Source organism: Zingiber officinale, chromosome 2B (assembly GCF_018446385.1).
Source record: "Zingiber officinale cultivar Zhangliang chromosome 2B, Zo_v1.1, whole genome shotgun sequence".
In the NCBI taxonomy this organism is placed as follows: domain Eukaryota; kingdom Viridiplantae; phylum Streptophyta; class Magnoliopsida; order Zingiberales; family Zingiberaceae; genus Zingiber; species Zingiber officinale.
The window spans coordinates 129,262,252-129,331,453 of record NC_055989.1 but is presented as its reverse complement, the minus strand read 5'-3'; the positions used below and the strand labels follow the sequence as shown (position 1 = coordinate 129,331,453).

The window sequence follows — 69,202 nt, the reverse complement described above, 5'->3', positions numbered from 1 at the left end:
TTTAATTTAAAAGAACACATGGTAGCTAGGAAAGGTTCGGACCTTTGTACAAAATTTTTATACAGTGGAACCTCTAGGCTTTCGAGTAGCAACCAACAATTGGTATCGAGCTAGGGTTTTGCCTTTGTGTATTTGGTATTAGTTTAATTATGCACATGTCATACATAATTTAGGCAGGATAATAGTAGGATGTGCTAACTTTGTGGATGCAGGATCCAACTATTATGGCTTATAGTTATTATGTGTGTGATTGGACCCTTGGACATGTCAAGGGCATTTTATTGTATGTGCATGATTGTATTATAAAATACAGCAGGAGCTGTATTTAGTTTTATTAGGATTTTATTTTTGATCTAGATACATGTACATTCCTTTTATGGAATATAGGATCAAAATGTAAAATTCTATTTATGTCGCGGATCGAATCTTGCAAAGCGTGGAACCTTCTAAGGACCAGAGGCGCAGCGGAACTAGGAGCAAGATGGATGCGACAGCTAGACCCGGTGGCGGTGGCCAAATATGGCAGCAGCTTGGGATGACAACACACGGAGGACAACTAGAGATAAAAGTCATAATAGTTGAAAATTAGACTTTCTATTTATTGCTTTTATATTGTGCTGTGTGTGCATGTTAGTTTACATATTTAGTAGGCTAGCATAGTTAAAATTCCTCATTTATAAATAACTAAGTGGGAGAGGGATTTTTAAGTAAATCCCATGGTCTCCATTACTAGTTTGTAAGTGATGCAAACAAACTTGCGCGTTGGCTCTGAGTGCCTTCCTCCATAACGGATGAGCTTGTTTGTGGATCACTAGAACAGACTTCCATTTTTGGATGACTATAGGAAGTTAATTAAGAGCGTGTGATCTTCCCCAACGGAAGGGGCATAATCTTATTAATGGACTTAGTGTCAAGTAATGGTATACACTTAGACACATTTAATAGTATCCTCCCCATCGGAGTCACTGCTATTATTTGTGTGACCAAATGATACCAACTATTAATTTTATTTGTCAAAAAGTTAGGTTGACAAGAGAATAAAATTAATGGGTTAAAACCCTCATTTTACAAATGTTGAATTTGTATACGTCCACACTAACGTGGCATGCAAAATTCACGGTGTTTGAGGTGTTGGTGAATTTAAATAATATTGTTTGAGGAATCAATATTTTTTAAAAAAAATTCAAAAGTTTTTGACCAAATATTTGATCAAAGACAGATCAACTATTAATTTTATTCATCATAAAGTAAAGTTGACAAGATAATAAAATTAATGGATAAAATCTCCTCTTTGATTTTGTATACGTCCACACTAACGTGGCATACAAAATTCATGGGGATTTTTAAGGAGTTGATCTTGACCAAATATTTTTTGTGATTCTTAGGATTTAAATATTTGTCAATTCCCTAGTAGTCATACTATAGAAAAGACTTAGTAGTCCCAATTGTAATGATTGGAAATAGGACTTGGACATTAAGGTAGACTGTCTTCTAAGAACTAAGAACAATTTAGGTGTATTTAATTCATTAGTTGAAACATGTCTAGTGGTGTTATCTACCAGAACCTGGAGTGTAGATACAAGATGCCATTAATCATGTCTGCAATTCATTGCAGGGTTCCAGGAAACCCGACAACTAAATGAAAGGTAAATCACCGTCCACATGGGCACTACTGTAAAAGTGGTAGCTGTTGCAGTGGGAGATGTTTATCCTTTGATAAGAATAAAATATGGATTTTAAGTAATTGTCTTTACGTACCAAGTTTAGAAAGAACCTGATTTCATTTTCTAAACTATTATAGATATTGTGTCTATTTTGATAACAAAGTTGTTATCAAGAAAAATAGGGAAGTTATCTATTCTGGTATAATGGTTGACAATTTATAATCCAATAACTCCCACGATGCAACAAATGGAAATTAGTAACACATCTTCTAATTTTAAGAGAAAGCAACCTTCGGAAATGAACCAATTATATCTTTGGCATCTAAAGCTAGGTTATACTTGAGTAGGATTCATTGGTAGCTGATGAACTTTTGGGTTCATTGGTAGTGGGAATCTTTCCAACCTACGAGTCTTACTTGGAAGGAAAATAACCAAGAAGCTTTTAAGTCCAAGGGGTATGAAGTCAAAGATATGTTGAAAATGGTTCATTCTGATTTGTGTGATCCTATGACTATCTAGACAAGAGGTAGTATTGAATATTTCGTCTATTTTATAGACAACTATTCAAGATACAAATAAATTTACTTAATGTACCGCAAGACTAAGTACTTTGATTAGTTCAAAGAGTACAAGGCTGATGCGGAGAAATGTTAAAGTAAATGTCACTATGGTAAGATCGTAGTGGCAAGTACCTCTTGGGAGAATTTAGGAGTCACTTATCAAAAGTAGGGATTCAATCCCAACTAACTGCACCTGGTACACCCCAACAGAATGGTGTAGTAGAAAGAAGGTAAAGGACTCTTATGAAATAATTAGATAGATGATGAGTTATTCAGAAAATTACCAAATTTGTTTTAAGGATAAACTCTGAAAACGAAAGTGAACATAGTACCTTCCAAGTTAGAACTCTCTACTCATATAGAATTGCTGAATAGGTGAAAACCTATTTTGAAGCATATTCGGATTCGGGTAATCCAGCACATATGTTAAAGAGAGACGATGATAAGTTGGATTAGAGTTCACTTGTTATCCTAGATAAACAAAAGTAGGTTTATAGTCTTAAAAATCAGAAGGTCATTGTTAGCATCAATGACTGTTTTTTTTAGAAAAGGACTATATAATGAACCACGTGCTCATAAGTAAATTTGTTCTTAAGGAAATAATAAAGGACATGTCTAACCTAGTACCAACTGTACAAGATGAGATACCACAAGAAAACTGCAACACGTATCACAAATGATACACAATTGCAGTAAGTGTCTTGTCGTAGTGGGAGGGTTGTTAGGCAACCTAAAAAGATTCATGTTTTGGGAGAGTTTTTGGACTCGATCCCTGGAGGACATGAACTTGATCTCCGGTCATATGATGAAGCACTCCAAGATAAAGATGCAGCATCTTGGCAAAGAGTAATGAATAATAGAATTAGAATATATGTATTCTAATAAAATCTGGAAGCTTGTAGAATCACCAAATGGTGTAAAAGCCGTTGGGTGTAAAAAGGTCTATAATAGGAAAAGAGGGATAGACAGGAAGGTAGTAACTTTCAAAGCAAGACCTGATGAAAAGGAAACTTTTTCACTAGTAGCCATGTTTAAGTCTATCCGGATTCTTTTATCTATTTGGCAAGTGGATGTCAAGACAACATTCCTTAATGGAAGTCTTGAAGAAAGCATCCATATAAAGCAACCAGAAGGGTTCATTACAAATGGCTAAGAGCATTTTGTGTGCAAGCTCAATCAGTTTATGGACTGAGGCAAAGCTTCAAGGTCTTGGAACATCCGGTTTATCAAAGTAATCTAGATCTATGGATTTAGTAACCGGATAAGTCTTGTGTATACAAAAGGTGTGATGGAAGCGTGGTGGTATTTCTTGTACTATACGTAGATAACATTTTTGGTAGTTGGAAACAATATCAAAATGTTGTCAGAAGTAAGGGTATGGTTGTTCAAACAATTCGATATAAAGGACTTGGGAGAATGTATATATTCTTAAGATCAAAGTAATAAGTGATCGCAAGAAAAGAGTATTTTACTTATCCCAAACTTCATATATCAGAAAAATCCTTGCTCGTTTTAAGCATGCAAAACTTCAAGAAAGGTTTCTTACCTTTACAGGATGGAGTAACTTTATCTAAAGATATGTATCTGTAGACATCAAAGGAGATAAAGGAAATAAAGGCAGTTCTTTATGCTTCGGCTGTCGGAAGCCTAATGTATGCTATGCATGAGATCAGAAATCTGTTTTGCCAAGGGCATAGTTAGCAGATATCAAAGTAACCCTGGACAAGGACAGTGGATTGCAGTAAAGCATATATTGAAGTACCTTAGAGGCACTAGAGAATATATGCTAGCTTACAAGGCAGTTAATTTGGTCCTTGTGGGTTGCATGGATTTTGACTTCCAATCGGATAGGGACAATAATAAGTCAACCTCGGGGTTTTGTGTTTACTTTAGGAGGTAAAGTCATAACTATGGAAGAGTGATAAGCATAGGTATTTTTCTGGACTCCACCATAGAAGTTTAGTATATGGCAAGCCTCTGAGGTAGCCATAAAAGCTGAATGATTCAATAACCTCAAGATAGACTTAGATATGATTTCTAGTTTGTCTAAAGATTATTACAATTTATTGTAATAATATTGGTGCAGTAGCAAATTCGAAGAAACCATAAGTCTATAAAGGCAAGTAAACACAATAGAGCGCAAGTACCACCCAATACGAGAAATCGTATAAACGAGGAGAAGTTGTTGCTGCCTAGAATGCATCAGATGATGACCTATAGATCTTTTCACTAAGGTTCTTAAGGCGAGAGCTTTTGATGGACATGTTGAAGGGTTGGGAATCAGATGTATGGCAGCAGATATGGCAGCTTAGTCTTTTAGTATAAGTGGGAAATTGTTAGAGTGTATACTAAAAGCCTAGCTTTTGGTATAAACATTTATCAAGAAATAAGAATCACATTGGTCAAATGTCTACATTTATGATAAATGAGGTTGTTCAATTAATTTATATTGTAGATAACATGGTGTGTGGTGTCACACACAGAGGATCATGTTATCAGTACCTTATAAATTATAAACAATAGCTCACGACCATAATGGAAAGGAACAAACCATTAGAAGGTCGTAGTGTAATTAGGTATTAGTTTATCTTAACTATATAATTACACTAGTACACTTAGAGTGTATTGAGTAGGACCATTAGAGGTCGTTTCTTTTATACTGACTTTATAAAGAAACAAAGACCTCGATTATTATGGAAGTGTGTGCTCTTAATCCTAATATAATAACAAGCACATATATTTGATATTTATTTCTTTAATTTATCAATGGGTGAGATTTAGTTCGATGAATCAATAAGCCCGATAAGTTGGGAAATGATATCACTTATAGTGTGTGTTGTTGATTATAGAAGGAAACTGTGTCCTAGTGATCTAGGTTGAGAATGTCCCCAAGAGGAGCTCATAAGGATTGTCATGTTAAACCTTGCAGGTGGACATAGTCCGACATGACGATGAAGTTGAGTGGTACTACTCTTGGAGCTAGATATTAATTAAGTGAGTTGTCAGTAACTTACTTAATTAGTGGACATTTGTTATCTTAAACACAGGGAGACTAACACACTCATAATAAGAAGGAGCCCAAAATGTAATTTGGGATTGGTGCGTAGTTCAATAATAGTTCTTTAGTGGAATGAATTATTATTGATGGGTGTTCGAGGCGAACACGGGAAGATTAATTTCATCGGGAGACCAAAACCAATTCCTCCTCTCGGTCCCTATCGTAGCCTCTTGTATATAGAGATTTATACCCTCCACATACCCACCTTCTTACCCAACCAATAGGGGCCGACCAAGTTAAGCTTGAAGCTCAAGCTTAGGGCCGGCCAAGCCTAAAGGTTGGCCTTAAAGGTGGCCGGCCAATAGCTTGGAGTCCAAGTTTAGGTGGCCGGCCACATCATATTAAAAAGGATTTTTTATTAAAATTATTTCTTATGTGGATATCATAGTTTTAAAAGAGAGTTTAAAAATTAAAAATTTCCTTTTATAACTTTATACAAAAGATTAAGAGAAGAGATTAATCTCTTCCCTTATTTGTAGATTAAAAGGATGGTTTTAATTTTTTGGTAAAAACTTTCCTTATTTGTAAATCATCTACATGTTTAAAAGAGAGTTTAAAATTTGAAATCTTTCCTTATTTGTTAATTAAAGGAGGATTTTAAATTTTAAGAAAACTTTCCTTTTTAACCATGTTCATGATTTAAAAGAAAGTTTAAAAATTAATAATTCTCTTTTATTAGTTTCTACAAAAGATTGAGAAAAGATTTGATATCTTTCCTTATTTGTAGATTAAAAGAGATTTTAATTTTTAGAGATAACTTTCTTTTTATCCACATGTTTAAAAGAAAGATTTTAATTTATTAAATTTCCTTTTATAAACCAATCATGAAGGGATTAAATTATTGGAGAAATTTTATAAATTTCTGGAGACAAATTAGGAAGTTTTAATTAATTAAAACTCTCCTTGTTTGTAGCTTTGGTGTGGCCGGCCATGTAAATTGAGAAAAGGAAAATTATTTTTAATTAAATAAATTTTTCCTTTTCATAGCAAAAGAATTAAGGAAGTTTTTAATTAAATTTCCTTATTTGCCAAGACCAAGGATTATAAAAGAGGGGTAGAGAAGGCTTCATGGTGAACAACCTCTATTATTTCTCTCCCTCTTTTCCTTGGTGTTGTGGCCGGCCAACCTCTCTTCCTCTCTTCCTCTTGGTGGTGGCCGAACCTTCTCTATTGGCTTGGAGCTCTTGTGGTGGCCGGATACTACTTGGAGAAGAAGAAGAAGAAGAAGGAGAGAAAGCTTGTATCCCTTGGAGCTTGGTTGGTGTTTTGTTCTTCGTCCTTGGTGAAGCTTCTTTGTGTTGGCCGAACCTAGCTAGGAGGAGAAGAAGGTGCTTGGTGGTTTCTCATCTCGGAAGATCGTTGCCCACACAACGTCCGAGGTTAGAAGAGGAATACGGTAGAAGATCAAGAGGTCTTTCTAAAAGGTATAACTAGTAATTTTTCTTTCCGCATCATGCTAGTTATTTATGGAAATAATACCAAATACAAGAGACTTACGATTCTAGTATTTCGAATATGTTTTTCGAAGTTGTGTTCTTTTGTTTTATTTTTCCTTGTGATTTGATTGTTCTTTTCGGTTAACCTAAAGTTATTTTAGGAAATTAAATATTAGATTTCTATAAAAGGTTTTGTCTAGTCGGTGGTGGTTGCTCCCATATCCAAGAAGGCCATGTGCCTCGCCACGTCAGTACTGGGAACCAATTATGGAAATTAATATTTAATGGAATTAATAACTTAAGGTGATTTGGGTCGAACGTGTTAAGTTCCGCAGGAGATCCAAGTCAAAACCTAAAAGAACAAATAGATTAAGTTTTGGATCAAACGTGTTAAGTTCCGCAGGCGATCCAAAATTTAATTTAAAAGAACACATGGTAGCTAGGAAAAGGTTCAGACCTTTGTACAAAATTTTTGTACAGTGGAACCTCTAGGCTTTCCGAGTAGCAACCAACAATTGGTATCAGAGCTAGGGTTTTGCCTTTGTGTATTTGGTATTAGTTTAATTATGCACATGTCATACATAATTTAGGCAGGATAATAGTAGGATGTGCTAACTTTGTGGATGCAGGATCCAACTATTATGGCTTATAGTTATTATGTGTGTGATTGGACCCTTGGACATGTCAAGGGCATTTTATTGTATGTGCATGATTGTATTATAAAATACAGCAGGAGCTGTATTTAGTTTTATTAGGATTTTATTTTTGATCTAGATACATGTACATTCCTTTTATGGAATATAGGATCAAAATGTAAAATTCTATTTATGTCGCGGATCGAATCTTGCAAAGCGTGGAACCTTCTAAGGACCAGAGGCGCAGCGGAACTAGGAGCAAGATGGATGCGACAGCTAGACCCGGTGGCGGTGGCCAAATATGGCAGCAGCTTGGGATGACAACACACGGAGGACAACTAGAGATAAAAGTCATAATAGTTGAAAATTAGACTTTCTATTTATTGCTTTTATATTGTGCTGTGTGTGCATGTTAGTTTACATATTTAGTAGGCTAGCATAGTTAAAATTCCTCATTTATAAATAACTAAGTGGGAGAGGGATTTTAAGTAAATCCCATGGTCTCCATTACTAGTTTGTAAGTGATGCAAACAAACTTGCGCGTTGGCTCTGAGTGCCTTCCTCCATAACGGATGAGCTTGTTTGTGGATCACTAGAACAGACTTCCATTTTTGGATGACTATAGGAAGTTAATTAAGAGCGTGTGATCTTCCCCAACGGAAGGGGCATAATCTTATTAATGGACTTAGTGTCAAGTAATGGTATACACTTAGACACATTTAATAGTATCCTCCCCATCGGAGTCACTGCTATTATTTGTGTGACCAAATGATACCAACTATTAATTTTATTTGTCAAAAAGTTAGGTTGACAAGAGAATAAAATTAATGGGTTAAAACCCTCATTTTACAAATGTTGAATTTGTATACGTCCACACTAACGTGGCATGCAAAATTCACGGTGTTTGAGGTGTTGGTAAATTTAAATAATATTGTTTGAGGAATCAATATTTTTTAAAAAAAATTCAAAAGTTTTTGACCAAATATTTGATCAAAGACAGATCAACTATTAATTTTATTCATCATAAAGTAAAGTTGACAAGATAATAAAATTAATGGATAAAATCTCCTTTTTGATTTTGTATACGTCCACACTAACGTGGCATACAAAATTCATGGGGATTTTTAAGGAGTTGATCTTGACCAAATATTTTTTTTTGATTCTTAGGATTTAAATATTTGTCAATTCCCTAGTAGTCATACTATAGAAAAGACTTAGTAGTCCCAATTGTAATGATTGGAAATAGGACTTGGACATTAAGGTAGACTGTCTTCTAAGAACTAAGAACAATTTAGGTGTATTTAATTCATTAGTTGAAACATGTCTAGTGGTGTTATCTACCAGAACCTGGAGTGTAGATACAAGATGCCATTAATCATGTCTGCAATTCATTGCAGGGTTCCAGGAAACCCGACAACTAAATGAAAGGTAAATCACCGTCCACATGGGCACTACTGTAAAAGTGGTAGCTGTTGCAGTGGGAGATGTTTATCCTTTGATAAGAATAAAATATGGATTTTAAGTAATTGTCTTTACGTACCAAGTTTAGAAAGAACCTGATTTCATTTTCTAAACTATTATAGATATTGTGTCTATTTTGATAACAAAGTTGTTATCAAGAAAAATAGGGAAGTTATCTATTCTGGTATAATGGTTGACAATTTATAATCCAATAACTCCCACGATGCAACAAATGGAAATTAGTAACACATCTTCTAATTTTAAGAGAAAGCAACCTTCGGAAATGAACCAATTATATCTTTGGCATCTAAAGCTAGGTTATACTTGAGTAGGATTCATTGGTAGCTGATGAACTTTTGGGTTCATTGGTAGTGGGAATCTTTCCAACCTACGAGTCTTACTTGGAAGGAAAATAACCAAGAAGCTTTTAAGTCCAAGGGGTATGAAGTCAAAGATATGTTGAAAATGGTTCATTCTGATTTGTGTGATCCTATGACTATCTAGACAAGAGGTAGTATTGAATATTTCGTCTATTTTATAGACAACTATTCAAGATACAAATAAATTTACTTAATGTACCGCAAGACTAAGTACTTTGATTAGTTCAAAGAGTACAAGGCTGATGCGGAGAAATGTTAAAGTAAATGTCACTATGGTAAGATCGTAGTGGCAAGTACCTCTTGGGAGAATTTAGGAGTCACTTATCAAAAGTAGGGATTCAATCCCAACTAACTGCACCTGGTACACCCCAACAGAATGGTGTAGTAGAAAGAAGGTAAAGGACTCTTATGAAATAATTAGATAGATGATGAGTTATTCAGAAAATTACCAAATTTATTTTAAGGATAAACTCTGAAAACGAAAGTGAACATAGTACCTTCCAAGTTAGAACTCTCTACTCATATAGAATTGCTGAATAGGTGAAAACCTATTTTGAAGCATATTCGGATTCGGGTAATCCAGCACATATGTTAAAGAGAGACGATGATAAGTTGGATTAGAGTTCACTTGTTATCCTAGATAAACAAAAGTAGGTTTATAGTCTTAAAAATCAGAAGGTCATTGTTAGCATCAATGACTGTTTTTTTTAGAAAAGGACTATATAATGAACCACGTGCTCATAAGTAAATTTGTTCTTAAGGAAATAATAAAGGACATGTCTAACCTAGTACCAACTGTACAAGATGAGATACCACAAGAAAACCGCAACACGTATCACAAATGATACACAATTGCGTAAGTGTCTTGTCGTAGTGGGAGGGTTGTTAGGCAACCTAAAAAGATTCATGTTTTGGGAGAGTTTTTGGACTCGATCCCTGGAGGACATGAACTTGATCTCCGGACATATGATGAAGCACTCCAAGATAAAGATGCAGCATCTTGGCAAAGAGTAATGAATAATAGAATTAGAATATATGTATTCTAATAAAATCTGGAAGCTTGTAGAATCACCAAATGGTGTAAAAGCCGTTGGGTGTAAAAAGGTCTATAATAGGAAAAGAGGGATAGACAGGAAGGTAGTAACTTTCAAAGCAAGACCTGATGAAAAGGAAACTTTTTCACTAGTAGCCATGTTTAAGTCTATCCGGATTCTTTTATCTATTTGGCAAGTGGATGTCAAGACAACATTCCTTAATGGAAGTCTTGAAGAAAGCATCCATATAAAGCAACCAGAAGGGTTCATTACAAATGGCTAAGAGCATTTTGTGTGCAAGCTCAATCAGTTTATGGACTGAGGCAAAGCTTCAAGGTCTTGGAACATCCGGTTTATCAAAGTAATCTAGATCTATGGATTTAGTAACCGGATAAGTCTTGTGTATACAAAAGGTGTGATGGAAGCGTGGTGGTATTTCTTGTACTATACGTAGATAACATTTTTGGTAGTTGGAAACAATATCAAAATGTTGTCAGAAGTAAGGGTATGGTTGTTCAAACAATTCGATATAAAGGACTTGGGAGAATGTATATATTCTTAAGATCAAAGTAATAAGTGATCGCAAGAAAAGAGTATTTTACTTATCCCAAACTTCATATATCAGAAAAATCCTTGCTCGTTTTAAGCATGCAAAACTTCAAGAAAGGTTTCTTACCTTTACAGGATGGAGTAACTTTATCTAAAGATATGTATCTGTAGACATCAAAGGAGATAAAGGAAATAAAGGCAGTTCTTTATGCTTCGGCTGTCGGAAGCCTAATGTATGCTATGCATGAGATCAGAAATCTGTTTTGCCAAGGGCATAGTTAGCAGATATCAAAGTAACCCTGGACAAGGACAGTGGATTGCAGTAAAGCATATATTGAAGTACCTTAGAGGCACTAGAGAATATATGCTAGCTTACAAGGCAGTTAATTTGGTCCTTGTGGGTTGCATGGATTTTGACTTCCAATCGGATAGGGACAATAATAAGTCAACCTCGGGGTTTTGTGTTTACTTTAGGAGGTAAAGTCATAACTATGGAAGAGTGATAAGCATAGGTATTTTTCTGGACTCCACCATAGAAGTTTAGTATATGGCAAGCCTCTGAGGTAGCCATAAAAGCTGAATGATTCAATAACCTCAAGATAGACTTAGATATGATTTCTAGTTTGTCTAAAGATTATTACAATTTATTGTAATAATATTGGTGCAGTAGCAAATTCGAAGAAACCATAAGTCTATAAAGGCAAGTAAACACAATAGAGCGCAAGTACCACCCAATACGAGAAATCGTATAAACGAGGAGAAGTTGTTGCTGCCTAGAATGCATCAGATGATGACCTATAGATCTTTTCACTAAGGTTCTTAAGGCGAGAGCTTTTGATGGACATGTTGAAGGGTTGGGAATCAGATGTATGGCAGCAGATATGGCAGCTTAGTCTTTTAGTATAAGTGGGAAATTGTTAGAGTGTATACTAAAAGCCTAGCTTTTGGTATAAACATTTATCAAGAAATAAGAATCACATTGGTCAAATGTCTACATTTATGATAAATGAGGTTGTTCAATTAATTTATATTGTAGATAACATGGTGTGTGGTGTCACACACAGAGGATCATGTTATCAGTACCTTATAAATTATAAACAATAGCTCACGACCATAATGGAAAGGAACAAACCATTAGAAGGTCGTAGTGTAATTAGGTATTAGTTTATCTTAACTATATAATTACACTAGTACACTTAGAGTGTATTGAGTAGGACCATTAGAGGTCGTTTCTTTTATACTGACTTTATAAAGAAACAAAGACCTCAGTTATTATGGAAGTGTGTGCTCTTAATCCTAATATAATAACAAGCACATATATTTGATATTTATTTCTTTAATTTATCAATGGGTGAGATTTAGTTCGATGAATCAATAAGCCCGATAAGTTGGGAAATGATATCACTTATAGTGTGTGTTGTTGATTATAGAAGGAAACCGTGTCCTAGTGATCTAGGTTGAGAATGTCCCCAAGAGGAGCTCATAAGGATTGTCATGTTAAACCTTGCGGTGGACATAGTCCGACATGACGATGAAGTTGAGTGGTACTACTCTTGGAGCTAGATATTAATTAAGTGAGTTGTCAGTAACTTACTTAATTAGTGGACATTTGTTATCTTAAACACAGGGAGACTAACACACTCATAATAAGAAGGAGCCCAAAATGTAATTTGGGATTGGTGCGGTAGTTCAATAATAGTTCTTTAGTGGAATGAATTATTATTGATGGAATTAAGTTGTGTGTTCGGGGCGAACACGGGAAGATTAATTTCATCGGGAGACCAAAACCAATTCCTCCTCTCGGTCCCTATCGTAGCCTCTTGTATATAGAGATTTATACCCTCCACATACCCACCTTCTTACCCAACCAATAGGGGCCGACCAAGTTAAGCTTGAAGCTCAAGCTTAGGGCCGGCCAAGCCTAAAGGTTGGCCTTAAAGGTGGCCGGCCAATAGCTTGGAGTCCAAGTTTAGGTGGCCGGCCACATCATATTAAAAAGGATTTTTTATTAAAATTATTTCTTATGTGGATATCATAGTTTTAAAAGAGAGTTTAAAAATTAAAAATTTCCTTTTATAACTTTATACAAAAGATTAAGAGAAGAGATTAATCTCTTCCCTTATTTGTAGATTAAAAGGATGGTTTTAATTTTTTGGTAAAAACTTTCCTTATTTGTAAATCATCTACATGTTTAAAAGAGAGTTTAAAATTTGAAATCTTTCCTTATTTGTTAATTAAAGGAGGATTTTAAATTTTAAGAAAACTTTCCTTTTTAACCATGTTCATGATTTAAAAGAAAGTTTAAAAATTAATAATTCTCTTTTATTAGTTTCTACAAAAGATTGAGAAAAGATTTGATATCTTTCCTTATTTGTAGATTAAAAGAGATTTTAATTTTTAGAGATAACTTTCTTTTTATCCACATGTTTAAAAGAAAGATTTTAATTTATTAAATTTCCTTTTTATAAACCAATCATGAAGGGATTAAATTATTGAAGAAATTTTATAAATTTCTGGAGACAAATTAGGAAGTTTTAATTAATTAAAACTCTCCTTGTTTGTAGCTTTGGTGTGGCCGGCCATGTAAATTGAGAAAAGGAAAATTATTTTTAATTAAATAAATTTTTCCTTTTCATAGCAAAAGAATTAAGGAAGTTTTTAATTAAATTTCCTTATTTGCCAAGACCAAGGATTATAAAAGAGGGGGTAGAGAAGGCTTCATGGTGAACAACCTCTATTATTTCTCTCCCTCTTTTCCTTGTTGTGGTGGACAACCTCTCTTCCTCTCTTCCTCTTGGTGGTGGCCGAACCTTCTCTATTGGCTTGGAGCTCTTGTGGTGGCCGGATACTACTTGGAGAAGAAGAAGAAGAAGGAGAGAAAGCTTGTATCCCTTGGAGCTTGGTTGGTGTTTTGTTCTTCGTCCTTGGTGAAGCTTCTTTGTGTTGGCCGAACCTAGCTAGGAGGAGAAGAAGGTGCTTGGTGGTTTCTCATCTCGGAAGATCGTTGCCCACACAACGTCCGAGGTTAGAAGAGGAATACGGTAGAAGATCAAGAGGTCTTTCTAAAAGGTATAACTAGTAATTTTTCTTTCCGCATCATGCTAGTTATTTATGGAAATAATACCAAATACAAGAGACTTACGATTCTAGTATTTCGAATATGTTTTTCGAAGTTGTGTTCTTTTGTTTTATTTTTCCTTGTGATTTGATTGTTCTTTTCGGTTAACCTAAAGTTATTTTAGGAAATTAAATATTAGATTTCTATAAAAGGTTTTGTCTAGTCGGTGGTGGTTGCTCCCATATCCAAGAAGGCCATGTGCCTCGCCACGTCAGTACTGGGAACCAATTATGGAAATTAATATTTAATGGAATTAATAACTTAAGGTGATTTGGGTCGAACGTGTTAAGTTCCGCAGGAGATCCAAGTCAAAACCTAAAAGAACAAATAGATTAAGTTTTGGATCAAACGTGTTAAGTTCCGCAGGCGATCCAAAATTTAATTTAAAAGAACACATGGTAGCTAGGAAAAGGTTCAGACCTTTGTACAAAATTTTTGTACAGTGGAACCTCTAGGCTTTCCGAGTAGCAACCAACAAGTTTAACGTCGTCGCTCGACGGTCTTCCGTCTGGGAGATTTATAATCGCCGGTCCGACTCTAGAGTTTAACGTCGCCGCTCGACGGTCTTCCGACTGGGGGATTTATAGTCGCCGGTCCGACTCTAGAGTTTAACGTCACCGCTCGACGGTCTTCCGACCGGGGGATTTATAGTCGCCGGTTCGACTCTAGAGTTTAACGTCGCCGCTCGACGGTCTTCCGACCGGGGGATTTATAGTCGTCGTTTCGACTCTAGAGTTTAACGTCGCCGTTTGTACTCATTGGCTTTGTTCAGCATGTGGTCGTAGCTGTGAGGTGGCTTTCGGATAAGTGATCGGAAGAACTCACCGTCCATAAGCCCCTGTGTGAACTCGTTCATCATAGTTTCCGAGGTGACCGTTGGGATATCCATAGCCACCTGGTTGAAACGTTGGATGTAAGCTCTGCGCGACTCCTTCGCGCCTTGCTTGATGGCGAACAGACTGACGCTGGTCTTCTGGTAGCGTCTGTTGCTCGCGAAGTGATGGAGGAACGTCGTGCGGAACTCTTTGAAGCTTGTGATCGATCCATCCGGCAACCTCCGGAACCACCGTTGTGCCGACCCAGAAAGGGTGGTGAGGAACACTCGGCACTTCACACCATCTGTATATTGATGCAAAGTAGCTGTGTTGTCGAACTTACCCAGATGGTCGTTCGGGTCGGTGGCCCCGTTGTATTCCCCGATCGCCGGGGGTGTGTAATGCCGTGGTAGTGGGTCGCACAGGATTGCCTCGGAGAATTGTCTATTGATCCGCTCGGGGGACGTGTCTGTCCGTGGCGCCTTGCCCTTCCTTGCATCGTGGAGGGGCGCCTCATCGGACGAAGAGCCCCGGTCGAGGTTGGCCTGCGCGACTTCCGAGGGCATTTGGAACAAAGCCCGATGGAATGGTATCGGGGCGGATGGAGCTTCCACCTGAGTGCCAGTCGGGACTTTCTTCTAGCCCCATATCGAGAGCTACTCCGGCCGGTCTTCTGGTGCCGCCCGACCGCCTGATGCCGACATTGTCTGTTGCACTATCCGATCGGCTTGAGCCTTTTGTTGTTACTCGACTATCTTGGCTGCTCGCGCTTGGATGAGTGTGTCGAGCTCTTCGGGGGAGAGCGTCACCATGAGTTGGCGTCCAGCTTCTTCCATCTTCTTCACTCGGATTCAGGTGCGTTCCCACAGACGACGCCAATTTGATCCTGTCCGAGCTCTGAGTCGATGGACGCTGGGGACGTGGCGCTCTCCGCTATCCTTCGGTGTCGAGGTGGACCTCCGACGAACCTGCAAAGAAGCCGAGCCGGGAGGGGTTTCCCGGCGACGACCCTCCGACGCTCAAGTCAGGCAACGAAGAAGCAGAGTAACGTTACTGTGGCTACAGTGATCCAGATTGCATACCTCCGTCGAAGTATGGGGGTCCTTATATAGGACCCCGGGGAGGCGCGGACACGCTTCTCGATGCGTGCATGCTTCCCTAAACATACCTCAATATGGTTGTGTCAGGAAAGTACGCCTGACGTCATTCCGCAATCGTCCGAGCATATTCCGGATGTGATGGTGGAAGCTTCCACCGTACGATATTCTGTTCGCTCCGGCCGCCGACCATGCTGTTTGTCGACGGCAGGTGTCTTGAGGACGAAGTTACCAGTTGTCCTTTCTGTCTTCTAGCGTTCCTATCTGTTCCCGGGCCGAGCGGACCAGCCGCTCGGCGCTCATGGCCTCCGAGAAGCCTTGTTCACGTGCTCGGCTAGGATTGGCGCCTTATTATCCTGCGTTTCGGCCGAGCGACCTGTCAGCCCGGCCCATATATCTTTTTACCTTGAGTATCGGAACCCGACCCCTGGTCGGGCTATCTTTCGTTCGGTCCGGGAGATCCTTGGCCAGATGTCCGGTGGGCCGGATGCTGGTCGACCGGATGCTTGATCGGGCCCGTCACTCCGTTGGTCGGGCTATCTTTCGTCCGGTCTGGGAGACCCTTGGCCAGATGTCCGGTCGGCCGGATGCTGGTCGGCCGGATGCTTGGTCGGCCCGACCTCTGGCTTGACCCTCTTGACCATTGACCTCCACGTGCCGTTGACCTCCCGCCAACTAGTGATCCCTCGTCCTTACCACCGGATCAAAGTAGTATTTTCAAAAAAATATTTCTTTAGAGTAAAATTATTACCTATAAAATAATAATAGTACACCAAAATACTCAATTACAACTTATTAAAATTGTTCCAACATAATATTTAAAATCATTTTAATTTCACTAAAATTACTTCAATATTATACTTTTGTAATAAATAGCAATTTTAACTAGAGTTGTTATGATAATATTAAAATATAAATATAAATATCTTTTAAAAAAATAAGAAGATAATAAAAGTAAAAAATAATAATACCTTTTTAATTTTTATTCTTTAATGTTTAATATTTATAATTGGGTAGGAGCACGTGCTTAATTTGTTTGTCTTTACCCTCCCAAGTTGGCTTTAGGGCAAGAGTCAGATGACATCATTCACATCAAAGATGTTTCTATTTTCATCACATTTAATCGGAATACAATTGAAAATTGATCTCAAAATTTATTAGAACATCGTACCAATATCGACTATGCCAACTGTAGGGGCTTCATCACATTTAACATGATCATTATATTTTTCATCATCCTTATTCATTGAACGAATTTTTTTTAGCAATTTAAGGTTAAACAAAATTCTAATTCCATTATATATATATATATATATATCAAATTGTTGACTCTTCGTAGTTGAAGTTAAGAAGAATTTTATCTTAGATTAGCAAATAGTTTTATGTGCTTGTTAGAGTAACGTGTTAATATTCTCTTGTAACTAGTTTAGAATAATAGAAGAAATTAAAATGATTAAACAGAAAGATAGTGACACAGACCAAAACTATCTCTTAAATTGCCTCGTATGGTTGCCGAGAACCTTCCGCACGTTGGAAGTTCTTGCAGAACTGAAGGTACAGTAGAACTGGTTGCAGAATTCAACGAACTCATAATTCAGACTTAAAACTTATTGTATGTATTGTTTTTGCATCATGTTATTTACATCAAATTTTTAATGATACGTCTGAAGAATTGTATTGGAGTATTTTGTTGGTATCCAGAGCATACGGAATACAACCGAAATGAGTAACTAAATCAAGCTTAAATGGAAAGAAATGCACATTGGCAAGTTAGCCCAAAAGGATAGAATCTGCAGTCTAACGACATGGAATGGCTGGTCGGATTGGAAAAAATCAGACCTGTATCCTGCTTCAGTTTGGCTTAGTAAAAACTCGCTGGTTTTCATCAAACTGTGCTGATCACACAGTTCAGTAAGAGCAAATGCTGGGAAGATCCATGTACTAGGACAGTTTGCTTTTCATTTTAAGCAGGCAAAGATTAAGCTCCAGTTTTTATAAAAAATGACGACTACAAGTCAGAGATAGTTCGTTCTGGCACGAATGTTTTAGAACATCCAATTCATGTGGAGGTTATGACTTGAGTTTCATAAGAAAACGGAGAACAGATAAATCACTTCCAACTTATAAAGATGTGTCCGACTATGGCAATACGACTGAAATGAGTAAACTACATCAAGCAGAATAGAGACCTTCATGGTTGGGACCAAATTACATTGGAAGAAAAGCAATAGAGGTTGTTTTCATGATTCGAACCCGTGATCTTTTTGGTCATATGACAACAACTTTACTGTTGTGTCAAGACTCCCCTTCACAATCAGGTACTCCATATTGATATTATTATGCTCAGAGAAAACAATTTTCTCAATTAAATATATAGTGATGATATACATACAGCCGTATTGGTCATAGCACTTAGTTCATTCCATGAATGATGAACCTGATCATCAGCCTTAAATTCCACAAAGTTTCCAGTCATAAAGATGGTGCCTCCGTTGACCTTATGGATGGATACAAGCAGAAGAAACTAAGACAAAACTGTTGTAAAAATGAAATGGAATGAACAAAAAAGAATCTAGACATTCAAAAGCATAGGTGACAACATTATTAAGAAAATCAAATATCATAATTTACAAAAGAATTTGATAACAAGAGTCATATATTCCAGGAAAGAAGAAATACCTCATTCAACTTCTCCCAAACCAAGTCGTTCATATATCCCCGATCTGTAGCTAAAAGATATAGTTCACCATTATACTGCACAAAATAATAAGTTGGGAGGTATCCATTAAGGATAGCAAAGTAATACATCATTAGTTTGTACAGGCATTAATATAATCTACTGTATCTCATTGAAGCAAGAGACATATGAGAGGTCAATTGCTCAAATACTTCATCCCTTGGATGTACCTTAAACATAGTGCTGAAGTGATTATTTCTGAACAATATGCAGAGCTCCCCTTCCTTTAAAACTTCTTGCAAACAAAATAGGCTGTGAAAGAAAAAGAAAATTTTAAACAATATACAAGAAGTGCAGGAACATGGAAAAGGACATAAAAAAACAATCGCATGATGAAACTTCACCCATAAATTGTCAATTGGCAACTACTGTGTTACAGAAAATTCGTTATCAGACACCCTAGAAACAAGAATAAGTATTATTTTGCAGAAACTTTGACAAGATTGAAAAATCAAAAGAAACCACAATATTAAAACTAAGTCTCCAATAAACAAAAACAAGTACTTATCTTACATTGTTCGTGAACAACACTATCTTTTATATTTGCAGTGTGGTCAGTAGCTTCTATTTTCTAAGCTTGCACAGCAAGAATCATTTCACCTTCATAAACTGGCTCCGGATTAACACATGCTGCAGGTCCAGATTTAATGATGCAATCTTCTTCTTCATAAATGCGTTCATTCTCCTGGAGGCTTGAGGCTTGAGGCTATGCAACCAGAAACATTTGAAAGCTCATAACCTCCACTTTCAGTAGCAATGGATATACGAGTAGGATTTTCATGAACTGGATCTCTGAGGTCATCATGGAATGATTGTTTGAGAGACTGGCCATTTTCTGAAGCTGCTATAAGGTTATTGGAGCTACTATCATCAGAAAACTGCAAATTTGGAACCTGGTTGGATGCTGTGTCAGTCTGTGTATTCTCGTCTGATTGACTAGATTTTTCACAATGTCCAGATCCATCGGACTCTGCTTCACTTGTAGAACTTACAGGAATAGCTGGCAGAGAGTTATTTTCTGCTAAAACATCGTCTTTGAGATCATTATTGACCTGTGACTGGTAGATAATGCTAGATCCATCTCCAATTTCTGTCTAAAGAATCAGTGTTAGATCCTGGCTCAGAACTGTGAACATTTTTGTTTTCATCTAAATTACAAGAATCATTAACATGAACCACAGGACAGATAGAAACACAAACAGGAGTTCAAACTTCTGATTTTGAGAGATTCAAGACTCTCATAAGCTCCTCTTCCTCCTCGATATCATCTTTCCCTCTTCTTTTCTTGATAGTGGCGGAATTTTGACCCTCAAATAATCTACCTCTTGAAAGAGAAGGTGAGGGGACACCCAGGGTAGCTGTTGTAGCTGCAGCAAAATCAATATAATCTGCTTCCTCTTCACCCTTAATATCTCCTAAGGTTGTTTTCATTTCAAGGGTTGTACAAGCTCACAAGCAAGAGCATTGTAAGACTATAAGCCTCTTGCCACTGCAGTGTCAGTGTCCTGGAACAGTGTACATTTTAAGCAACATTGGTGAATGAGTGAAAGTAACATTGTCATCACAAGTATTGAATACTCATCATAAAGAAAACTTTTACATAATCCCAGAAAGATGTGTCAGGATTGGAAGGCCTAATTTGGATAATGTTTGAGTCCGGTTAGAGGGGGAGAAGGTGAATAGTCGGTTCATCTAATCAAGATTTTACCATACAACACAATGATAAACAAGGTGTACATGTGTGTTCGATCATGTCAATTAATAGAAATATAAGAAATGCATGCGCCGAGGCAAAGATATAACGTGCTTCGAAGACCTCACTTCTTATCCACAACTTATGATGCATCTGGTGCGTCACTGTCAAATGATTCCACTAGACCCGTCCCTTCACAAAACATATTGGGGCATATCTCTTAAAATAAGAAGCTTGAGATGTTTTCAATAAAATCTCTCCTTTCTTATATAATGACGCTAATTGACTATTTGGACAAATGTAGTCATTAAGTGACTACTAACTAAATCGACAGTTGAATCGAACTTCGTCTCCAGTTGATTGCTTATCTTCCAATCAATTGATTCTTGAATAGAAATATTTTGTTCACAAAACCCTTGCATTCAGTTAACATCCGAATCAACTCCTAAGTGGACTCACCTCTCGCCCCAAAATTACATTTCACTCATGATACAGAATAAATTGTAGGATGAACACAAAAATGAAGTTAAAAAATAGAAGCATTCTATGCATATGGAAATAAAGAATACCTAACGAACATAGTCAACAAAAAACATATCATACATATATTGTATAAGAAGAAATAATACTGTTGAACTATTATGTAAGTACTGTCATTCAAGGTGCTTAGCAAAGTAAAAGCTAACTTAACTTATAATCTATGACAACAAGGACTTTGAAGTATAAGAAGTTGACCTAAGGATCGACAATCCAACCATGATATAGACCAATTTCAAGGAGATCAAGTATAGCACATTTCCTTGTAAATGCAAAATCATTAATCCTGCATATAGATATACAACGTCATGAACTTGAGTGAAAAAACACTTAAAAGAAACAACATAAGCTCACTTCCTAAAATGCACATTCACATCAATCCCGATCGCAAGCCTAGGCAATAGATCAATTGCATCAGAAATGTTTTGCTGTTGATTTTTGAGATACCCATCATCCTTGTCCTGCACGGGCAAACAGAGTGAATCAACAAATCAGAAATCTGTAACAAGATTTCAATACTAGACCTGATACAGGATGTAACTAGTGGACCCAGGAGATGACGTGGTGGTCAAAATCATGGTGATGTGGTGGTTAGAGTCAAGGGAAGCGAACATTCCCTATCTAGCTTCGTCATTCACCCAGGCTCTCAGCATAAGCCTGAACGGGTTAAAAGTCACTCGGAATAAGGCCGACCGGCCTTTATGCCAGTCGAACAGGAGGAGTTCAATGCCTCACTCTTGAACTAAAAAGACTGCATGCTTGGTCGAGTTTAAGTTTGGCTAGCCCTATACCCATCTCTCAATCGACCTGCCATAGGTGTGGTCAGAATAAAAGTCAGCCTCCTTCAGGCTCACAAATATCTCTATGCTTGCCTGGTCGGGCTTAAGGCACTTAAGGTTCACAAATCTCTCTATGTAAGTCCGGCCAGAGTAATTCTCTATGCAAGCCCGGCCAGAGTAAAGGTCGGTCGGGCTTAAGGCACTCGAGGCGCACAAATCTTTCTGCGCGTGCCCGACCGGGTAAAAGGCCGGTCGGGTTTGAGGCACTTAGCCACATATTGCTACCCAGACGAATTTCCAGCAAGCACAGTTTATCAATGGTGTTCCAGGACACACAGATTATCATATTATTTTTCAAACAGATTTCTAATATAACTAAGGTAGTGCATCATTCTTCAAACGGATCTTTAATATTATGTAAAATGTAACTGAGCAGTTTAATGTCGAGACAGAGATAAAAGCGGTCGGTCTTACTGGCCGACCGAGATATACGCAGTATAAGACATAACAGAGCAGACTATATAGAATGTGACTAGGCAGTTTAATGTAGAGACAGATATAAAGGCGGTCGACCAAGAGATACTCAGCAAACAACATCCTAACAACTTATCAGAATAACAATTATGTGTCAAAGAATATTCTTCTAGAACCTTCGTCAAGGATTATCGTGTCTCCCATCAGCCGACCACTTATGACACCATATTCCCTCAAACAACCTCAACAAGGGCATAAACTACAAACGACAAAAGAGGTATATATGTGAGTAAGCAAAAGATTTCTTGGACAATTATTGCATATTGGCCAAGTTGTGCAGTTTCCTTTCCTTAACAACCTCTGACACATATTACCACCTCATGTTTGTGGAGGTTATGAGAGATAATATAGAAAAGGGGAGTCATTTCCGTAGGCAAGGTATATTCTCTGAACATCTAAAGCTTATTCTCGCGCACGTTTTCTACTATTCTTCATTCACCTTTCCGGACTTGTACTGACATGAGTGTTGGAGGGCATTTGCTAGGGACTCTCCCTGGTTTTGGGGTGCTGACGTTTTGTCGGCTCATCTCCGTGTGCGCAGGATCGAGAGGAAACCTCTCCGTGGAGTAAAAAAGGTCTTCTACCAGTTAACAGTCAATCCATCGTGACCAGCGAATCATCTCTGTAGTCTTAAGACATGATCAAGACCTATTTTCCAACCTGGCAGACCTGGACATTGTTGTTGGAATCAATCAACCTTCCATGATAAGAGAGAGTAGCTTATGCAGTGAGACCTCCGAGTCATCCGAGCTCAAGTCGAGATTGTTCCTAAGCAGCAAGACATTACCTATCCCAAAAGTTAAACCAACAAGAATTCATAAGCTAAGTCGATTAACTAAAAACTGCTCCCTCCTGGAACACCGTACGTTCGTATTGTTGGAAAAAGGAATTATGGGAGAAGAAATAAAATGACTATAGAAGAAAAATGTGGAAGAGGAGAAGAATCTCTACGTGGAAGAGGAGGAGAATAAAATAAAAAACTTAACTCACTTCATTCATGAAAAAAAGTACATGTTTATAGGCTTATTGGATAAGCATCAATCTCATATAATCATGACTTTTTATATTATTATTTTATCTCCACAAAACTCTTGTTTCTATCATGATTGCCACCTCATCCATTCTATCTCTATCCACTGCCACCTTATTTATTCTATTCTATCTATAATTAAGTTTACTTTTCAACACCCCTTCTTAAACTTAATTTTGTAACTCCAAGTAGATTTTGCATCTTGATGAAATCTTCAAACTTCAGTGGCTTGGTAAAGATGTCAACAACCTGATATTTAGTCTTCACATAGACTAGCTCCACATCTTTGTTCTTAACATGTTTACAAATAGAATGAAAGCGAACATCAATATGCTTACTTCTTTGATGATATACAGAATTCTTCCCCAATGCAATTGCTGATTTGTTATCAATGCAAATTTGAGTTGGTTCATTTTGTTCAAATTTTATCTCCTTTAGCAAGCTTCTTAGCCATATAGCATGACTAGCACATGAGGATGCCACAATGTACTCTGCTTCACAAGTGGAAAGAGTAATAATAGGTTATTTTTTTGACATCCAAAAAAATGTCGTATCTCCAATGAAGAATGCAAAATCGGAAGTGCTTCTCCGGTCATCACAGGTTCGCCCCAATCACTATCCGAATATCCAACAAGTTGAGAATTGTTAGAGTGAGAATAAAATAATCCGTGATTCAGAGTACCTCGGACATAATGAAGGATCCGCTTGGCCACCTTCTAATTAGTCTCTTTAGGCTCCTCCATGAACCTGCTCACAAGACCGACTCCATATAATATATCCGGTCGAGTACAAATTAGGTACCGCAAGCTTCCCACCAAGCTTTTGAAACGTGTGGGATCAACCGTCTTTCCTTCGTCACTCTTGGATAACTTTGTTCTGCAGTCCACCTGTGTGTTAATTGGATTACAATCATCCATTCTAAATCTCTTGAGGACCTCCTTTGCATATTGTTCTTGAGTTATAAATATGTCATCAACTCTTTATTTCACCTTCAAGCTGAGAAAGTAGGACATAAGTCTCATATCAGCTATATCAAATGCTTTTGTCATAGCTTCCTTAAAAAATTTTATCATTTGAGGTGAACTTCCTATCAAGATTAGATCATCTACATATAATGATACCAATAAGATGTTATCATTATCTGCTCTTACATAAAGAACATGCTCATAAGGGCATTGCATAAAGCCATTTTCTTTGAAGTATGCATCAATTCTTGAATTCCATGTTCTCAGTGCTTGCTTCAAGCTGTAGAGAGCTTTCTTCAACTTCAACACCTTTCTTTCTTGCCCCCCCTTGATGTAGCCAGTCGGTTGTTCAACATAGACTTCTTCTTCTAAGTAACCATTAAGAAATACCGATTTAACATTAAGCTGAAATATTTACCACTTTAAATGAGCGGCTAAAGAGATTATCAACCTTATAATCTCCATTCGGACAACGGGAGCAAACACTTCTTCGTAGTCAATGTCGACCTTTTGTTTGTAGCCTTTTCGACAAGTCGTGCTTTGTACTTTTCTATTTCTCCTTGAATATTTTTCTTTACTTTATAAACCCACTTCACACCAATGGGGTTGTGGCCATCGGGCAAAGTAGTAAGATGCCAAGTTTCATTTTTCTCAATTGCCTTCATCTCTTCATCCATGGCTTTTTATCATTTGCTATCTTTAATAGCTTCTTCAAAAGATACAATCTCTTCATTATCATAAAGACAAATGAGATTAAGTGGAGTTGTCACTGTTGGTTGCTACTCGGAAAACCTAGAGGTTCCACTGTACAAAAAATTTTGTACAAAGGTCTGAACCTTTTCCTAGCTACCATGTGTTCTTTTAAATTAAATTTTGGATCGCCTGCGGAACTTAACACGTTTGATCCAAAACTTAATCTATCTGTTCTTTTAGGTTTTGACTTGGATCTCCTGCGGAACTTAACACGTTCGACCCAAGTCACCTTAAGTTATTAATTCCATTAAATATTAATTTCCATAATTGGTTCCCAGTACTGACGTGGCGAGGCACATGGCCTTCTTGGATATGGGAGCAACCACCACCGACTAGACAAAACCTTTTATGGAAAGCTAATATTTAATTTCCTAAAATAACTTTAGGTTAACCAAAAAGAACAATCAAATCACAAGGAAAAATAAAACAAAAGAACACAACATCGAAAAACATATTCGAAATACTAGAATCGTAAGCCTCTTGTATTTGGTATTATTTCCATAAATAACTAGTATAATGCGGAAAGGAAAAATTACTAGTTATACCTTCTAGAAAGACCTCTTGATCTTCTACCGTATTCCTCTTCTAACCTCGGACGTTGTGTGGGCAACGATCTTCCGAGATGAGAAACCACCAACCACCTTCTTCTCCTCCTAGCTAGGTTCGGCCACAACAAGGAAGTTTTACCAAGGATGAAGAACAAAACACCAACCAAGCTCCAAGAGATGCAAGCTTTCTCTCCTTCTTCTTCTTCTTCTTCAAGTAGTATCCGGCCACCGCAAGAGCTCCAAGGGAGATGAAGGATTCAGCCACCACAAGAGGAAGAGAGGGAGAGGATGATGGCCGGCCACAACACCAAGGAAAAGAAGAAGAGAAATAATAGAGGTTATCACCCATGAAGGCACCCCTACCCCTTCTTTTATATTCCTTGGCTTTGGCAAATAAGGAAATTTATTTATAATAAAATTTCCTTAACTTTCCTTGACAACAATTAATTAAGAAATATTAAATAAATTTTCCTAATTAATTGTATGTGGTCGGCCACCTCATGTAGAGCAAATAGGATAATTTTAATCAACAATTAAAACTTCCTTATTTGTCTTTGGAAATTTTAAAAAATAAAATTTCCTTTTAAAATCCCTTCATGGTTGATAAAAAGAAATTTCTATAATTTTAATTTTCAATATGTGAATAATTTTTCAAAGAGAAAAAATAAAATATCTTTCCAATCTACAAATAAGGAAAGAGATCTAATCTCTTTCTTTTAATCTTTTGTAGATCTTTTAAAGAGAGATATTTTAATTTTAATTCTCTGTAATAAATTATATCTTTCACATAATAAAAATTAAAATTAAAATTATTTTTTAATTTAATGTGGTCGGCCCCTCTAGCTTGGGTTCAAGCTAGGGCCGGCCACCCTAAACCATGCTTAGGCCGGCCCTAGCTTGGTTCCCAAGCTAGCTTGGCTGGCCCCTTTAGGTGGGTATAGGTGGGTATAGTACTCTATAAATAAGAGGCTACGATAGGGACCGAGAGGAGGAATTGGTTTTGGTCTCCCGATAAAATTAAGCATCACGTGTTCGCCCCGAACACACAACTTAATTTTATCAATAATAATTCATTCCACTAGAGAACTATTATTGAACTACCGCACCAATCCCAAATTATATTTTTGGGCTCATTCTTATTATGAGTGTGTTAGTCTCCCTGTGTTTAAGATATCAAACGTCCACTAATTAAGTGAGTCACTGACAACTCATTTAATTAATATCTTAGTCCAAGAGTAGTACCACTCAACCTTATCGTCACGTCGGACTAAGTCCACCTGCAGGGTTTAACATGACAATCCTTATGAGCTCCTCTTGGGGACATTATCAACCTAGTATCTCTAGGACACAGTTTCCTTCTATAATCAACAACACACACTATAAGTGATATCATTTCCCAACTTATCGAGCTTATTGATTCATCGAACTAAATCTCACCCATTGATAAATTAAAGAAATAAATATCAAATATATGTGCTTGTTATTATATTAGGATTAAGAGCACACACTTCTATAATAACTGAGATCTTTGTTCCTTTATAAAGTCAGTATAAATGAAACGACCTCAAATAGTCCTACTCAATACACTCTGAGTGTACTAGTGTAATTATATAGTCAAGATAAACTAATACCTAATTACACTACGACCTTCTAATGGTTTGTTCCTTTCCATTTTGGTCGTGAGGTACTGTTTATAATTTATAAGGTACTGATAACATATCTTCTGCATGTGACACCACATACTATGTTATCTACAATATAAATTAATTGAACAACTACAAACAAATGTAGATAATTTGACCAAATGTGATTCTTTATTCAAAACAAATGTTTACAAAAGCTTAGGCTTTTAGTATACACTCCAACAATCTCCCACTTATACTAATGACTAAGCTGCCATTTCTTCTACCACACATCTGATTCTCATTCCCTCCACATGCCGATCAAAAGCTTTCGCCGGAAGAGCCTTAGTGAAAGGATCTGCCAGGTTATCCGCTGATGCAATCTTGGCGATGACAACTTCTCCTCGCTTCACGATATCTCGTATCAGGTGGTACTTGCGCTCTATATGTTTACTTGCCTTATGAGCTCGTGGTTCCTTCGAATTTGCAACTGCACCGCTATTATCACAATAAATTGTGATGATTTTGGGCAAACCAGGAATCACATCTAAGTCCATTAGAAAGTTCCTGAGCCATACTACTTCTTTAGCTGCCTCAGAGGCTGCTACATACTCAGCTTCCATGGTTGAGTCCGAAACGCATTTCTGCTTAACACTCCTCCATGAAATGGCTCCACCCCTAAAGTAAACACATAGCCTGATGTAGACTTACTGTTGTCCCTATCTTATTGAAAATCTGAATCCGTGTAACCCACAGGGAGCAGATCGTCTGCTTGGTAAACTAGCATATAATCTCTAGTCCTTCTCAGATACTTTAATATATGCTTTACCGTAGTCCAATATCCTTGTCCAGGATTACTCTGATATCTGCTAACCATGCCCACGGCAAAACAGATATCAGGTCTCGTACATAGCATTGCATACATTAGGCTTCCTAAAGCCGAAGCATAAGGAACTGCTTTCATGTCCTCTATCTCCTTTGATGTCTTTGGATGTCTCTTTAGATAGAGCTACTCCATGCCTAAAAGGTAAGAAACCTTTCTTGGAATCCTACATGCTAAAACGAGCAAGGATTGTATCTATATATGAAGCTTGGGACAGACACAACATTCTTTTCTTGCGATCCCTTATTACTTTGATCCCAAGAATGTGTGCACACTCTCCTAAGTCCTTCATATCAAATTGTTTGGACAACCATACCCTTACGTCTGATAATACCTTGACATTGTTGCCAATTAACAAAATATCATCTACGTATAGTACAAGAAATACCACCACGTTTCCGTTACACTTCTTGTATACACAAGACTCATCCGGACACTGAATAAATCCATATGACTGAATTACTTCATTAAACCGGATGTTCCAAAGACCTTGAAGCTTGCTTCAGTCCATAAATGGACCGATTGAGCTTGCACACTAGATGCTCTTTGCCTTTTTCAATAAACTCTTCTGGTTGCTTCATATGGATGTTCTCTTCAAGACTTCCATTAAGGAAAGCTGTCTTGATATCCATTTGCCAAATCTCATAATCCATATGAGCAGCAATGGATAAGAGTATCCGGATAGACCTAAGCATGGCTACCGATGAAAAGGTCTCCTCATAATCGATTCCCTCTTTCTGAGTGTACCCTTTCGCAACAAGCCTAGCTTTGAAAGTTTCTACCTTCCCGTCTGTCCCTCTTTTCCTTTTGTAGATCCACTTGCATCCAATGGCTTTTACACCATCAGATGGTTCTACGAGCTCCCAGACCTTATTAGAGTACATAGACTCTATTTCAGAATTCATTGCCTTTTGCCAAGATGCTGCATCTATATCTTGGAGTGCTTCGTCATATGTTCGGGGATCAGGTTCATGTTTACCCGGGATCAAGTCTGAAGACTCTCCCAAAAACATGAATCTTTCAGGCTGCCTTACAACCCTCCCACTACGACGAGGCACTGTCTGTGGTTGTGTATCATGTGTGACATGTGTTGCAGTCTCTTGTGGTACTTCATCTTGTACTGTTGGTACTGAAGTAGACGTGTCATCTCTAAGTTCTTCTTAAACAACTTTGCTATTGGGCTTGTGATCCATTATATAGTCTTCTTTTAAAAACTGGGCATTGGTGCTCACAATGACCTTCTGGTCTTTAGGACTATAAAATAAACCACCTTTCGTTCCTTTGGGATACCCTACAAACACGCGAACTTCTGTACGAGATTCTAACTTATCAGCATCTGGTTTCAGCACATGTTCTGGACTACCCCAAATCCGAATATGTCTTAGACTGGGCTTTCGCCCATTCCACAATTCTGTGGGAGTAGAAGAAACTGATTTAGAAGGTACTAAGTTCAGAATGTACACTGCTGTTTCCAGAGCATATCCCCAAAATGAATTTGGTAATTCTGAATAACTCATCATCGATCTAACCATCTCCATAAGAGTCATATTCTTTCGTTCTGACACACCATTCTGTTGGGGTGTACCTGGTGCGGACAGTTGGGATTGAATCCCGGCCTCTGATAAGTAATTCCTAAACTCTCCTAATAGGTATTCGCCACCATGATCAGATCGTAGTGTCTTGATACTTTTACCTAGTCGTTTCTCCACATCAGCCTTGTACTCTTTGAACTTATCAAAGCACTCGGACTTGCGGCGCATTAGGTAAATGTATCCATATCTTGAATAATCGTCTATAAAAGAGACAAAATATTCAAAACCTCCTCTTGCCTGGACAGACATAGGACCACACAAATCAGAATGAACCAATTCTAACACTTCTTTGGCTCTATACCCCTTGGCTTTGAAAGGCCTCTTGGTCATTTTACCTTCCAAGCAAGATTCACAAGTTGGAAAATTTTCCAACTCTAATGAACTCAAAAGTCCATCGGCCATAAGCCTCTGTATCCTATTTAAGTTAATATGACCAAGCCTTAGATGCCAAAGATATGCTTGATTCATTTCCGAAGGTTCTTTTCTCTTATTAGAGTTAGAAGATGAATTATAAATTTCCATTTTTTGCTTTGTGGGAGAAATTGGATTTAAAGTATACAAATTGCCAACTAATGCACCAGAACAGATAATCACTTTATTTCTTTTAATAACTACATCGTTACTAAATGAAACTGAATATCCATCCAAAAATAGTTTAGAAACTGAAATTAAATTCTTTCTAAAACTGGGTACATAAAGACAATTTCTTAAAACCAAATTTCTATTTCTATTAAAAGATAAGTAGACATCTCCCACTGCAATAGTCGCCACCTTAGTAGCATTGCCCATGTAGACGGTAATTTCTCCTTCAGATAGTCGTCGGATTTCCTGGAACCCTTGCAAGGAATTGCAGACATGATCAGTGGCTCCCGTATCTACACACCAGGTGCTGGTAGATAACACCGCTAAACATGTTTCAACAACTAGAGCATGAGATATACCTTTGTTGTTCTGATTCCTACCGCCTTCCAATGCCCTGACTGCTTGCAGATGAAGCACTTGCCCTTCGGCTTCTTCATTCCAGCTTTAGGTCCCGTACTCTGAGATTTATTCACTTTCTTTGCTGAACCAATTTGTTTCTTCTTCTTCTTTCCTTTCGGTTTAGAAGTAGAACCATTTTCAGCATAGTGAATATGAGAATTATGACAAAACAAACCTTCTGCTGCCTAAAGTTCTGTCAATAGTTCCGCCAATGATACCCTTTTGTTCATATTATAATTCAGGCGGAATTGCTCAAAACTTCTAGGTAGTGTTTGGAGGATCATATCGATCTGGGTTTCCCCATCAATTTCTCCTCCAAGGATTTGTATTTTGTTTAGATAAGCCATCATCTTTAGGATATGATCCCTCACAGGAGTACCCTCTTGCATGGTGGCTGTCATTATCTTTCTCATGGCTTCTTGCCTAGAAGCCCGATCCTGATGACCAAAGAGTTCCTTGAGATTGTTCATAATATCATAGGCTGTTGGTAAATCTTGATGCTGATGTTACAATACATTTGACATTGAAGATAAAATGTAACACCGCGCCATCTCATCTGCTTTTACCCATTTCCTATGATATTCAATCTCCTCTTGGGTAGATTCCCCAGTGAGTGCATCAGGACAAGGTTCAGTCAGTACAAACTTATAGCTTTCAGCAGTAAGAACAATGTCCAGATTCCTTTTCCAATCTATATAGTTAGGACCAGTAAGTCTATTCTGTTGTAGTATGATGGACAGTGGGTTGAAAGTCATCCTAAGAATCACAAATAACTTTTGGTCAGAACTCTAAATTTAGAATAATATTGATTCCTCAAATAATATTATTTTAAATTAACCAACACCTCAAAACACCGCGAATATTGTATGCCACGATAATGTGGACGTATACAAATTCAACATTTGTAAAAGGAGGGTTTAACCCATTAATTTTACTATCTTATCAACCTAACTTTTTGACAAATAAAATTAATAGTTGGTATCCTTTGGTCACACGAATAATAGCAGTGACTCCGATGGGGAGGATACTATTAGACGTGCCTAAGTGTATACCACTACTTAACACTAAGTCCATTAATAAGATTGTGCCCCTTACGATGGGGAAGATCACACGCTCTTAATTAACTTCCTATAGTCATCCAAAATGGAAGTTTGCTCTAGTGATCCACAAACAAGCTCATCCGATATGGAGGAAGGCACTCAGAGCCAACGCGCAAGCTTGTTTGTATCACTTACAAACCAGTAATGGAGACCGTGGAATTTATTTAAAATCCCTCTCCCACTTAGTTATTTATAAATGAGGAATTTTAACTATGCTAGCCTACTAGACATGTATACTAACATGCACACACAGCACAATATAAAAGCAATAAATAGAAAATCTAATTTTCAACTATTATGGCTTTTATCTATGGTTGTCCTCCGTGTGTTGTCATCCCAAGCTGCTGCCATATTTGGCCACCGCCACCGGGTCTAGCTGTCGCATCCATCTTGCTCCTTGTTCCACTGCGCCTCTGGTCCTCAGAAGGTTCCACGCTTTGCAAGATTCGATCCGCGATATAAATAGAATTTTATAATTTTGATCCTATATTCCTCGAAGGAATGCACATGTAAACTAGATCGAACATAAAATAAAAATTTACATCCATCGATCCTATATTCCATAAAAGGAATGCACATGTAACTAGATCAAAAATAAAAACCTAATTAAAAACTAAATACAGCTCCTGCTGTATTTTATAATACAATCAAGCACACACATATAAATTGCCCTTGACATGTCCAAGGGTCCAATCACACATATAAAAAAAACATAAGCCATAATAGTTGGATCCTGCATCCACAAAGTTAGCACATCCTACTATTAACCTGCCTAAATTATGTATGACATGTGCATAATTAAACTAATACCAAATACACAGAGGCAAAACCCTAGCTCTGATACCAATTGTTGGTTGCTACTCGAAAAACCTAGAGGTTCCACTGTACAAAAAAATTTGTACAAAGGTCTGAACCTTTTCCTAGCTACCATGTGTTCTTTTAAATTAAATTTTAGATCGCCTGCGGAACTTAATACGTTTGATTCAAAACTTAATCTATTTGTTCTTTTAGGTTTTGACTTGGATCTCCTGCGGAACTTAACACATTCGACCCAAGTCACCTTAAGTTATTAATTCCATTAAATATTAATTTCCATAATTGGTTCCCAGTACTGACGTGGCGAGGCACATGGCCTTCTTGGATATGGGAGCAACCACCACCGACTAGACAAAACCTTTTATGGAAAGCTAATATTTAATTTCCTAAAATAACTTTAGGTTAACCGAAAAGAACAATCAAATCACAAGGAAAAATAAAACAAAAGAACACAACATCGAAAAATATATTCGAAATACTAGAATCGTAAGCCTCTTGTATTTGGTATTATTTCCATAAATAACTAGTATAATGCGGAAAGGAAAAATTACTAGTTATACTTTCTAGAAAGACCTCTTGATCTTCTACCGTATTCCTCTTCTAACCTCGGACGTTGTGTGGGCAACGATCTTCCAAGATGAGAAACCACCAACCACCTTCTTCTCCTCCTAACTAGGTTCGGCCACAACAAGGAAGTTTTACCAAGGATGAAGAACAAAACACCAACCAAGCTCCAAGAGATGCAAGCTTTCTCTCCTTCTTCTTCTTCTTCTTCAAGTAGTATCCGGCCACCGCAAGAGCTCCAAGGGAGATGAAGGATTCGGCCACCACAAGAGGAAGAGAGGGAGAGGATGATGGCCGGCCACAACACCAAGGAAAAGAAGAAGAGAAATAATAGAGGTTATCACCCATGAAGGCACCCCTACCCCTTCTTTTATATTCCTTGGCTTTGGCAATAAGGAAATTTATTTATAATAAAATTTTCTTAACTTTCCTTGACAACAATTAATTAAGAAATATTAAATAAATTTTCCTAATTAATTGTATGTGGCCGGCCACCTCATGTAGAGCAAATAGGATAATTTTAATCAACAATTAAAACTTCCTTATTTGTCTTTGGAAATTTTAAAAAATAAAATTTCCTTTTAAAATCTCTTCATGGTTGATAAAAAGAAATTTCTATAATTTTAATTTTCAACATGTGAATAATTTTTCAAAGAGAAAAAAATAAAATATCTTTCCAATCTACAAATAAGGAAAGAGATCTAATCTCTTTCTTTTAATCTTTTGTAGATCTTTTAAAGAGAGATATTTTAATTTTAATTCTCTGTAATAAATTATATCTTCCACATAATAAAAATTAAAATTAAAATTATTTTTAATTTAATACGGCCGGCCCCCTCTAGCTTGGATTCAAGCTAGGGCCGACCACCCTAAACCATGCTTAGGCCGGCCCTAGCTTGATTCCAAGCTAGCTTGGCCGACCCCCTTTAGGTGGGTATAGAAGGTGGGTATAGGTGGGTATAGTACTCTATAAATAAGAGGCTACGATAGGGACCGAGAGGAGAAATTGGTTTTGGTCTCCCGATAAAATTAAGCATCCCGTGTTCGCCCCGAACACACAACTTAATTTTATCAATAATAATTCATTCCACTAGAGAACTATTATTGAACTACCGCACCAATCCCAAATTATATTTTTGGGCTCATTCTTATTATGAGTGTGTTAGTCTCCCTGTGTTTAAGATATCAAACGTCCACTAATTAAGTGAGTCACTGACAACTCATTTAATTAATATCTTAGTCCAAGAGTAGTACCACTCAACCTTATCGTCACGTCGGACTAAGTCCACCTGCAGGGTTTAACATGACAATCCTTATGAGCTCCTCTTGGGGACATTATCAACCTAGTATCTCTAGGACACAGTTTCCTTCTATAATCAACAACACACACTATAAGTGATATCATTTCCCAACTTATCGAGCTTATTGATTCATCGAACTAAATCTCACCCATTGATAAATTAAAGAAATAAATATCAAATATATGTGCTTGTTATTATATTAGGATTAAGAGCACACACTTCTATAATAACTGAGATCTTTGTTCCTTTATAAAGTCAGTATAAATGAAACGACCTCAAATGGTCCTACTCAATACACTCTGAGTGTACTAGTGTAATTATATAGTCAAGATAAACTAATACCTAATTACACTACGACCTTCTAATGGTTTGTTCCTTTCCATTTTGGTCGTGAGGTACTGTTTATAATTTATAAGGTACTGATAACATATCTTCTGCATGTGACACCACATACTATGTTATCTACAATATAAATTAATTGAACAACTACAAACAAATGTAGATAATTTGACCAAATGTGATTCTTTATTCAAAACAAATGTTTACAAAAGCTTAGGCTTTTAGTATACACTCCAACAGTCACCTTATATAATTCTTGAAGACTCCTTGTCTTTTGAGGTGGAGGATTTTCTTCATCCAAGGATGATGAAAAAGTAGGCGACGGTGGAGAGATGATTCTTTCTCCTTCACTTGTTCTTCTTCTTGAATCATTACCATATTAGTGCTCCAATTCCAAGCACCATCTTTTTGAAATTCAACATCTCTACTTATAATAATCATTATGTTCACTGAATTATAGAATCTATAAACCTTCGATCTTGCATCATAGCCAATGAAAATGCAAGGTAAGCTTTTATCATCAAGCTTCATTCTTCTTTGATTCGAAATGTGTGCATAGGCCATATATCCGAAAATCTTCAAATGAGATACACATGGCTTGTATTCGTTCCATGCTTCTTGAGGTGTAATTCCTTTTAAATTCCTTGTAGGAGATCTATTTAGCAAATACACTGCACAGTTTATGATTTCAACCCAAAATTCTTTAGGCACTTCTTTCATTTTTAGCATACTTCGAACCATGTCAAGAATAGTTCGGTTTTTCCTTTCAGCAACTATATTTTATTGAGGTGAGTAAGGTGCGGTTAAAGGCCTCCAAATGCCATGAGTTTTGCAAAAAATTTTAATTTCTTTTGAGGTGAATTCACCACCATCTGATCGCATTGCCTTGATAGTATAGCTGGATTGATTTTCTATCAATCCTTTGAATTCCTTGAACTTCTTAAAAGCATCGTCTTTATTCATCAAAAGATAGACCCAAGTTTTTCTGCTGAAATCATCAATAAAGGTTAGAAAATATTGACGACCTCCAAAGGAGGTCGGAATGATTGACCCACATATGCCTGTATGAATGAGTTCAAGAGACTTCTTAGCTCGGTTGTGCGATTCATTCGGAAAACTTGCTCTAGGATGTTTGCCAAGAACACACCCTTCACAAATATCATCTTGAGCATTAATATGAGAAAGATCATTCATCATTCTTTTGCTTAAGAGAAGCTTTAGAGCTCTGAAGTTTACATGCCCGTACCTCATATGTCATAGCCATGTACTATTCGTTATGCATGCACTTAAACATTTTGCAGTAACATGCTTAATATCAAGAGAAAGCATCTTATTTTTAGACATAGGAATATGAGCAATAAGTTTGCTTTGCTTTCTCAAACAAAGACTACCATCTTTTAGTTGCATATTAAAATCTTTCTCAAGCAATTGTCCAAGACTAATAATATTTGTTTTCATGTCGGGCGCATAATAAACATTGGTGATGTATGTGTAAGCTTCATCTTTAAGTTTGATGAGAATCTTACCAACGCCTCTTACTTGGATTTTGGACGCGTCTCCAAACGAGATTTGTCCATTCACCATTTCATCCAACTCGGCAAACATATCTTTACGCCCGCACATATAATTGCTTGCCCCGAAGTTAAATACCACAAATTCTTGGTTGTGGAATCTCCATCCTTTCTTGCTAGCAAAACTACATCATTGTCATTGCCTTCTTTTGATGCGTAATTAGCATTCCCTTGCACATTGTTAGAGCAACATTTCGTTGCATAATGTCTAAATTTATTGCAAGTATAACATCTTACATTTCCTTTGTCATACCTTTGGTCTCTACCTTGATTGTTGTCTTTACTTCTTCCTCGGCCTTGAGCAGAGCCCCTACCACGGCCTCTACCTCGGCCATGTCCACGGAAGTCACCACGACCACTACCATTTTCTTATGAATCTTCGATCTTTGACTCTTCTTTCTGATCAATAATCGTGAGCTTGGTTTGTAGAGCCTGCTCCATAAGCTCTCTCCGTCTTCTTTGCATTTTTGCTTCATGAGCTTGTAGAGAGCTTAATAGTTCTTGCACCTTCATTTCTTTCACATCTTTTGATTCTTCTATGGCCACAACTACATAGTCATAACTTGGCTCCAACAAGCGTAGAATTTTCTCTACAATGCGACTATCTTCAATGTCATCATCATTTCTTTTCAATTGGTTGACAATAACCAATACCCTTGTAAAGTAGTATGATACACTTTCGAACTCTTTCATCTCCAACGATTCAAATTCCCCTCTCAGGATTTGAAGGTGAATACTTTTTTCTCTTTCATCACCTTTGTATGCTACTTGTAGGATCTTCCATGCCTTTTTGGAAGTTGTAGCTTCGACTACTTTATCAAAAGTAGCTTCATCAAGAGCTTTATAGATAAAGAAAAGAGCTTTCTTATCTTTTCTCTTTTGTTCAGCCATTGTCGTCCTCTGTGCCTCTGTTTGGTCAACTCCTTCTTGAGGCGCTTTATAGCCTCTTTCGACAATATCCCACAAGCCTTCGATCTCCATTAAAGCACTCATTTGGATACTCTAATTACCATACTTCAAATCAGCAAGACGAGGGATAGGAAGCATCGACTTGGCTCTGATACCACTTTGTTAGAAAAAGGAATTATGGGAGAAGAAATAAAAGGACTATAAAAGAAAAATGTGGAAGAGGAGAAGAATCTTTACGTGGAAGAGGAGGAGAATAAAACAAAAAACTCAACTTGTTTCATTCATGAAAAAAAGTACATATTTATAGACTTATTGGATAAGCATCAATCTCAGATAATTATGACTTTTTTATATTATTATTTTATCTCCACGAAACTCTTGTTCCTATCATGATTGTCACCTCATCCATTCTATCTCTATCCACTGTCACCTCATTTATTCTATTCTATCTATAATTAAGTTTACTTTTCAACATGTATCGAAGCTACGCTACACTAATCGAAAACTCATAGATGGCAAGGAGAGGGCAAGGGTCGTTGTCGTTATGAAGGATGATCGGGGTCGCTCGTCTGAGGAACTGGATGACCTTTGTCCACTAATGGATCTCCTACGTGGCGCCCACTGCTGGAACACCTTGCGGCTCCTCCGTGGCCATGCCACCAAACCGCCGATGCTCGGAATCTACTTCGCTTGCGATCGTACGCCGTCTTTGAGCTCCACCTTGCTTTGCTTGTTTGTAGGCGGACAAATCCCAGGATAATCGGGAAGCGCACGCAGCAATAAATCTAGAAGCTCAACTTCAGTGACGACCAACCAGAAGTCCAGAAGGAGGAGGACTGAAGAGCAGAAATTGGATGGTTTTATTTATTTTCTATATTTTTAAAAGAGGATGATGTCATGACGGCGAGGGGTAACAGTCGATTTCCAATCGTGACTGTCGAATTGAACCGCGCATTTGACACGTTGGAATCGATGGCTGTGCCTACTACGACTCGATGTTACCCACAAAATTACCACTCTGACCATTTGCCAGAAGAAGTGGTCCCCCCATGTGGGTTCTATTTATTTTTGACAATCAGCACTATGGTACAAAGTAATATTCTTCAATGAGCTGACCTAATCGCAATCGAATCGTTAGTAATGGATGAAAAGTTGACTCAGCAACGACCAAGATTCGTCCAAAAATGGTGTAGGATGAATATATTATTATTAGCCCTCATTATTTTTCTAAATCATTTGTCATTAAATATCCAAGTTAACTATTTTAGGCTTAAGCCAACACAAATATTAATAACTTGATCGATTCAAGTCTAACTTGTACTTTAACAATAGAAGCATATAAGAAATATCACTTGATTTTTTCTATAAATACGGTAGCAACTAAAGTGTAAAACGAGTCAAGTCGTTTGCGAACTATTCGAATCTCAATTCTAAAATAAATTCACTTGAATTCATTTGATTGAGTTAATGAGTAAAACTCGAGTATGATTTCGAGCTCAAAAATATTATCAAGTTGAGCCTAAGTTAATAAGCTCACAAACATGTTTAGAAGCTTTCAAACGTGTTTATTAAGAGTCTCGTTTATCTTATTATATAAATCTCACCTGAATTATAAACATAATAATATCTTAATAATTAAAATTTAAAAGTTTTAACAATATTGTTAACTCAACCTCGATTATGTGCCTAACAAGTTTGAACTCAAGCTTGTTTAACGGTATGAAAAATGATATACTAACGAATTGAATTAAACTCATTTAACTTTTAAAGAAATTATCTTTGAATCGAGCTCGAGCGGTTCGTGAAGTATTTAATTTCATTATGAACTGAATTCGAGCTTAGGAATTAAAACTCAAATTGAGCTCCAGCAAAACTTGAGCTTAAAAAAAACTAATTAAACCAAGCTTGAACCTCTTACTATCCAACTTAGCTCAACTCGATTTGATTACACTCTTATTAGCCACCTATCTATTTCATTCATCACATTTTATTTATTCATCCCTCTTAATTTAACCCAACTACTTCTCCTATACACAACATACTATATTTAAATATATAATAGCCCATTCATAATCAAATTGTAAGGAGAATATGATATTTATCATAATTTATGTATAGTTGAAGCATATTTAACTGTGTCAGATCTAATTGTGATTGATGTTAACGAAGTAAAGATGATTTAGTTGACCCCGAGTCTTGTTCGTTGTTAGTCCTACAATGAGATGAAAAGAGATAAATTAAATACCAAGTGACGTCTTAGATACGAGGATATTTAATCATTAAGAGAATGAATTTCATGGAAATCAACCCTTATCCTTTGCCACTAGTACCAACTTTGTTATTATTGTAATATAAAGATCCGTATCCATATTATGAAAGGATGATAAATTATAAGAACAACTTATAAATGATCTGTCAAATGACTAAGGTATGGGAAAATTTTAACTCTGCGATCATTGATGCTAAAGATCAAGTGGACTAAATGATAAGAATTTAAAATACGATTAGAGGAACTTCACTAAATTAAATTAAAATACGACATGGAGATTAAGAAGTGAATGAGTAGAGAATTTAGATACCCTAAAATATGTAAATTAGAGTAGAGAAACTTTGAATATTTTATGTTTGCTCTTATCTTAACCTAAGGAAGTTTTTTCAGTTTACTCCATAAAATATAAAAAATTATATGGACATTATTCTTGAATTTAATAATAACCAAATGGAGAAAAAAATAACAGAAAACTTTCTCTCTCTTTCGCTCCTTCTTTTCTTTTTTCGTCCTAGTAAACAAGCGGAGGAATCTTCTTTTTCCTGTCCATTTTCTTTCCTTTTTTATCTTCTTTCGTCTTTTCCTCCCACGACACGAAATACTAAAATAAGCAAAAAAACCGTACAAAGTCGAATGAACTACCAGAGTACCAGCAACGGCAACTGACACTTACCCCATCGAATACCCGCGGGACCACCGGCATTCCCCTATAGTAGTTCAAATTGCCGCGCTCGCTCTTCCTCCGCGGCGTCTGGCATTCAGATTCACCGATGGCCACCGGAGACGCCGACGGCGACGGAGACGGAAACGGCAGCGAAGTCGAAGGCCCGGCGATTCCCGCTGCTCCTTCGTGGCCTATTCGATCATCGCAAACCTCCAGTGTCGCAGATCGCCTGCCCGAATTCGCGTTCCTTCCGCACGAGCTCATTCGCCCTCACCCTTCCTCGCAGCAGGAACAATTCTTTCCGGAGATTCCTTCTCCTTCACCGCCCCATCGTTCATCGAAAACCCCCTTTTCTGATCCCCAGCCACCGTTCGATTTCCTTCCTCACGAGCTCATACCGCATTTCCTTTATTGGCCAGAGGAATCCTTTCCGGAGATTCCTACTCCTTCACAGCCTCGTAGATCATCGCAAACCCCCGCCGCCGATAGCCCGATCCTGTTATCTTTACTTCCCAAGGAGCTAATCCCCGATCCCCTTTTGTCACCGCCAAAGAAATCCCTTCCGGATCTTCCTGTCAAATTCTGCAATCCCAACTTCAGAGTGCCCATACCCCGGAACTTGCCTCCCGGGCCATGGGATCCCGCCGAAGTCTGTCCTGCATTGTCCGATCTTCGGGTCTCCGACGAGGCGGAGATCCTTCCGGACTACATCAGCGATTGGGAAGGTCCTCGAACAGCGCACCCAACGGACGGTCGAAGAAGCGGCTGCAGTTCCAGGCGGAAACGAGAAGCGGGGAGTGCGGCGAATCAGCGATCTGGTTTCGACAATTACTGAAATAAACAACCAAATTTCCACTTTTCAGAGAGAAAGCAAAACGGTAATGATTTGATTTCGATTTTCGAATTTTCTTTCTTCCCTTCTTTGAAGACTTCTTTTATCAAGAAGCTGAGTTAGTACTCTGTTTTTTCAAGCCCTTGCCCTGTTCGTCTGCAGATTGAAGCAGAGTTACACTGTTTCGATTCTTTAATTCATGGAGAACTTTTACTTGTTAAAATTGGAAAACTCGATTGCATAGAGTTATCTATACTTTAATATGGTACATTGGCCTCTAGTTTTGCATCTGCTTCAAGTGATACTGTTCTGCTTCAACCAAACTTTTTGAGTTCCTAAAGTGTTTGCCAAACATTTGAACAATATTACTGTTTCTACAAAATAAATATTGCCATTAACAATCTTTTGATTGCTTGGTCCTAAGTAGACAAATGTATCATTGTATTCCTTTGTTTACTTGAACTAACGGGACAATTAGGTAATATGGTATTTGATCCATTAATTTTTATTGTAAAAAATAACCTCACCTCTAATTTGTAATGTGCTCATGTATCTCCTTGTGAAATAAAACTTGCTATCTATAGAAGGTTAGGATTTGAATGAGGTTGAGTTGGTAGGGAAGCCACTAGTCAACAAAAAGGAAGGGCAACAATACATACAACTCTGGTGTGCTAAAAATGGATGATGATTATATAGCAAAGCACATCAAGAATTGATGGTGACCACATGACAAAACCCCTAAACCCCAACAAAGAGAAAATAATGTAATAAAATAGGATGATAATGCATGTACACGAGTTAAAACCTGATCACTATGTACCATAGTATGCCAACAAATATTCTATTTTAGTTTTACCTTTAGGAGCATTTTGTTTCCTTGACCCGCGAGCTAACCTAAGTTCGTTGCGGGTCAAGGGCCCAAGTGAATCGGTCCATCTAGATCTTACTTTAAATAAGTTGATAAAATTTCAAATAGACTCACTTAAATTGTTTAGATGTACAGACCTAAATAAATTGACGGCCTTAACTTTACATACAGAACTCTAAGCTACATAGGTATTTTGGAAGCTCACTTTCACTGGCTTCAATCAAGCTCAAATTTATTAAAACAATAAATTTTGTTTGATATTTGTTTTCATTTATTTAACGTTGTGAAATTACAGTTTTTCTTATTTGAAATTTGACTACCGCAACTGCAGGGCATTACCACAACTCCTGTTCCCAGGTCTCATGGAAAACTGTGGTCTTCTCTCTTTTTTTGTGTTTTTTTGACCGAATCAGGATCTTAGTCTGAACTAAGTTTGTGATTGGTGTTCCCAAACCGCACATCTTTCAACAAGAAAGTTGGGGAAAGCATATACATTCTTACACTAATTGAGTCTGGAAATTTGAAGCTTTCACAAAGGCACCAGCCAAAACAAGCAATCTCCATGGCACAAGCCATAACCCTAAAAACTAACAGAGTAGAAACTATGTGAGCCAAAAGGCCGGCCATGTTGGTCTATTGGTGAGAGCCGAAGCAGGGGAGATCTGTGGCACCGTGAACTTTTGTTCCTTCCACTGCTCTTGCGCTGCCACCTTGCTCCCTTGACCCGGCTGGTAGTGTCCGGTGCCGGCGATGGAGGCGCCGGCGGGGAGACAAGGTGGAGGGAACTGGGGCACCTGCGGTGCCAACGCTGGGAACTTGTCTGCCGCCGGATACATCCCCCCGCCGTCCGGCCCCGGAAATGGAAGCGAGCCGGTCCCCTGCGCGATAAAAAAACAGTACTCCCTGTGAAAAACAAGATGCAATTTTTAGGGTTAGCCAATCGAGAAAGGGCACCCTCGAACCGTTGCTTCCTCGTCGACGAGCAGGTCCTCGACTCGCCATCCCGGGCACGTCTTGGTTAGGTATTCCGAGATGCTGCTGGTGGCGCGGATGCCGGTGGTGCTGCAGCTGGTGGAAACGTCTGCGACCGATGTGTTATTTTCTCTGCTCACGGACGCGGCCGCCTTGGCCTCTGGTCCGGCGGAGGGAAGGGGGGAGGAAATCGGCATGGCGGAGAGCCGGACGCCGCCGAGGAGGAACCTATTGTGTTTCATGGTGAGACGGTTGACAGCGTGGACGGAGGCGTCGCAGTCGTGGCAAAGAATCGCCCGGTCGTCTTGGCAGAACAAGAACCCTCGCTTCTCCTGCAATTCCCAAAACCGAAACCAACAGAGGGTCAATCAAAACCCAACCTTTCGCCGTCGATCTCAATGGCCGAGGCGGACCTTGCAGATGTCGCAGAGCGGGTGGGACTGGGCGGAGAAGGAGAAGCGGCGGTGCTTGCCGGCGACCTTGTTCGCGCGATGGACCCGCTGGTCGCAGGCGTCGCAGAGCGCGGCCTCGTCGGCGCAGCAGAACACCGAGGCTTCTTCTTTGAGGCACACGACGCAGAGTATCTTCATCGCGCTCCCTTCGCCGTCTTCGACGCCGAGGAGGATATGAATGGGAGCTCGGAGCTTTGGAAACCATGCTGGAATTTTTTAAGATTTTTTTTTTGATAATTAATAATGTTTTAAGATTTGTTTTTAATGGAAGATGCATCAGACTTGCTCTTCCACTAATTATTTATAAAAATATTTATAATCTCTTCTCCTCTATACTTTTCAAATTCCTCATGTTTCTTATTTCTCAATGCTCATATTAAAATAAATCAAATTGATTAATGATTGTGTTAGATTCTAATGTGAGAGTTTAAATAATGATACTATTGAATTGATAAAGATATTTCAAAGTGAAATTTGGCTTAGTGTTAGCGCAAATGAAATTTCATTTGGTGGTGTTTTAGATTTGTGTAATGGGGTTATAGATAAAAGTTATTGGTGCGTCCTTAGGTCATGGGTGACACAATATGAGTTTTTATTTTAATATCTAATGTGATCGTATGAATAGGCGTCCCAAATTGTGAGAGAAATTTAAACATTATATATATATATATACACACATTAAAATATTAAAATTAAACTTTATTTTATAAATACAATTAAAATTCCAAATAATTTTAATGTGAAATAGATTATTTTTAATGAATATAATTAACTCTCATAAGAATTTTATTTTTGACAAAAATAAACAAGAGCTATAATGTCATAAGTTGACTTGCAAATTTTAAAATAAAAAAAGAATACATATTTCAACAAGTCAACAAAATAATATTTTGACTTGCATGTGGTGAAAAGTGCATTGAATGACTATATTATATTTGTGGTATTTTTATTATATTTTTCATTGATCATTTTTCTTACTAGTATCATGTGCAATGAATTTTGAATTTTATATTTTTTTCCAAAAGAATTATAAATACATAAATATGAGATAGATGAATACCATTTTTACCATATAAACATTTAATATTTCTTATAAATGAGAAGAACAAAATGTAAAAATATTTAAAATGTTTTTTTTAAAATTCCTAATCAACACATTATCTTAGAATAATTAACTGTTTTTTCTTACAAAATTTACTATAAGGAATATTCAAACAATGAAAAAAATTGCTAAAATAATTGAAATTTTAATTAAATTTAAATCCACTTAGAATTACAAAAATCCTTACATATTTCTATATATTTTATCCCACAAATTTGATATCTTAGAACTTAAATATCTAAGGTCAAAATTACACCCTTAAATAAAATAATATTTAGGATGTATTTGTAATGATAACCACTAGGCAAGCACAAACTTTGAGGAAGCATCTCTAAACTTTATAGTTTCAAGGAACAAAAGGTCATTCTAAGTGATTAGCCACTTCCTTTAATGATACGAATTGTGCCTAAAACACAAAGAATCTTTTTTTAAGTTAGAGTTGAAGTCCATTTATTATCTTTCTTTTTTAAAAAGCAAATATTGAAATATTGCATGTTATTAACTTATTTGTTTTGACATTAAGATCATTGAATAGTAGTTTAACATTTAGATTATCGAAATGAATGAGAATGGATAAGGATCGGATCATCGGGACCAATGAATTGTGAGTATAATAAGTAGAAAACAAGTGGCTTCCATAGTTAGACATCTTAACAATAATGTCAAATAAAATAAGATAGAAAAGGTACCTTTGACATGTTCTTATTTGTCATATAATGCTTATTCATCTCTTTAGATTTATTTAGTTAGTCTTTTTGTGAAACAACTGTCTCCTAACATCATTCTCACGACAAGATTTACGACGCATACTCGTAGTTCACATGTGAACGACTTAACTGATAGAATATCATAAAAATTGGAACCAGGAAACCACATTGAAGTTCCAGGATATACAAATCTCAAAACTGAGCTAAACAGTGTAAATTGGAGTTGATGGCTCCAATCCTTAAGCACATAACAACTCAAGAAGATAATTTCATAGCATGCTCTCAGATTCCCGGATAGTGTGCTATGCTTTCATCCCGTCTCCTCAGCTATTCCAGCCCACGTATTTTATTGGATCTTTGGTGGCATCTCTCTCACCCGCACCATTTAAATTGTGAGTCCACAGACTAGGCAAGTATATTCTACTAGTGAGTACAAAAAATAAATGGTAAGGACAGGAGTTAGGAAAAAAAATAAAACATAATATGGAGCATTAAATTTCATACACATAATAAAAAAAGCTTATGCATAACTTAGTGGGGGACAAATATGGCACAAATGTGGTAATCATCATTAGAGCACATTCATTTGGTTCATGATCATGCAACTAGGTTGTCCATTCATTTCATTATCATTCATGTTTAGAAAAACCCTCGATGGAGCTCATCCTAGGGCATCAATCCTGTATTATCACCACATGTTCACTTGCCCCTACTATTATTAACTTTCATGGAATAGAACATTTAGAGCCACATGCATCACATACAGGTACCATAACTGATGAGCATATTTAGTTTAACTTCGATAAAACGAGAGGTATAAAACGAGAGGTAAGATTTAAACTCGATATTGGCAAGATTAAGAAACATGAATTAAGCACCAAAAAGAAAGATGTAAGTCCTTTAGCGAATCCTCCCTATGCTCCACATGAATGAACCAAAGAAGACAAGGACATGCCATAGTTACCAATTTAGTAAAGTTAATACTGCTAAGACCTCTTTCACCATTGAAATTCCTAAGGAACCCGTAGGAGTCAAAGAAGACTACATACATGAAATTGCAGCCAACATTCATTGAAACCGAAACCCAAATCTCCAAGCTATCTAGATTAAACCAGCACACATGGAAAGCATCCGCAAGCAATGATGGTATCAAATCCAAATTACCAAAATAGGAGGTTAACACTCGCTTTAATTCTAGCAACTCTCTCTGACTCAAATTCGAGATAAAACAGACACCAATCTGTTCAGATTAACTAACACATATTGTAAACATCGGCAAGTAAACATAGTATCAAAAATCTGAATCTTTGTTATAACAAGCTAGAACACATCAAAGAATGAGTTACTAACTATTAAATCTGTCCAAAACCTCATCCAACACGAAGGAGACAAGTACAACTCCAGACTCGAATCGAAATTACCCAAATTCTGTCCCACTTCACTATCAAAAGAGTTTAACATCGAATATAGACTCCCAATTCTCAAATCAAATCTGTCCAGTAACGTTCCGATTCTGTAGCAATAGGCAAGAACACATCAAAACTCAATTCCCGTTCTACCAATCTGTACTAGAAGTCCGGAACCATCATGAAAATAAAGCGACCACGGAGACAAATCCTCCATCCACTCAAATCTGTTACATCATCCTCCATTACAACAAGAAAGAAACAAGTATCAGGTCACGATAAGGAAATCATTAACCAAAATCCCAATCTTCCTAAATCTGTCCGGAAATTTGAAGGTATCATGAGCAACAAGGGCAACATTCAGAAACCGATCCAATACTTCCAAAATCTATCCCATTGTCCGTAGGTATCATGAACAACAAGTACCACACCGAAATGAATCAAAAACCTCCAAATCTCCAAGACAAAACGAAAGAAACCACAGGAAGAAGCAAGGACATCAACGGAAAACGTTTTGCAGCCTACTCATCCTCCGGGACACCACAGAATGTCTCCCCTACCTTACCGAATCCATACTTACATAAGGGAATGCACTTGCCTTTTCCTTCTTCGTGCCGCTGTCGGGAGCCCTCGCCCAATCGATATCGTGCCAGCGGTAAGTGGTCGAAGGTCTCTGCAACCGGTCGTGATATCCTCGGAGAGATCGTCGGCGTGGAGCCGACGCCTGGCCGTAACGATGGAGAGCTCGGGTCGAAGGCGGCGGAGACGGGGAGGAAGAAGAGGAGCGGTGATTCGAATGGAGGAAATCAGGGGTGAGAATTTAGACCTAGTTAAAGCTTTTATAGTTAATTGATTCTAACCGAATTTATTTAGATGTTAAAAGTTTAATACATCTATCCTCTTATATATCCTTTAATTTATTTTATATTTGGATGTTAAGAGTTTAATAGATTTTTCCTCTTAAAATATATTAAATTCATTTTAAATCTTAATTTTTCTAAAAAATCATTTTTTTAAAAAATTTTAAATTAATTTTTCTAGTTAATGTCTATTATTTTATTTTACCTTGATTTACAGTTTGCTCATTTAATTGTTGTACTTGACTTAACTCACTCAACCAAAATTAATTCAATTTACACAATTCTAAATGACAGACCTTATTTTTGTCATTATTTTTTATATCAAATAATTTCGCTTTACATGATTCTAAAGTTTATTCTCAAATCATTCTAAAGTTTATTCTCAAATCATCTTACTATAGGATTTTCTATTACGACTTTTTTTTTTCATACAAAATACATACCCTAACTCTAATAGTGTATTAAGATATGAATGGCTTCAACTGCTATGATCTTGTCCTAAAGTCGAAGTGACGGAAAGTTAAAGATGTAGTACTCATGTTGACCTCATGTGGATTTTGCATGGACCTGTAACATAAATTACATCAGTGACGAGCCAGGAAAGGGGTCATTGACGTTAGCCCTCCGACGCTCAAGTCAGTCACCGACGATGAGGAACAAAGTGGAGCAACAAGAATACTGTAGCGCAAACAGTAAATATCGCATACCCCATCGATATTTGGACCCCCTTTATATAGAGCTCCGGTAGTGTGCGTGCATGCTTCCCAAGATGAGCATGCATATCAAAGCTTTCCCTGAAAATACTTGTCAGTAAAGTGTCTCTGGCACAGTACCTTAATAGGTCGAGCATATCTCTGAAGTAACAGTAGAATCTTCCACCGTACGATCTTTTGGCAGCCCATACCCGGTGTAGGCGGCATCAATTCCCAAAAGGATGTTGATGGATATCAATGTACTGTACCGTTAGACCGAGCGGGTTGACCGCTCGGCCGTCTATTCGCCGCTCTGGTACCCCGTCCGGTCGGCAAGAACCTTGGTATTCCTTGTCTGCTTAAACGAAGTTCTACTCTGCCACTGTCATCCACTCGTTGACCGTCTTAATTTTGATCTCCTTTGACTTTCATCGTGATAGCAGAATGAGATCCTTCATCATCACCGCATCATAACCTATTTAAGTAGATTAGAAAGGAAGGATGTGTTTGAATTTTTTTGTTTAAGAGAGCTTATTAAATGATTTTTATTGTCAAGATTTTCAATTAATTTTAGATTAAATCTTCTTAGATATATATATTTAACTTTATATATATAAATTATCTGTTTTTTTTTAAATTATTCACTTTGTCTACTTGAATGAAATGAAAAAAATATTTATATTTATTAAATATTTAAGTTTTATCTTATTGGAATCAGTAGAATTCTTTTGGAGGGAAACAAAATTCTTTCATTTGTGAAGTTAATTTGAGATATAAATTGAAGACAATAAATTAATTAAAAATGACGGAAAAAGTGGAAAGTCAAAAACAAACCTTCTTCATCGCCTGGCCATGGCCATGCACTCTTTTTTTAGTTTCATGCAAACACCTCGACAATCTATTCCAAGCAACCAACAAATAAGCATCGGATCAGGAAGGAGGAGGAGATCCTGGATAAGACGGAGGAACACACGCCATTTCTTCCTTTCTGCAATCCAATTCTGTCCACAAAACAGATGTGGCACAGGTTTGTTTTTTCATGAATTTCCTGATGCACACTGTTCGTAAATCTTTTCCTTTTCCTTTCTCTTCTGCAGGATTTTGGGACGGCGGAGGAGAGGATCTCTGTCTCGGAGAGGCTCCGACCTCTCGACGCAAAGGAGGTTTAGAAAAACGACCCTGTGGACTGGGACTGCATCAATGGCACCTCTGTCGTCTTCAAGCCTGGCCTATCTGAGAGATCCATCTATCCCTCTTCCTCCACAGTCGGTGTGTTTTCAGAGATTTATAATCTGTTCATATATAAATCGACACGAACTGAAATTTGATGAACATATCAGATAGAGTATTTGGATCGGAGTGCAGCACGAGGCAGGTTTATACAGAAGGTGCAAGAGAAGTAGCTCTTTCAGTCGTCCATGGAATCAATATAATGGCTAGAAGCCTAGAACAATCGAACAGTCAATTCATTGTTTAAACATTCATAAAAAATTATTTGTTTTTTTTATGGACAAACAAGCAGTGGAGAAACATACACCATGAATGGAATAACCGCGCATCGCAGGTGTCATCGTCGAACAATCGGTTGAAGGAAGGCTGCCATATCAACAGAAGCTTGCTTACGCTAGGAACAATTTGATTCTCAAACTGAGGTTACAGATATGGAGTTTGCATGATTTCTTTTGTTCCCGTCTTTGCTGATCGATGTCTTGCTGAGCAGCAAAGGGAGAGGCGGGGACGTCCGGTTTAGGGATTCCAAGTCTACGAGGATACTGCAGCCCTTCTTGGGAGGCAGCGCTAGGACAGCCATTGTTTGCACGATGAGCCCTGTGTAAGAAGAAGAACATGGGGAGAGTGTAAGAAATAATATGAAAATAATAAAATTTATTATTTATTAATATTTGTCTTAAGAAGTATAATGTTTAAAAATTATTTGGTTAATTGATTAATTAATAAATAATAGAATTATTCTAATAATTATAACAGAATTATTAGAATAATCTAAGTATTAATTTGATTTGATTTGGTGATTTAATCCGATCCATTCTGATAATTTTTTTTTTATCTCTTTTGCCCCTGACAAACTTAACAGGAGATCTTTGACGTTGAGTTTGCTTGCTAACTTATTGAAACGTTGTCTGGATAATGACTTAGTAAAGATATCAGCGATTTGATATTCAGCAGAAATATAAGAGACAGATAACTGCTGAGTTGTCACACACGTTCACGAATAAAATGAAAATCAATTTTCACATGTTTTGTACGAGCATGAAAGATTGGATTTGCTATTAGATATGTTGCTCTAATATTGTCGCAACAAATTTTTTGTGCAATATTTGATGCAAGATAAAGTTCAGAGAGAAGTGATTGAAGACAAATAATTTCTGATGTTGTATTTGCTATAACTTTATATTCTGCCTCAGTGCTTGAACGAGATATTGTAGGTTACTTTTTCGAATTCCATGAGATAAGATTTCGTCCAAGAAATATTACATATCCACTAGTAGAGCGTCTATCTTCAGGAGAACTTACCCAATCCACATCACTATATGCATGTAAATCTCAAGACGATTGACGATATAAAAGAAGACCATGTAGAATAGTAACTTTAAGATAGCGAAGTATTCTTTTTACATTATCCCAATTTTGTTTAGTTGGAGCATGCATGAATTGACAAGCACGATTTACCGCAAAAGTAATATCAGGGCATGTGATAGTAACATATTGTAAGGCTCCAACAATACTTCTATAAATCTGTGGATTAGACAGAGCATGAGAGGATGAAGTTGGAGAGTTGTTTATAGCAATTGGTGTAGAGACCGGACGTACTCCATCCATTTTGGCTCTTTGAAGAAGTCCAACAATGTATTTGCTCTGAGAGAGAAGATAGCCATTTTCATGTGGAATAAGCTCAATACCAAGAAAAAAATGAGCAATACCCAAATCTCGAGTAGAAAATTCTTGTTTGATAAGACTTAATAAAGTTGTGATACCCTTGTGATCATTGCCGATTATTAGAATGTCGTCCACATAAATAAGAAAAAAATATCATAGATCCATCATTGTATTTGTGAAATAGAGATGAGTCAGTCTTTGATCCAGAAAATCCTTGAGCTTATAACCAATTAGATAGTCGATGAAACCATGCACGAGGAGTTTGTCGAAGGCAATATAAGAATTTTTTAAGTTGGCAAACATGAGATGGAAATTCTGGATGAATGAACTCAAGTGGTTGCTCCATAAATACAGTTTCCTCAAGATGACCATGGAGAAACACATTTGAAATGTCCAATTGTCGTACAGACCAATTAGAACTAATATCTATTGATAATAATAGTATGACAGATGTAATTTTGATGACTGGCTAAAAGTGTTATTAAAGTCAATACCTGGTTGTTGACTAAATCCTTTAGTTACAAGTCAAGCTTTAATTTGTGCCGTTCAAGAGAACTATCAGCTCGATGCTTAAGACGGAATACCCATTTAGAACCCACAACATTCATTGAGGGAGTGTGCGAAACTAAACTTCATGTTTCATTTCGAAGAAGTACATCAAATTCTGTAGCCATTGCACCACGCAAGTTTGGATCCTTGCTTGCTTCTGTAAAACAAGTTGGTTCAATAGATTTTGAAGAGACCACTAAAGCTCGTGGAAAGGGATATCGAGTTGTATTTGGTGGGCAACGCTCATAAATATCACTAATGGGAAGTGATGCGGATATATGAGGATGGCTCAGATGTAATTAGGGAGGGGAGAAAGGGTAGTTTGGTCTTTTGGCATAAGAAGGGTTTTTGTTTTAAAGGGATCACTGTTCATCTTCAAAAGGTGGCGGTGGGGGGCTTGTTTTGAGGGGAGCGCCGCCACCGAGCACAAGGGAGAAGGAGCGTTTTTCTCTCCGCCGCCAAGCATAGGAGGAGGTCTGGCCGCTTCTCCTCTCCTCCTCTCCTCTCGCCTGCAGAGATCTTCGGTCGCCGCTTCCCATCTCACGCACAACCTCCACGCGACGTCGCCTCCGCCGCTAGCGGGCCTCCTGTCACCATCTCCACACGCTACAGCCACTTCCGGCGGACGCCGTAGTCAACAGGCGCCGCCGACTTCGCGTCCAGCAGGCGCAGCCGCCTCTGGCGGGTGCCAAGGCTTCCTCCAGAGGCTTCCAGCACCTCCCGCTATCGCGTCCGACGGGTGTAGCCGCCCCCGGCGAGCGCCAAGGCTTCCTCCAACGGCTGTTGGTGCTCCTCCAACGGCTGCCGGTGCTCCCCGCTGCTACTACCGCCTCCAGCGGCTGCGGATACTACCACCGACACCTCCAGCAGCCGCCGACATCGCCCTCCAGAGGCTGCCGCCACCGGCATCTCCCGCTACAGCTACTGCCGTAGCCGCCTCCGGCGTCCACTGCCACAGCCGCCGACAACTCCTGGCAGCAGTCGTCACACTCCGAGCATCCGCCGTCTGAGGGCTCAGGTATCGTATTATGCCTATATTCCGCCCTGTGAGCCGAGAGTGTGTTCGGCCTTCGTGCCGCTCTTGTATCCCGGCCTGTGAGCCGATGGAGTGTTCGGCCATCGTGCCGCAGTTGTATTCCGGCCTGCGAGCCGAGGTTGTAGTCGGACAGTGCATCATCCTACGGATCCGTATCACGTCCGGCTCCGAGCCACTGGAGCTAGCTACTCACCAGGCGGACATTTATCTATTATTCAGGGCCGCCCGCGACGACTCGGTCAGTATCCCGATCAGCTTATCCATCCATCCGAGAGCGCCCCCCGGGGCCAGGGTACGTTCTCGTACTCGTTACTTATTTCATTGTGCTACTATTTATTCGACTGCTTATGTACTCGTGGGATCCACCTCGAGCACCGAGGTACCAGAGACCGGGGCAACCTGGTCACTGGCTGCATGTACGGTTGACCGGAGGATTTCTGACGACTCGGTCAACACAGGAGACAGCTCATCAGCCGGGTCATGGGGATGCAGTCCACCTTCCAGACACGTCGTTCCGGCAGGTCCGTCTTCTCAGCTTCCCGACAGGATCAAATTAGCGCCGTCTATGGGAACGCACCTGGTCTGGAACGTGAAGACGGACTACGTGGAAAGTTCCGCCATCCTCATGGCCTTGATGAGTTTCGACGAGTATATTGTATCCTCCTCACTCCACGGGTATTCGGGAGTCGAGAAATTGAGTCAGATCCTCTGCTGGTCGCCAGGTTAGTTTTTCAGCTATATTCTCTTTCGGTCATAGAAATTATCATAGTTTCTCGAGCGGGGACTCCCGTGCCGATCGGCCGGGTTTCCATCATATCCTTTCACTATGGCCCTTAAGGCAAGAGTTTTTGATGGGCATGTTGAATGGATGGGAATCAGATGTATGGCAGCATTTATGGCAGCATAGTCTTTTAGTATAAGTGGGAGATTGTTGGAGTGTATACTAAAAGCCTAGCTTTTGTATAAACATTTATAAGAATCACATTTGGTCAAGTGTCTACATTTATATATATCAAATTTAGATGTTCAATTAATTTATATTGTAGATAACATAGTGTGTGGTGTCACACATAGAAGATCGTGTGGTCGGTTCTTTATAAATTAAAAACAGTAGCTCACGACCAAGATGGAAAGGAACAAACCATTGGAAGGTCGTATTGTAATTAGGTATTAGTTTATCTTAACTATGTAATTACACTAGTACACTTAGAGTGTATTGAGCAGGACCATTTAGAGGTCGTTTCTTTTATACTGACTTTATAAAGGAACAAAGACCTCAGTTATTATGGAAGTGTGTGCTCTTAATTCTAATATAATAACAAGCACATATATTTGATATTTATTTCTTTGATTTATCAATGGGTGAGATTTAGTTCAATAAATCAATAAGCCCGATAAGTTGGGAAATGATATCACTTATAGTGTGTATTGTTGATTATAGAAGGAAACTGTGTCCTAGTGATCTGGGTTGATAATGTCCTCAAGAGGAGCTCATAAGGATTGTCATGTTAAACCCTGCAGGTGGACTTAGTCCGACATGACGATAAGATTGAGTGGTACTACTCTTGGACTAAGATATTAAATAAATGAGTTGTTAGTAACTCACTTAATTAGTAGGCATTCGACATCTTAAATACAGGGAGACTAACACACTCATAATAAGAAGGAGCCCAAAATGTAATTTGGGATTGGTGCGGTAGTTCAATAATAGTTCTTTAGTGGAATGAATTATTATTGATGGAATTAAGTTGTGTGTTCGGGGCGAACACGGGAAGCTTAATTTCATCGGGAGACCAAAACCAATTCCTCCTCTCGGTCCCTATCGTAGCCTCTTGTATATAGAGATTTATACCCACCACATACCCACCTTCTTACCCAACCTATAGGGGCCGGCCAAGCTAAGCTTGAAGCTCAAGCTTAGGGCCGACCAAGCCTAAAGGTTGAGCCTTAAGGTGGTCGGCCAATAGCTTGGAGCCCAAGCTTAGGTGGCCGGCCACATCATATTAAAAAGAGTTTTTTTATTAAAAATATTTCGTATGTGGATATCGTGGTTTTAAAAGAGAGTTTGAAATTTAAATCTTTCCTTTTATAGCTTTCTACAAAAGATTAAGAAAAGATTTGAAATTTTTCCTTATTTGTAGATTGAAAGGAGATTTTAATTTTGAGAAAACTTTCCTTTTTTAACCATGTTCATAATTTAAAAGAGAGTTTAAAATTAAATATCTCTTTTATAAGTTTCTACAAAAGATTAAGAAAAGATTTGATATCTTTCCTTATTTGTAGATTGAAAGGAGATTTTAATTTTTAGAGATAACTTCCCTTTTGAAAATTATCCACATGTTTAAAAGAAAGATTTTAATTTATAAAATTTCCTTTTTTATAATCCACCATGAAGGGAAAAATTATTGGAGAAATTTTTATAAATTTCCAGAAGCAAATAAGGAAGTTTTAATTTGTGTTTAAAATTTTATTTGCTTGGAGATTTTAATGTGGCCGGCCATTGTAATTGGAAAAAGAAATTTAATTTTAATTAATTAAAATTTTATTTTTCATGGCAAAAGAATTAAGGAAGTTTTTATTTAAATTTCCTTATTTGCCAAGACCAAGGATTATAAAAGAGGGGGTAGAGGTGCCTTCATGGTTAACGACTCTATTATTCTTTTCCTCCCTCTCTTCCTTGGTGTGGTGGCCGACCTCTTCCTCTTCTCTCTTCTCCTTCTTATGGCCGAACCATCTTGTTCTCTTGGAGTCCTTGTGGTGGCCGGATCTAGCTTGGAGAAAAGGAGAGAAAGGAGGCTTCGTTCTTGCATCCCTTGGAGCTTGGTGGTGGTGGCCGAACCTCATCCTCTCTTGGAGTCTTGTGGTGGCCGAACCTTGCAAAGAAGAAGAAGGTGCTTGGTGGTTCTCATCTCAGAAGATCGTTGCCCACACAACGTCCGAGGTTAGAAGAGGAATACGGTAGAAGATCAAGAGGTTATTTTTTGCTTACAAAGAAAGATATAACTAGTAATTGTTTTCCGCATCATACTAGTTTTCTTTGTATAGTTATTTATGGAAATACCAAACACAAGAGGCATATGATTCTAGAGTTTTCGAAATAGTTTTTTCGAGTTTGTGTTTTCTTCTTTTTCGAATTTGTGATTCGATTGTTCTTTTTGGTTAACCTAGAGTTATTTAAGGAAATAAATATTAGCTTTCCTTAAAAGGCTTTGCCTAGGCGGTGGTGGTTGCTCCCATATCCAAGAAGGTCATGTGCCTCGCCATGCAGTCCTGGAATCCAATTTTGGAAATTAATATTTATGGAATTAATAACTTAGGTAGATTTGAATCAATAGTGTTAAGTTCCGCTTGCGATTCAAATCTAAACCGTTAAGAACAGATAAGTTAAATTTGGAATCAATGATGTTAAGTTCCGTCTACGATTCCTAATTTAACTTCTAAAGAACACAATAGGTTACTTAAGGAAAGGTTCGACACTTGTACAAAAAATTTTGTACAGTGGAACCGGTACGATTTTCTTAGGACTAACCAACATCTCGTTGGGGGTCGAGCATTCTTGGAGAACATCTATCTCCCCCGTTCGGGGTCGAACAGTCTTCACGAGCATTTATCTCCTCCATTTGGGGTTGAGCAGTCTTCGCTGGTCTCGGACCAGCATATCGGATCTCATATCTCTCCCGTCTGGGTAGAGATGTCTTCATTGGTCACGGTGCATCAGAGCAGCTTATCTCCCCCGTTCGGGGTCGAACTATCTCCAATGGTCGCAAACGAGAGTATCTCCGCTGGTTTCAGACCAGGATATCTCACGGGCTCTATGCCCGCTCGGCTAAAGACTTTCGCATCCATGCACCTGCATTTCCCGGGCTACGCTTCCATTCAGTTCACGGGTGATGCGTCCGCTCGGCATCATTCGCCCGACATCTATTCACCCGATCGACATTCTTCCGATCGTCTGGTCGGTATCTTCACGGTCGCACGTTCGGCATCATCCGCCTAGTATCTATTCTCCCGATCGACATCCTTCCGATCGCCTGATCGACCTCTTCACGGTCGCGCACTCGGCATCGCTCGTTCGCTCAGTCCGCTAGTTACTCCGCGTGTCGCTCGGGTGACTATCATGTTACTCATCGCTCGTCCGCTCGTTACTCCGCGTGTCGCTCGGTTCGCTCAGCATCGCCACCTTTCGGGCGACACCATTTTGACAACAATCGCTCGCGTACCATTATACGATGAGCTCAGCGGTTTGACTTTGATATCAAGAGCGCGTAGTCAGTCGGACTTGCGACAGACTGTCTAGTCAGTCGGACTTGCGTCTCCTTCGACTAGATTTGAAGGGGGTGCTTGTGATGCGGATATATGAGGATGGCTCAGATGTAATTAGGGAGGGGAGAAAGGGTAGTTTGGTCTTTTGGCATAGGAAGGGTTTTTGTTTTAAAGGGATCACTGTTCATCCTCAAAAGGTGGCGGCGGGGGGCTTGTTTTGATTGGGGCGCCGCCACCGAGCACAAGGGAGAAGGAACGTTTTTCTCTCCGCCGCCAAGCATAGGAGGAGGTCTGGCCTCTTCTCCTCTCCTCTCGCCTGCAGAGATCTTCGGTCGCCGCTTCCCATCTCACGCACAACCTCCGCGCGACGTCGCCTCCGCCGCCAGCGGGCCTCATGTCGCCATCTCCACATGCTACAGCCACTTCCGGCGGACGCCGTAGTTAGCAGGCGCCACCGACTTCGCGTCCAGCAGGCGCAGCCGCCTGCGGGGGGTGCCAAGGCTTCCTCCAGAGGCTGCCAGCGCCTCCCGCCGCTACCGTCGCCTCCCGCCGTCGCGTCCGACGGGTGTAGCCGCCCCCGGCGAGTGCCAAGGCTTCCTCCAACGGCTGTTGGTGCTCCTCTGACGGCTGCCGGTGCTCCCCGCTGCTACTACCGCCTCCAGCGGCTGCGGATACTGCCACCGACACCTCCAGCAGCCGCCGACATCGCCCTCCAGAGGTTGCCGCCACCGGCATCTCCCGCTGCAGCCACTGCCGCAGCCGCCTCCAGCGTCCAGCGCTATTGCCTCCGGCGTCCACTGCCGCAGCCGCCGACAACTCCTGGCAGCAGTCGTCACACTCCGAGCATCCGCCGTCTGAGGGCTCAGGTATCGTATTATGCCCATATTCCGGCCTGCGAGCCGAGAGTGTGTTCGGCCTTCGTGCTGCTCTTGTATCTCGGCCTGTGAGCCGATGGAGTGTTCGACCTTCGTGCCACTGTTGTATTCTGGTCTGCGAGCCGAGGTTGTAGTCGGACAGTGCGTCATCCTACGGATCCGTATCGTGTCAGGCTCCGAGCCACTGGAGCTAGCTACTCACCAGGCGGACATTTATCTACTATTCAAGGTCGCCCGCGACGACTCAATCAGTATCCCGATCAGCTTATCCATCCATCCGAGGACGCCCCCCGGGGCCAGGGTACGTTCTCGTACTCGTTACTTATTTCATTGTGCTACTATTTATTCGACTGCTTATGTACTCGTGGGATCCGCCTCGAGCACCGAGGTACCAGAGACCGAGGCAACCTGGTCATTGGCTGCAGGTACGGTTGACCGGAGGATTTCTGACGACTCGGTCAACACAGGAGACAGCTCATCAGCCGGGTCATGGGGATGCGGTCAACCTTCCAGACACGTCGTTCCGGCAGGTCCGTCTTCTCAGCTTCCCGACAGGATCAGGAAGTATGCGACGAGGAGCATTATCATCTAATTGGCCTGTACGACAATTGGACATTTCAAATGTGTTTCTTCATGGTCATCTTGAGGAAATTGTATTTATGGAGCAACTACCTGGGTTCATTCATCGACAATGGAAGTTCATTCACGACAATTTCCATCTCATGTTTGCCAACTTAAGAAATCCTTATATGGTCTTTGACAAGCTCCTCATGCATGGTTTCATCGACTATATATCTAATTGGTTACAAGTTCAAGGATTTTCTGGATCAAACATTGACTCGTCTCTATTTCACAAATATAATGATGGATCTATGATATTTTTTTTCTTATTTATGTGGACGATATTCTGATAACCGGCAATGATCACAAGGGTATCACAACTTTATTAAGTCTTCTTAAACAAGAATTTCCTACTCGAGATTTGGGTATTGCTCATTTTTTTCTTGGTATTGAGCTTATTCCACATGAAAATAGCTATCTTCTCTCTCAGAGCAAATACATTATTGGACTTCTTCAAAGAGCCAAAATGGATAGAACACGTCCGGTCTCTACACCAATTGTTATAAACAACTCTCCAACTTCATCCTCTCATGCTCTGTCGGATCCATAGATTTATCGAAGTATTGTTGGAGCCTTACAATATGTCATCATAGACATATTAGAATAATCCAAATATTAATTTGATTTGATAATTTGATCCGGTCAATTCTAGTAATTTTCTTTTATCTCTTTTATCCCGCGAGGAGCCACATCAAGCAGTCGAGGAACACCCTGCTGTTTGCGAACTGCGCCAGAGAAGTCGCGACCAGTGCGCGAGTGAACATGGTGATGCCCGACAAGGCGCCTGCAGAGGGAGCTCGCGGGGTTGGGGACTGACCTGATGAATGCAGGATCGGAAACTTGTTCCTCCGACGTTCTCAATCTGCACAAAAATAAAATAAAATTAAAGGCACCATTTTGATCATCGATTGCTTGTTCTTTTTTTAAGATGGAGCGAGAAATCAAGGACCTCATGGCGCAAAGAGATCTGGCTCAGTCTCGACTCGATGATCATCTGCTCCATGCTATAGTCGAAGAATCCAGTATGCACACTACCAAAGCACCATTGAAGAAGATTGCAAGGAAGTCGATGCATCGAGGTCCATGCATTGAGCAAAGGGAAAAGTGATGAGCTAAATCCGCTGAATGATGTAAAAAATTCAGCAAACAAGAGTGAGAACTTCACTAAGCTTGATAAATCATGCATGGATCCGCGGATGGCAGTGACTAGAAGTAGAAGCTGCAATGCAAGTTTGATGAGCGATTCAATTTTCTCTTTCTTGAAGATGTTGAACAAGATAACCAGGAATCTAAGGTCAATCTACAGGATGACAAGTTTAAGATTGCTGATCATCAAGTATTTACTATGAACGGCAATTCCTTCCATTAATTGGATCGGATATTTTTGAGGTCCAATTATTGATTAAAGATTTATGTTCTATTTTGGTGGCAAAAGGCGAATACGCTCGCCCCCAGCGCCCCCGCCAACCTGTCCCAGGGCCAACACGGAGGAGGTAAATCACGGGCGGCTACTACCCTTTGGAATAGTGACTAGCACATAAGAGAGACATTTACCTCGGCTTTGCCGAGATTCGAACCCCAGACCTCATTGGTGGTAACACTTCATGTGCTAGCCACTAGACCCTGTTAGGACCGAAAAGTAGCTAGAGGGGGGGGGGGATGAATAGCTTCGCGTGTGCTCGTCGTGCTTCGTTGCTTGTTTCTTCAAAGTGATGCGCAGCGGAATACAAAGAAACAAACTACAACAATGCTAACAATAGGATTTTACTTGGTATCCACCTCACAAGAGGTGACTAGTCCAAGGATCCACGCACACACACACACCTCCACTAATAAACACTCCTTTTCGGTAACTACCGAAGGCGGAGAAGCCCTACAAGACTCTCAATACAAGTAGAAGAAAGGGTAGTAAAGAATAAGCAAAAGCTTACAAGAGATGCAGTAAAAACCCTAGCTTCTTCTTCTTCTCGTTGCAACTCGCCTCTTGACTTGGATGAACCTCCAAGAACCTTCAAGAACTGGCGGTGAGGAGCTTAGAGAGTGCTGGGGAGGAGCTGTGATGAATCTGGAATGAATCGGTGAAGTTCTGCCGAAGGAAATGAACGCCTGCGGCTTAAATCGACGCTAACGGTCGAATCCCGATCGATTGGAATGCTCCCAATCGATCGGGGAGGCTTTGGATCGATCCACGGATCGATCCAGAGTGCCTCTGTGCTCTGGAAAAACTTCTGGATCGATCCACGGATCGATCCAACGCTTATCGCGCGAAGTCGCAGCGTCCCAATCGATCGATTGGGACTTCTGGATCGATCCACCGATCGATCCGGGTTCTGTTCGCGGGGACTCACCGGATCGATCGGTGGATCGATCCAGATCTTCTGGATCGATCCACGGATCAATCCAAACCTGCTGGATCAATCCACGGATCAATCCAAACCTGCTGGATCAATCGGCTGATCAATCCAGATCTTGGTTTTTGCCCAAAACCAAGCCCAAAGCCCCCTAAACCAACATCTAGTCAACCATGACTTGTTGGTACATAAGACCTAGCATCCGGTCACCCTTGACCAGCTAGGACTCTCTCACCAAGTGTCTGGTCAATCCCTTTGACCCACTTGGACTTTTCTCTTCTTGCCAAGTATCTGGTCACTCCCTAAGACCTACTTGGACTTTTCTTCCTCGTGCCAAGTATCCGGTCAATCCCTTTGACCTACTTGGACTCTCACCAGATGTCTGGTCAACCTTGACCCATCTGGATTTCTCTTGCCTGGCTTCACTCACCAGGACTTTCCCAATTGTCTGGCTTCACTCACTAGGTCTTTCACCTGGCTTCACTCACCAGGATTTTTCTCCTGCCTAGCTTCACTCACTAGGACTTCCCAATTGCCTAGCTTCACTCACTAGGTCTTTCACCTGGCTTCACTCACCAGGATTTTCCTCCTGCCTAACATCCCAGTTAGGACTTCCCAGTCAAGTATCCGGTCATCCTTGACCTACTTGACTCTTCTTCAATCAACCTTGCATTGTCAAACATCGAAATCCAAACCAAGACTCAAGCTTGGTCAACCAGGTCAACCTTGACCTGAGGAATGTTGCACCAACAGACCCATCCAAAGGGACAAAATATTAAAAAGATTTCTGTTCTATTTAATTGAAGGAGTGGAGGAGTGAGAGAGAATTCTACTATGGAAAAATAACCCTACGGGGAGGGGAGGGGAGGGGAGGGAGGGTACAAAGAAGGAAAGGGAAGAGAAAAAAAAGTCTCTACAGAAGAGAAGAGAAGGCAAAGGGGGGCAAGATTGTCCATGCGATTTCTTGCTCTCTTGTGGAAATAATGACAGCTCAATCTCAACGTCTCTATCACTTCATGCTCATCGATAGGTGATTCCTTTGCATGAAACTTGCTATCTTGATTAATATTTGGAGGATTTCTTGTGTTAAAGGTGGGATTTTGATGTGTTTTGGGTTGGAGTTCAGTGGATGGACTGATGGCAGAGAGATAGAGTTGCAGCCATCGATGCTTAGTTTCTTTCATCCTTCCGCAGTGTTGATACCCAATGGAGATGAGGAAGAGTTCATTCCTTTTAGTTTTTGATTTGTGATTCTATTCTCTGTATCACTGTCTACAATTTGAGATGGGTTACATGCGACATCGGCGCGGAATGAAGCGAAAAGAGCTAGAGAGGCTGTTGGCGCTCCGACGGTAACAACGCCCATGGAGCATAGCCGCTTTGCTAAAATCTCCACGTTGTTTCCACCTCCGCCTGCTGTAAACTTCCATGAGAAATAGAGCCAATTGTCTGCCTGTTGTCTCCATTGGATTTCGTATCTCGTTTGCCTCTATTCTTTTATACTCTCTGAAGAGCTTGCCGATAAAACGAGAGATGGATGAAGTCGAGCAAATTAATCTATGATTAGGTAGCTTCAATTTGATCCTCCTCCCTTATTTTGCTAGTGAGTGAGCCCCTTGTCATCTGTCGGCTCACGAGCTTAAGATCAGGGCTTGAGGTGAGTAGGGAAATCGCGGCGAAGGAGGGAGTAGAGAGCAAGATTGATGAGGGGGATATGAAGCCACCTAGAGCTTTGAGAGGTAGAGCCAGATTTGAAGTCATCGAAGAGAGACTTCCATTGGAGCTGCTTCATCGATTGTTGCTTACATTATGAAGTAGATCTCATTGGGGAAGGTGGTAGTGGACATGGAAGAGGCGTGCAATGCTGGGATGACAGTATGTTGGCAGCTCACAGAGTTGCAGCGATGGACAGATGGTTGCTTTCCGTTCGATTTGAGAGGATGAAAAAAATACCTTGATACCGTATATAAAGGTGGAGTCCGATAAGATTAGATAGTCAGAAGTCAAGGGGGCGTGATAGTCAGAAGTCAAGGGGGCGTGGTAGTCAGAAGTCAAGGGGACGTGACAATAGTCAGCAGTTATAGAGAATGAGTTAGACCGCTTGACGTTATCAACCGTATAATTTCTGGTCGGGTACTGACAGATCAGGATCTCAGATCAGAGACATGAGATGCAGCCTGGAGTAAGGACTGACTTGCCTCGACTGGTCTTGTTTCCTCAACCCGATCTGCACAGACAAACCTGGTACTTTCAGTAAGACAACTCCCGGTTGGCCCTTCAGTACTCCAAGCATGAAAGATGAGACCCTCGTCGTAGCTCGTCTCCCTCATAAAGACTTGGGCCAGGCGCCACAACCTAACGGTCAGCCCAAGCTGCCCATAACTAAACTCGGGCGGGACAGAAGGCACTAGACGACAACAATATCAGTGAATCATAACCGTCTGTCAGGAAATAACTGTCATATGTCAGGGAATATTCCAGCGGCCTGCTGTCATCTACGAATAGAACTTTCTCTCAATCCCTAAGAGGGCATCACTTATCCTTCATCACCCGACAGGCCCTGACACCCGACATTCTCTGACAGCGGTCAGGTTCCAGAGGATGCAGTGTCATATAAAAAGGAAGGTCCTCTCCCTTGTGCAAGTACTCTCTCTCGCACATTGTCACTTGTCTCCTACATTTCTTTTTCCCTTTGTACAATGTTCTTCTAGAAAAAAGTACTTGACTTGAGCGTTGGAGGACCTACGCCGAGGACTTTCCCCCTGGTTTTAGGCCTCTAACGTTCCATGTGACTGTCTAAGTGTGCGCAGAGCCTAAGTACTTCCAGTTAGGTCATTGTCGTACTTCAATTCCATGTAGGGGTCTATTTTCTGATACACATACGCCAAGTGTATCCGAGTCGCCTCTCCGTCAACACCGACGACACCTCAGCCGGCTTTCGCTGACTCAGATTCCTGATATAATCAATTTGGCGTCGTCTGTGGGAATTTTCTTTGCCTGTTCTGGAGCATGAAGATGGAGGATACCGGAAGGATTAATGTCACCATGACAACAGGAGAATATGAACTGTTCAAGGATGCCAAGAGATGGGCGGTGTCCAAAAAATAGATCACCGCTTCACACCCACACAAGATGCCTGCAGTTTCTAAGGACTCGACCCGTATCTCGGATAGAGGATCTAAAAGAAAACAGCCCGAGGATTTCCCTCAAGTCTTCTACTGAGAGCCCTGCCAGGATTATTACAACAAGGGTTCAGATTGTTATAATAAGAAAGAGCAACCATAGGCCTCCATGACCGAGAGCTCCCTGCCTAGAGATTCAAAGAAGGGGAAAGTCATAGTCCTCCGGGAGCTAGGAGCTCAGAGAGGTGCCTGAGGAGCAAGTGTCACGCCCCGGGGGAGTCCCTGCCAGAAGAAATTTTGACAGCATCTCCCCTGTATGGGTGACAATCTGAAACTTTCTACATCCATCCAAATACCTTGGCCAACACGACCGGAACAATATATATAAAAATAAGCAATCACCACGCAATTTAATAGTAAAACTAAACAAATGCAACGATAAGAAAACCAAGTCAAAAATCCTACTCAACTACACCCATAAAGCTCAAAACTGATATCCTACTCCACTACACCCATAAAACACAAATCACAACGAACTCACCTCTTTTGTCATCCAGGCAAACATGTAGCAAAACACATCCAAATAAAACTTATCGACAATAAAGCAAAACTATACAGTATCCAAGTGTCAAAACCAGAACAAGTCTACAACATCATTTATATATCATCATAAGAAAATCAAAAGACTGAAACAACACATCCTCGCGACCTGTAGGGGACTAGCTGTAGAACCGTTGCGGCCGACTAGAAGGGGGTTGTTGAGTAGTCTTGTAAAAAACAAACAACCCTTCCTCGAAATCTTTAAGCTAACATTTGCATAAATAAAGCAAAACAGTAAATTAAAAACATAAAGAACGAGGCACAAGATATTTACTTGGTTACAACCGATGTAGTTGTTAATCCAAGGAAGTTGAAAGTACTAGAATACTCCTTCAGGCGGAGAAACCTCTTACAATGTTGACGCGCAGAAACAGAAGCTCAACTACAACTCTAGAGTACACAAGCGTTGAAATTAATTACTTGGAGTTCGTTGAAAAAGCTTCTGGACCAAGGCTATATTTATAGCCTTGGTCGGGGCGCCTGAAAGGGGTTCCGGGCGCCCTGGGGGGATAAAACTTTATCCCCCAACGTTCAGATCGCGTTTGACGTGATCTGGTCAACAAACCAGGTCCGGGCGCTCGGAATGGTTCTGGGCGCCCGGAGCCTAAAGTCAACAAATGTTGACTTTTTCATCCGGGGACCACTGCTCCAGTTCAGTTCGCCTCGGTCCGGGTCTTCAACTCCGGATCAGCTTGGTTGGGTGATCTTTGCCATCCGGAAAAGGGTTCACCCGAACCCAACTTCCGGTCTTCTCGAGCGGGTTTCCCTCCGGCTTCTCGTCCCTCGGAATCATCGCGTGTTTCCTTCTCGTCCACTGGCGTACTCATTCGTAGTCTTCGTCCCTCGGACGCACCACGTGTCGTCCTTCTCGCTAGCTGCGTCTCTTGCTCCTCGAGCAGTCTTCCGCTTCGGCTTTCGTCCCTCAGAACCACCGCACGCTTTCTTCTCGTCCGCCGGTGTACTCTTCCACAGCGCCTTGTCCCTCGGACGCACCGCGTGTCGTCCTTCTCGTTAGCTGCGTCTTCCACTCGACTACCTGTGCTCTTAAGCTCCTGCACACTTAGACACCATGTTAGAAACACACAGGACCTAACTTGACTTGTTGATCACACCAAAACAACTTTGGGGTTCCAACAATCTCCCCCTTTTTGATGTGATCAACCCAAGTTAAGCTAGGGTCAAAATAGACATGAAAATTAAACAATTTATATTGCAATAACGTGCAACAAGATAGTAAAAAATTAAAATTTAAAAAAAAATTCAATTTTCAATTTTCAATTTTTCTACCTCCCCCTAGACATATATTTTTTCTTCTCCCCCTTTGATCACATAAAAAATTAGGGTTGCAAGAAAAATCTAAGGGTTGACACTTAGAAAAATTATAAAAATCTATTTCAATGATTTTCTGGAAAATATTTTCATGTCAAGGAGAAATTTCTAACTCAAAAATAACTTTTGAAAAATTTCTAAGTTTTCTCTATCAAGAAAAAATCTTTCTAAGCCCAAAACTTTATGCAAGAAAATTTAAGAAAATTGATAACTTAAAAAAATTTCTATGCATTTATTTATTTATTTATTTATTTATTTATTCTAATGCTTTTATCAGAAAGTTTTAAATTTCTATTTTAATTTATCATAATTTCTTAAATTTGAAGTAAGAAAATTTGAACATGTAAAAATTTATACAAATTGTAACATGTCATTTTCTATTGTTTTTTGAATTCCTAATTGGCAAAAATATTTTGAGTGTATAACTTCTAACTAATAAAAATTTTCGACAATATAATTTGTAAAAATTCTTTCGGCAATGTCTTTACTTTGCAAAATTCTTTCAGAAAAATATTTTCTAATTTACAGAATTCATTCGACAAAATATTTTGTAATTCACAAGAATTTTTTGACAACAAAAATTCTGATTTGTAAAAATCTTTTGATGATTCTTTTGACAGTCGATTTCTTAATCCGAAAACTTTTCGACGATTCAATTTCTAATTCGCAAAAATCTTTAGGCAACTTTTCAATTGTTTTAATCAATTGTTCAGAAGGTAGAGGCCATATTTTACTTACCTCGTCGGTCGTTGGTTCTCCCCCTGTTGAATTGCTTTCTTCTGGAGACTCTCCCCCTTTCTCGTTGCTCATCTCGAATGAGCTTTCTTCATCTTTAGGTGGGTCTTCCGCTATGATTGTTGTGTCGGCAATTTCCTTGGTCTCAGTTTCGACTTCTTCTGATTCTTCATGAATCTTCAAGAACTTTTCCCAAAGTTTTTTTGCGCTTTTGTATTCTCCGATTCTGTCGAGATCTTCATCTTGTATTACGGTTAGAAGATGAAATTCTGCCCGACCGTTTGCCATATACTCGTTACGTTGCTTCTCGTTCCAGAGGCGTTTATCGAGTTCTTCTCCATTCGTTGTCTTTGGTGCTTCGAAACCGGATTTCAATATTAAAGAAATACCAAAATCTAAATTTAAATATACCTCCATTTTTTGTTTCCAAACAGCAAACTTCCCCTCGAATGCAGGTGGGTAGACGCTATCTCCGGCCATCGTTTTGTTGCTTCAGACGGCGGTTAGTCCTTCTTGAAGCGTCTTGGCTCTGATACCACTTGTAGGACCGTTGCGACCGGCTAGAAGGGGGTTGTTGAGTAGTCTTGTAAAAAACAAACAACCCTTCCTCGAACTCTTTAAGCTAACACTTGAATAAATAAAGCAAAGCAGTAAATTACAAACATAAAGAATGAGGCACAATATATTTACTTGGTTACAACCGATGTGGTTGTTAATCCAAGGAAGTTGAAAGTACTAGAATACTCCTTCAGGCGGAGAAGCCTCTTACAACGTTGACGCGCAGAAACAGAAGCTCAACTACAACTCTAGAGTACACAAGCGTTGAAATTAATTACTTGGAGTTCGTTGAAAAAGCTTCTGGACCAAGACTATATTTATAGCCTTGGTCGGGGCGCCTGGAAGGGGTTCCGGGCGCCCTGGGGGGATAAAACTTTATCCCCCAACGTTCAGATCGCGTTTGATGCGATATATACTACAAGAATTCGGACTTTTAACTACGCATTTAGCGTCGCCATATGTACCCAAAATGCGTTGTAGAACATTTTACGGCGCAAACATACGTCGTCAGCATGCGTCACAATTGGTTCGTATGCAAATGTCAATATGATCTTTGGCGACTCATTAAGGTGCGCGTCGCCAAAGGTTACAACATTTCGTAACGCAAGTATTGGTGACACCTTTTATTACGTCGCCAAATGACGTCGCCAAAGGTGATGTCATTTCTCAACGCTAATATTGGCGACACCTTCTTTTATGCGTCACGAATAGGTTCTAACATGTCACGACACAAGAAATACGTCGCGAAATGTATTTTTGCTATATTTTTTTTCTTTTATAATTATTTGTGACGCAATCTATACATTACAAAATATATTGCTCATTAAGTTACAACATTATAATGTGTCTAAAATACATCATAAAAGTGTAATTTACTATTAATTAGTCAAATATTTTTAAAACATGAACACAACTAGTCAAATATTATCCAAAAGAACATATAAGTAGTGAAATGCGCATTACATAATGTTGCAAAATAAAAAAACTACATAGTCGATGATGGAGGTGGGGGAGGTGGTGGAGGAGGTCGAATTGAAGAGCATGTTGGTGGAGGCTGGAATGAGAAGTCAGGAATGACCTGTTGAAGTTGGTGCAATAATGCTTCAAATTTTTGATGTTGTTCACGTATAGTTAGATTCTGTTCATCGATTGTTTTATGCATAGTTATAAATTTTTCATAATCATCATGATGTTTTGAACTGATGTTTGTGGCTTTAGAACCATCCACTACAAATAGTTTAGGTAATGGACCTAAACCCTTCACGTAACGAGACCGTGAGCCTAAGACTTGCGTCATGATATTGACATCCTTTGGCTGGCGTACATTATCAACCGTAGAGGTGAACTCTTCACTTTCTGATTGAGTCAATCGAAGATCTACCATTTCAATCTAAAAAAAAATATTAGTATGAAAAATAATGGATTAATGAATTTAAATTTTATGAATAAATACATCAACAATATGTAAAAAAATTATTAACAAATTAATCATCAAGTATACAAATAAATAACCAAATGTTATTTCATTTTACATTAATTCGATGAAGCAAAAGGAATTATGTGAAGTACGTATCAATTATATATGCAGACAACACAATCAAAATACAATTGGATCAAGTAGCAACTATTATGTATAAATATTCATTAAATAGAATTCTTAAAACAAAATATTAAGAAACATGCAAGCACTGTTAACGTAATTAATTAGTTAACAGTCAAATAAACCTATTTTCTATGAGTGACTTTAAAATGGGTGAGTATATTATATTGAAAATTTGTGCTTCAGAGTGAGTATATGAGATACTTGATCTCTATTTTTTTTTCTTTCTCTCCTTTCTTTCAAATGAAACACAACGTAAGGGATGTTCCATCTTCGATTCTTGTATCAACGATACTTGAGTTATGTTATGGCATTTTCTGAATGAAATTATGCTTAAATACACGGATGGTCTATTCTACTTCAGGAAATTACTTTACTATTTTGTTTATTGAAAAATATAGCCAAATGAGAAGTAAACATCAATGTGTCTCTTGAAGATGTTATTGACATTAACAATTAGATAGCTAGTTTGTACTCATCAGAGTCAAATTCTCTTTTACTGAGGACAATGCTGGAAATGCTTGCAAATAATGGAATCCAAAGTACTTGTCTGCCTAGAGTTTTTTTTTTTCAAAATATCTTTATATGTTATTTAATAAGGGTAGATTTTGCCATTTTGTCCTTCAGTATATGTGTTAATTGCGATGTCTCATCTACTTGAGTTGTACTAAGTAATAATAATAATCAGAGAAGATATCTAAATATAGCTTCAACTAGGTTTAGTAATTCTAATGTAAGGGTGGTGTGTGGTGAAGGAATGCCTCGTTGTCTCAAAGTGTAGTT

At 39.0% G+C, this 69,202-nt stretch overlaps 2 protein-coding genes and 1 pseudogene across 3 annotated transcripts; 1 reads left to right on the top strand and 2 right to left on the bottom strand.

Moving 5' to 3' along the window:
* Positions 1-17,291: 17,291 nt before the first annotated feature.
* On the bottom strand, positions 17,292-40,033 carry LOC122048692 (annotated as a pseudogene).
* Positions 40,034-42,133: 2,100 nt separating this feature from the next.
* On the bottom strand, positions 42,134-43,300 carry LOC122049537 (B-box zinc finger protein 20-like). 2 transcript variants are annotated; one of them, XM_042610907.1, is made up of 3 exons: positions 43,080-43,300; positions 42,649-42,998; positions 42,134-42,597 (listed from the first exon to the last, which is right to left on the bottom strand). In XM_042610907.1, exons 1-3 carry the CDS (start codon positions 43,254-43,256, stop codon positions 42,297-42,299), a joined length of 828 nt encoding a protein of 275 aa, XP_042466841.1. In that variant the 5' UTR covers positions 43,257-43,300; the 3' UTR covers positions 42,134-42,296. The 2 variants fall into 2 exon arrangements, with proteins under 2 accessions (XP_042466841.1, XP_042466840.1); XM_042610906.1 differs by having other exon boundaries at positions 42,134-42,572; positions 42,657-42,998.
* A 3,468-nt stretch (positions 43,301-46,768) lies between these two features.
* Positions 46,769-52,339, top strand: LOC122048691. The gene is made up of 4 exons (XM_042610225.1): positions 46,769-47,120; positions 48,902-48,912; positions 48,983-49,048; positions 51,689-52,339. The coding sequence occupies exons 1-4, from the start codon at positions 46,769-46,771 to the stop codon at positions 52,337-52,339; spliced, it is 1,080 nt and encodes a 359-aa protein (XP_042466159.1).
* Positions 52,340-69,202: the final 16,863 nt, after the last annotated feature.

Coding starts and splice junctions, on each gene's coding strand:
- LOC122049537 (XM_042610907.1), bottom strand. CDS start 43,256: ATGAAGATACTCTGCGTCGTGTGCCTCAAAGAAGAAGCCTCGGTGTTC. Junction 42,999..43,079: donor CGCTCTGCGACATCTGCAAG/GTCCGCCTCGGC, acceptor TGGGAATTGCAG/GAGAAGCGAGGGTTCTTGTT. Junction 42,598..42,648: donor GAGGAAGCAACGGTTCGAGG/GTGCCCTTTCTC, acceptor TGTTTTTCACAG/GGAGTACTGTTTTTTTATCG.
- LOC122048691 (XM_042610225.1), top strand. CDS start 46,769: ATGAATCAAAAACCTCCAAATCTCCAAGACAAAACGAAAGAAACCACA. Junction 49,049..51,688: donor GACCTCTCGACGCAAAGGAG/GTTTAGAAAAAC, acceptor TTTGTTTTAAAG/GGATCACTGTTCATCTTCAA.